Raw genomic sequence first — 72,089 nt, 5'->3', positions numbered from 1 at the left:
GGTGATGGTGTTTGAGGTCTGCAAGAATGGTGATGGTGATGGTGGTCTGCAAGAAGAAGAAGAAGAAAAAGAAGAAGAAGAAGAAGAAGTTGCAGGTAGACGAAAAGACAAAAATGCCCTCACATGCGTCTCACGTGAGGGCATTTAACTGACTTTTTCTAACCCAGTTAGCGTAAAGGACATAACGTGTAGAAAAAAAAAGTTTAAAGTACACCGCCTGCAAGGAAACTTAGAAAAGGACACGAACCGGTTTTTGGCTTTTTTTAAAGGACAAAATTTGTAATTCTGTCGAAAAAAATTGAATTGAAGGGATATGTATGTTGTCGATAAAAAATAAATGCATTTAACACTAAAGGAATAAATATTTCGAGTTAAATAACGTCAAATTGCAAAAGAAGTCAAAAAAGTAAGGCATTGGAATCTTTCTCTTTGAATGCGTCATTATTCGTAATGTCTATAATTCAACCATATTAGACTTTGTTGCCATCGCCTATCTTGACTGATACAGCGATTTAACGTTTCGGCAATAAAAGGTTAATTAAAAATCCACCGATTTAACATTTGCGTGCACTAAAAACTTAACGAATTGGTGGTTTGAGGTTCGGTCCGGCTTTTAAAACATTAAACATAACGAATTATTATCAAGTCTTAATACATGGTTACGTTAATAACTTAATAACAAAGTTATGAATTTTTTTACATGGTTATTGTTTATTACAGATTGTAAAAACATACTTCGCAATTCATTAATTCTAATGGGAGAGATCGGAGGTAACGACTACAATCACGCAGTAATCGCCGGAAAGCCCATTCAGGAGCTAAAATCATACGTTCCCCTTGTTATTAACACCATCGTCTCGGCTATTAATGTAGGTGCATTTGAGTACAAGTATATATACATAAAACACAATCAAACATGCATTGAATGCAATTATATAATTAACTGATATGGGCAATGCAGGAACTTATCGAGCTAGGGGCGGAAACACTTGTAGTCCCAGGAAATCTACCTATTGGTTGCTCGGCGGCATATTTAACGATCTATTATGGTTATGATAAAGTAGAATATGACAACACAACAGGTTGCATGACTGCACTAAACAAATTTGCCGAGTGGCACAATGAATTGCTCCAAACAGCATTGAATCAAATTCGAGAGGTCCATCCTAATGTCAATATCATCTATGCCGATTACTACAACGCTGCTATGCAGTTTTTTTCCTCTCCAGAAAAATATGGTACTTAAATGTTATATATCTTCAATGCTAATTGTATACTTAATTTATTTTAAGTTTGTTAGGAAAAAAAACATAGTTATATGTTAGATAAAAAAAAATGAAAGAAAATTAAAAGGATATTTATATATCTTAGAAAAACAATTAGTTGCTAATGAGAGCCATGAAATACTATAGGATTCACAAATGGAGCTCTAAAAGCATGTTGCGGAGGTGGAGGGCCATATAACTACAATCCGCAAGTAGATTGTGCTGATCCGTCGTCAACAACATGTGCTCAACCAGAAACGTACGCTAACTGGGATGGATTACACTTAACAGAAGCCGCATACAATGTAATTTTCAAGAGTTTATTTCAAGGAACATATACTACACCCCAGTTTAATTCAGTGTGCCCTACTTCAAATGTACAAGCAAGAGGCGCATCATCAAATTTAGTTCAAAGCTCTTAGTACAAGATAATGAAGCTTGAAAAGGAGAAGTTTTTTTTTTCTTTAATATGATTTACATTAAATGTAATGTAAAGTGCAGCTGGGACGTGTTCTATGAATTTGGGAACACAAAGTTTCATTGTTTTTTTTTTAATTATGTGTATGTATGATTTTTCATACATGTATACTTGGTTTGAACCTCCAACCTACAACCATGATGTTGTGACGGTTCAATACGATATACTATCGCTAAGAGTAGTAATCAATGAATTTGTTGTGACAACTGACACGCAATCTAGCGTTTGGATTTTTAGCTAGCTCACTGTGCATTACTAGTGTGGCATTATAGTTTCGTATAATATAATTTACGAGCAATGTTTAAGTTTATCAGAAATTCAAACTTTAGCTACATATTTGAAATGTTTATTACAAGAACTAACATAAGTCTGAGTAAAATGTAATACTAAAACCATAAGAAAAATAAAAATTTGAAAAACTAAAATAAAATTAAATATCTGGCACAAAGTACAAACCAGCCTTGTAGAGTTGTAGAGTTGTAAGATATATTTAAGCCGAGGCCCATGTATTAATTAACTACTGTACTCAGTCTACTCACGCCCGGTTCAGATATCACGGGTCAGGCCCAAACCTAAACCTTATAAAAGTTACAAGCTCAATACGAGGAAAAACATAAAGCCCTGTTCAGTATTTATTATGCCCATGTTTAAAAAAAAAACACTAAAACACCATAATCCATATGAACTAAAACACATTACTCGCATGAGCTCGTACTGATAGCCGTAATCACTATCTTCCTCATGTGGTGTTTTTTGGCTTTGATACTTCATCAATTGATTCAATATGTCATTCATCGTCGTCTTCATGATTGTGTTTTAGTTTCTTCAATCACTAATGAATGGATTTAATTCTCCAATCTCGTCGTCATTGTATTTTAGTTCTTCAGTATCTGTTGAGCGTAATTAAGTTCTACAACCTCGTATTTTCTCGTTTTGTTTTAACATAAAAAATAGCAATTGATTGATTAAAGTAAATATGATAAAATCAATTACATTAAATTAAACTATATGAAGCATGGAATCGATCACTATACATGTACCTGATGTAATCAATTGTTGAATCATCATGTACATGATGTCACCGATGTTAAACTAAATATTTAGAAGCCGTTTTAATACAAAAAAAAGTAAAAAATAAAAAGTTAATAAAAGGTTTAAAAAACAGTTAAAACAAGTAATTATTTTTTTCAAACATGTGTTTTTATAAATGACTTCTGCTTATATGCAAAAGCTCCAAAACAATTTATAAAAACTTGATTTTTTTTACCTGTAAAAATTTGTTTTTATGTTTTTTACATGCCACATGCATTGAAGGTTCCTCAATTCCCTACTTTTTTATTTGGTTCCAAAATGAATATCTTGTGTGTGTTCTCCCTAACTACATATGTTTTTTCTTGGTTTTGACAAAAACTAAATAACATGTAAAAGAAATGTAAAAAATTTAAAAGAAGAATTATTTAGAAGTGATTTTTGCGAAATTTTCACGTATCTTAATAGATTAATTTTGTCTGTTCCTTTCCCTCTCATTCTCTCTCTCAAACAAAAGAGGTTTTACCCTCAAAACATTAGTCCGCAGTCTCTCATCACACCTGCACCCCTTGTGGACCGGCCTTTATAAGACTATAATTAATGGTTTGATTATTGAAATTACATTATAATTAACGAGGATTCAGTCGGTATCGTTTACATTCGTTATGGTGTAGACAACATTGGTAAAACCTTAGTATTAAACCCAAAAAATGTATTCGTCAAATTAACGTATATAAAAATAAACTACTTGACACGACGCTTGTTTGGTCGGTAAACTCGGGTGGTGATAAAACCCAAGCGTTGTCAGTCTCGGGCATTGAGACGGTAATTGGACACGAATTCAGTTGGTTTTAGCTACGTTTGTTATGGTAATGGAGCTACAAAAGGGAAAAATATAAAAATTGAGTTGAGCAAAGGGTGGTGTCGGTCGGTAAACTCGGACGCTGGTAAACCCGAGCATTGTCGGTCCCAGGCATTGCGCAGTAAGTCTATGCGAATTCAGTCGGTTATTGGAATTAAAACAAACAAAAGAAACCATCGTTCGATTGGCTTCCTTTATGTTCTTTACGATACTAAAACAAAAACAAAAAAAAATGCCATGAACAAGTAAAGTGCCGCCAAATGATCCAATGATGGCTTAGCGGCACCAAAGTTTTCATTTATATACATTAGATAATTAGAAGAGTAAAGTGCCAAAATTGTCCATGAGGTTTAGTTATTTATACGACTTTAATCCAAATAGTTTACTTTTTGCAAATGAACCATCGAGGTTTCTCATTTACTGCCAATATAATCCAAATCACTAACTCCGTTAGTTTTTTAACATTAAATTAGGGGTAAACCCGTCTTTTTATATTACTTTATTATTTCAAAGGATACAATAATCTTCACATGCTATCATCATCATCATCATCATCATCTTCTTACCATCGTGTTGAAAGATAAAAATCTAACTGTCATCTCTCTTTGCCATCCACCACCACCATCCGCTCACTACCATGGACGGTCACCACCATCTCGATAGCCCCATTTCTTTATTCGTAACTAGATTACCAATTTCTACAACACCAATATTAGAACCCTAAACCGAAGTTTCATAAACCCCAAATTTCTTATACCCACCACCAGTTTCTGTGACACCTGTAAGAATAAATATATGGATATATATATATATATATATTTATGTATGACCATCATTATCATTTATATAATAATAGATCAAAATAATTAAATTATACCTTATTATTATATTAGCTAGGTAATTGTTGATGGACCATGTTACCATTACTTGGTAATCAAGGGTTTTTCCCTTGGGTGTATATAAATACATGGAAGAGTTTAACATTATATAAGAAAAACCTAACTCTCACACTTAAGAAATTCCTGACCCCTATATCTCTCCATATTTTGGTTTTCTCAAGAACCCTAATCCCCATCACTAACATATCCTAAAGGGGAACTCGACCAAGCTGACTATCATGTCATCAAGAGGATTCTCATTAGCCATGGCTACTCTCTCTGTTGTAATAGGTATGTTTTAGTTGTAGGTTTATCATAACATTCATGTTTTCTATTACATATGTAAAGAACTGATCAACATGTGGTATCAGAGCGATGCTGATTAATCAGTTCTTTATGTTTTTCCTAAATCTGGATCTAACCAGAAAACATGAAACTAAAACCTGATAAACCCGAATTCTGTTTTCTTATTTTATTATCATTAAATTCTTATGAACTTATTGAAATCTGGTTATACATAAACTGTTTAAAAGCAATTTTATAACCAATTTCACATTAAATATCTGTTAAAAACTTTATGTTTTTTCGTTAATGTTCTTCATGTTCATCATGAGTTTTTCGAAAAAGATTACATATTTTGGTTAAAATTCGGATTATGATTGTGTTTTTTTCCTAAAATAATTGAATAAACAAATTTTCAAAGATTTTAAATTTTGAATAATTATGGAAACTATAAATTTCAAAATTAAAAAAATCTTGGAGATAAAATTAATCTCAAAAGAATTTGAACAAAAATATGTTTACCTTAACTAATTTGGAGTTGGTTAAAAACTAAATCTTGGTTAAAACTGAGATCTCATGGAAAACCGAGATCTCGTTAAAACTGAAATCTCATTAAAACCGAAAACCAATAAAAACCGAAAAACTCAAGTGTTGACAGAGAACTCATAATTTCCGAGATCTCATAAAACCGAAAACACAACAAAAACCGAAAACTCAAGTGTTGATAGAGAACTCATAATTTTCGAGATCTCATAAAACCGAAAACACAATAAAAACCGAAAACTCAAGTGTTAACCGAGAACTCATAATTTCCGAGGTCTCATAAAACCAAAAACATGATAAAATTAATTAATGTTTTGTAAGACACTTATAATATAAATATATATTGATTGATTTTACAAAACATAGAAAGGCTTAAACTTGAATAAATTGTTGATGAAAACTTCTGCCCAAAGGTGATGTATTACATCTAGCATATCATTCAAGTCTTACAAGCCGTGTTAGTTTAGCCTAACATGATTTAAATGTATCGCTTTTGCCCAAAGGTGATGAGTTACATTTAATTCAAGCAAAACTAACTCGTGCATAATTAAAATGATTGTTTCACTTTTGCCCAAAGGTGATGTGTTACAATTGTTTTGCACATATACTTAAATAAAATTTAATTATGCCCAAAGATGATTTATTTTTTGTTAAGTAGAACTTTCAATTCAAGTTGTCTATTAGTTTGATGTTAATAATAGACATATCACATCTTCAATAAAATATAATGATCATCACAATTAATGATCCTTCATTAATCTAATTATCATTTTAATTAATCTATCTTACTTTAATATTCCATTACATTACTTACTATAATTTTCTTCCTATAAATTACTCTCATTCAAATCATCCACTCTAATCTCAAACCCAATACGTCTTGCTTCATAAAGAGTTTCATTAACTTTTAGCTCTACTCATTTTTTAATTATTCCTCAAGACATGACCATCCAATTGCTCCATTTAATAATAATAGTAATAAAGAAGAAACCTAGAGCTTGATAAATGAGATGGGTCAAACATAGTGTCTCTTATAATAATTAATAAACTCATGCTATCAAATAGAGTTATTCTAGATTTAGTTTTCCCTAAAACTAATCTATTATCTAGAAAATAATCAAAATAACTCCTAAGATGCATGCATTCTTTCTAAATTCTAACTATAAGGCTTAATGGCATTACTAAATGCATCATAATGTACAGTATCATAACATGACTCACAAAATTAAGGGCTCACACATGAAAATATGTATAATTTTCCAGTACATTACATACTAAATTTTTCATTAGTACAATTTGATGTCTTAAGAATCAACTATAACACTCAGAAGTAGCAAAGGAAAATGAGTGTGTTGATCAGCAACATATTTACAAGAAAAGAAATGTCTAATACTAGAAAGTAAGATGCTATTCAACTCACTACCGCTAAAACTTGAAAGAGGATAATTCTAAGGTTCATAGACAAAATACAAGTATAACTTCTAGCTTTAAGTTCTCTAAGGAGAAGCCTCACTGGAAATATATGCCATTATACTAGGCATAAGCAACAAGCAATGAGACTATCCATAATATAAAATAACAACTGGCTAAAATAAATGGTCACATATTCATGATAGTTAAGTCTGCTAACTCTATATTCCAAGTAACACATGATAGGTTGATTCTAGTTCTTTATTTGTTTCCTTATCAAAAATCAACGAATAACTAACATGAGTGTTGGTGACAAAATTAAATGTTCAGGTTATCATAAACCATAATAAACTGTTCTAGTTATGTTTTAGGATACCTTATAAATTCTGGTAGTTAATCAGAATTTAGTATCAAATACTTAAGCTGTGTTATGACAGTTGTAAGGTTTGCATAGCCAACATAAAGTCACTCTTACATAAAATTCTCATCTTATTTGTTATCAATATCCGGTTAGAAACATTTATAAGATAGAACTAGATGTGTCACATCCCAACCTAAGGCAGAAATGCCGGGACGTGATCCGATTGCTCACAGCTCGAAGATACTATCATAAATAAAATATGACAATATCTAATTAATTATTTTAATTCAAATGTACACACAATAATCAAATACAATAAAACAATCCAAATAAATAAATACAATCAATTAAGTTTAAGTTTGTCTTCAATATAACCTATGGTCTTGACTAAATATCCATACTTAAATCTAAGCAACCTGCATATGCGTAGAAAATGAAGTTTGTCAACAACACATGTAGAGTGAGATGATCACCAATTTTGAATCATTAAATAATAGCGCATATATATATATATATATAGTTGATAAATGATAAATGATAAATATGCAAACCAACAGTGTGATAATAATCAATCAAATCATAACAAACATGCATATAACCAAATCGTGTGTGCCAATGAAATCGTTGCCAATCGAATCGGGCATTGATTACAATGACTAAGGTTGTCGTTTTACCTTTGCCAAGCGAATCAGGCTCCGGTTACTAAGACGGACGTATGATCATACTAATGAGAACCCTATACAAAAGGGGATATGTTGGACCTCTCCGAAACGTTATCAAGTGAACAATTAAACATGTAGCAATTAGCAAATAGCATTCAACTGATATTCACACAATAATTATGTTTGCGATTTTGAGTATATATATAGAATAGAAAATATGAGTAAGTACATATATGTCCCCAAAACGTTAGAAAACAGTGTATAAAAAGGGGAATGATCAAACTCACCTGATCAAATAAGCCAAACGGGAATGTTTACAACAAGAACGATAATCACACTCCTCGGGAATTACCGACAAGAATCCTAATTAAATAATGTTATGAGTGAATTATAAATGAGATAATACGTATAACGAATTTAGGATTTCGATATGATTTGAGTTATAATTATGATTTGTACGTTATGGATTAAACGATTGATCTCTAAGGATTTTTATTATTTTTATAAAATCATTGTTAATTGTATAATCGAATTTACAAAAAGTTAATTTTGAAACAAATATGAATTGGGATATTCTATAATAATAAACGCTTAATTATATACTTATCATAAAGTCTATATTTTTGGAAATCTTAGCGAAATTCGATGGTAAAAATATAAGTAACACTTTTAATTCGTTTAATACGCTCATTATAGTTTTGTTTTAAAAATAATACATATATTTATAATAATTTATGAGAAACTTTGATAAAAACGTTTGAGAACTTCGATATTGGTGCCGGTTGTTAATACAATGATAATGATTTATTATTAATAATACACACACACACACGAAAAACTTGTAACGAAACTAATCGACACGCAACGTTTAACTTTTATAACGTCGTTTTGAATAAAATATGGTTTATTTGATATTTAATATAAATTTTAATATATTATAAACCATTTAAAATAACTAAAACAACAAAAAAAAACAAAAATACTAAAAATCTGGACTGGCCGGGACTCGAACCCGCGCCAGTGGCGGCCAAGTGGTTTTAACATACACACACCAGCCATACGTTCTGGTGTGCCAGTTAGTTAACAATTATAATTCATTTAATATATACAAAAATTAACAAAACCAAATTTGATCATAAACCCTAACTTTGAAATCGCTCAATCCGTTTAAAGTTCGTTTAAATTGACTTAGGGTTCTTGTAAAGCATTCAGAGACGAATTCATACATACAATTCATTACCTGAAGGTGTCGATTATACACCGATCAATTTGAATGAACAGGGCCGGTGAGATAGGAACGACGACAGATAGGTTACAGCCAACGATAACTCAATTAACCAAAGGGGTTTAGTTGGCGATGGCGTTGGAGACTTGCAGACGCGAGGAATTGATTTGAAATCAAGCTTAAGATATATTCCCAATTTTTAGGTTAAGCCGGTTCTAGCTAATGAATCAATATACGTTTTTAACTGATCTCGTTTCCTAATTAGCTTAGTCGGTTAGGCCGATAATAGTAGTAATAATCATAAACACGATCCAATTTCAAGTTTAGAACGAAGATTGTGGCAAAAGTAATCTAAACGGGTCACGGTATGGATATGGATTACGGGTTTGGGTCAAATAGATTATAAAATATTATACACAATTTGCACTTTAGTCCCTAGAGATTGGAGATGTAAACATTAGAAGATTAAAGTTTAGTTTTCGGTGAAAGATGTATAATTTCCAAAGTTAAATATATATTAATTAAATAAACTCATATAACTTGTAAAATAATTTCTCGATATACGTGAAACTTTTCAGTGATAAATTTCCCGAACAAAAAACGGGCCGGGTAATAGGTATAAGGTTGTATGTGGAAAACCCGAGTTGTTACAAGATGATACTATATACTTTCACAACTCTTGTTATCAATTTTTTAACAAAAGACAAATGAGATCTAAAGTTTCATCCATTAAAACCAAAATTCATGAGAATTCATGACATGGTTGATGAGGATGATTTTTTCATCTAATCTCATTCTAACTGATTTTAAAATCATGTGTTAGATGCCATAAACATCACTAGGCTTAAGGAATAAATATGGGTCCACCCGAAGTTACATATCACTGACATTCGTGGAACTTATTCAAAATGGAATATTCAGACATAGTTTATCATTTAACGACTATTTACTTGTATCTAATCTGACTTCTATGGTCCACGGTCTTAAAGAGATCCATTCATACATACTTAATTTAATATGATTTCTTCTAAATGTGTCCCTAAGTTTCTTATGACATATGGACGTTAAGGAAATCAAATCAAGTCTAACGTATGAATGAAAGGTTCAGCTATGTCACGTACATCATTGAAACTTCTCATGTAGCTTTCCAAGAGATTCGAAGATCAGTGGGAGCATTAAGTGTCTTAATCATAACTTTCAAGATTTGCAAGAGGTGGGGAGTGAAAACTTGATCTTAACTCAATTAAACCTCTTGTACAAGACATTGCTCCATCACAAAAACTGTTTCATCATAGCTTTTCTCCTTAGAATTCAATACTACTCTTACAGAAAGTTTCATTGTTACTTAAATGTGGACATATTCAGATTTCTTACTAAACTAATCCTCACCAAGAGAAACTGCAATCATTTATATTATTAACTTGTTTATCTATTAGAATCTATTAGTCTTTAAATATTGACCCTAAGCATGCCAATTTCCTAAAGGTTTCTAAGGTCAGTAGAAGCAGTAAAAGCCCTTATAATGACTTGTCAGAGGTACAAGAGGCGGGAGGAAGAGAGTCACTAAATTTTACTCCGAATTTAACTCCCATTACACCTCTTGTACACTACACTGCATCAACTCTTATACACTTAGAATCCTGACAATGATAGCAACCTAAACAAGAGCTAATGCATAAAATCGAAACTTCTAATAAACCCAATAATTAACTCAGGAGGTCATCTAAGGTTTTTTTTAAAAACCTACTAATTTTGATGATTATATAATCTCCTTAACTAAAGTTGAAATGGATGTTGGAAAGTTTGCTGATCCTACCTCTTCTAATTAAACCATTAATATCAATCAATCTTTTGAATGACATAAAGCTATTATTAGCAATCTAAATTAAGTCAGAATAACATTTGGGATTTGGTTGAATCACCTAAGAGTGTTCATAACTAAACTAAATCTTAATACAAACGTTAAGACACTAAGAAACACGATTGATTATTAAAGGTTATATTCAAGAGGGAATAAATCATCAAAGAATCTTCTTACCCTTATTACAAAAGATTTCTTTGAGGATCGATCTTCATTGTTCAAGTAGCTTATTTACATGTTCATAAAGTAACTTGAAGTTCTAAACTGAAGATCTAAGAACACTTACTGTGTAAGTCAATATAATCCATACATGGGTAAATCCACTATCAAAATGTGATGAAATCTTTATAAAATAATTTCATCAAGAACTAAGTGGATCAATCTACCTACCTCAAGATGAGTGGGAGCAACTAAAAACAAACTTGTCCTTATATAGATGACATTCTTTTGACAAATATATGTTACATAAGTCAAAGCATTGTTCGTACATACTTTGATATGATAGATCTCATATCTATCCCTTACGTAATAGATATCATAACATTATGAGATAAACCCAAAGGGACGTTAGTCTTGTTCCATAAATTTTACTCTAAATGGGTCCTTACACATGTAACAAATAATATTGCTCTCCTTTAGAGGATAATAGGGTCACTGAGATTATTTCCCCTTGTGCTTCATTAATTAGAAGTGTTATGTAGTTCATGTCTATACTTGTTCAGATATTACTCAAATTGCAACACACTAGATATGTCTAGATTAATGCGAAGCATCTAAAAGAGTATTGAAATATCTTTAAAGGAAACGAGAGACTATAATTTAAAAGAATAAGTGAGAATTCAAACCGGTTGATTACTCTAAACTTCATCTTATTCAAAGATAATATAATGTAATTTTCGGGATATATTCTTATGTCAAAGCATAATCTATCTCATGGAGGAGTCATAATAAACTGATAACAATAATATAAATTTAATGACATAATATGTTGATTAAATCTCAACGCAATTATCAATAAATGTTGTTGAAAATTTATCATTGGAGTTATAAGTTTATTAACTCCATATAAATTATATATTGAAGACTTATTGTGATAAAGTCAGCTATCACGTTTTCTCAAACAATAACAGTTTGAGAGGTGCTGCATTAAATTTCGATATGAAATAAATTATTTGTTTATGAACGAATTGAGGAAACTAAACTCTCATATCGAATGCATTCATGATATATTTAAGGATCCTATAACTAAAGGTCTATTGCCCATAAGCCCTATGAAAGCGCTTATAATAAAGACGGGATTATTTATGACCATGTATAATAGTATTTCGTTATATGAATGACTAATTTTAATTGACTAATTATTAATTTTCTTCACCAGTTTTGATTTTGTATGTCTCTTAATATGTTCTGCATGCGTAATGACATATAGACAAATTAGTATAGAAATCAAATATTCTGAAGGACTTACTTGAAAATTTTGATCATAACTACTTAGGTTTTAAACACGGACTGCAGCATGATTAATGGGGGTCTTAAGCTGATGTTTAATTCAATGACTGTATTTCTCTGCTCCAATTTAAGTTTAAAGCTAAAATAAGTGTTAAAATCTGCAGACTAATCTAACGCTCATAATAAATAATTATTCGGCAAAGTGGGAGAATGTAAGAATAAATATATGGATATATATATATATTTATGTATGGCCATCATTATCATTTATATAATAATAGATTAAAATAATTAAATTATACCTTATTATTATATTAGCTAGGTAATTGTTGATGGACCATATTACCAATACTTGCTAATCAAGGGTTTCCCCTCGGGTGTATATAAATACATGGAAGAGATTAATTAACATTATATAAGATAAATCTAACTCTCACACTTAAGAAATTCATGACCCCTATATCTCTCCATATTTCGGTTTTCTCAAGAACCCTAATCCCCATCACTAACATACATCCTAAAGGGGAACTCGACCAAGCTGACTATCATGTCATCAAGAGGATTCTCATCAGCCATGGCTACTCTCTCTGATGTAATAGGTATGTTTTAGTTGTAGGTTTATCATAACATTCATGTTTTCTATTAATTATGTAAATAACTGATCAACAACACCATCTTTGGAAACCATCAATATCTACAATACCAGATCGAAAAACCCAAACCAAGATCTAGATCAAGTTGTTTTGGGGCAAATCGGAAAACCACAATTAAGGCGAGCATTGATCGGTATCGAACGAGACGATGATGAAGGGTTTTCCTGTAGAAGTGGTCTGTGGCGGTTGCGACGGTGGTAACGTTGGTGGTTGCGGTGTTGGTTACTTGCAGCAGTGGTGGTAAGGGGGGCTTAGCGGTGTTGGTGCCGGCTATGAAGAAAAGGTTATCGCCTGGTGTGGACTCACAAGTCACAAATAACACTAAATAATAATTACTTACTATATTTATATATAACATATAATATTATATATAATTATATAAAAAACAGGTTAGAAAATTTAAAGTGTATTTAATATTTTTTTAGGTGAAAATGGGGTAAAAAGTGGAATAAAATAATAAACAGTTAAAAGACGGTTTTACCCCTGATTTAACGTTAAAAAACTAACGAAGTTAGTGATTTGGATGATTTTGGCAGCAAATGAAAAACCTCGATGGTTCAGTTGCGAAAAATAAACTATTTAGACTAAAGCCGCATATATTGTTAAATCTTGAGGACAATTTTGACACTTTACTCTAATTAGAAAAACCCCATCAACTTAATTATCTCATAACGGGAGTTTATTGTTGTGGGTGGACAGTTGTGTTTTTAGGTTGGCTTATTAAATTTAGGCAGTTGTCACTTGTCAGGCGTTGCGACAACTATTTTCACAGGCTATAATATCACTATTATCTACTTTTGTTCTCCAATTAAATTGATGAACAGAAAAGGTTTCATTTTATTACTCATTTAAAATTATTATGGTAACTCTCTTCTTTGTTTTCTTTTGTGTCCTTCCTAGACTTTCTACTTCAGTTCCATTAGTGTATGACAAAATCTTTAGCTTTGGTGATTCCATTGCTGATACCGGAAACTTCATTCATTCTGGCGCATTAGCAAATCCGGTTATAGGAAAGCTTCCATATGGCGAAACTTTCTTTGGTCACCCGACAGGTCGTTGCTCCGATGGGCGCCTTATTATTGATTTTATTGGTATAAAGATTACTCTAATACGACTTTTTCCTTTGATAATTTTTGTTGTATGCGTACTATATTCCTATATTTTGTTTTAATTACATGATGATAATTGAAACACAGCTGAGAAATATGGCCTACCATACTTACCTCCTTATCTACCAATTGCCAAAAGCTTGAAGTCTAAAGCTAAACATGGAGTTAACTTTGCTGTTGCTGGAGCTACTGCACTTGATGCAAAATTTTACTATGATCAAGGCATGGGAGGGATTCTTTGGACCAATGATTCATTAAACACCCAGCTGGGCTGGTTCAAGCGACTTAAGTCGAGCATGTGCACTACTAAACAAGGTATTATTATGATTACATTAATTCAACTAGACAACTACAAAAGGTTATAAAATGAATAACTTGTTTGAATAATTTGGATTGGGATAATTAAGAAAAAACTGATAAAGAAGATTGAGAGAAGAAAAAGAAGAATATGAAGTTTTAATTAGAACATGTGTTGTTGGTTAATTAATGAAAAAACGGTGTCATTACTATCACCTACCTACGTAGTGGGACACTAACTAACCAACCTAAAAAACAAACGTTATGGATATATATATGGGTTAGTTAACCAAGTTAGTAATCATTTTACATTCATTACTTTCTTACTAATTATTTTATTTAAATTAACATGAAAATACATTATATTTACTACTTAGTAAACCAAGCAAACGATTAATTTTTCTTTTTTAAATGATGGAGTGGGCCCCATTGCTTTGGCGAGAAGAAACGCTAGTGCCCGGTAACCTTGGTGTCGGCATAGTGGTTGGCAGTTTGGCACCCATCCTGCTTGCGTGGCAGGTGGGTGACACCCATTTTAAACCCACATCACTCAGTCTTAGAATTGTTTAGTTTATCTGTCATTGTAAATTTGTAATCTGTTAAGCGTGTGGTGTTAGAGTTTAATAGAAACTAGTCATTTACCCGGGTACGTGGTAACCAAATTCCTTCTTGTTTCTACTAAACGACGCCAGTCTGGGCAAACGTAACTTTTATAACGTGCATCATATATATTTTCTGTCTCGCAGAGTGCGATAGCTACTTCAAGAGATCACTCTTTATGATGGGAGAAATTGGTGGCAATGACTACAATTATGCATTTTTATTGGGTGGAACTTTTACGGATTAAAAAGAATGGTACCTTTGGTTGTGGGTACAATCGTATCTGCGACCAGAGTAAGTATATTCAAGAACATATAATAAGGGCTTTGCATACTTGCATTTACGCTTACAAGTAGTGTTACAAATTAACAGTATTCATTTTCGGGGATTCCCATTGTTATAAGTACATGTATAAACGAAATCAATGTTTTGATAATGTTTCACAGACGGTGATCGAAGATGGTGCAAAGGAGGTGGTGGTTCCAGGGAATTTCCCAATAGGATGCTCGGCCTCTTACCTAACCTTGTTCGAAACTCAAAACAAAACAGCTTATGATGGAAACGGATGTTTGAAGGCATACAATGCATTCCCTAAGTATCATAACGCGCAACTAAAGCTAGCTTTGGAGAAACTAAGACAAAAATACCCACAAGTTCGAATCATTTATGCGGACTACTATGGTGCCGCAAAGGCCTTATTCCACATTCCACGCCATCTAGGTGAGTATTTACATGCATCTACTATTTATTGGTAAACTCATATACAATAATAACTTCATTATAATGTTTAAAATGTTAACTGAATGTCTGAATGATCATACCTAATATAGCTGTTGGAAACATATAGAAATATGATATTGTGCAAGTATTTGTTGGTAATCAAAGAGCAAATCACAATTGTATAGAAGAGGAATCGAGATCGATACGCACAAACTGAAACTTTGATTAACACAATACAATTACATCATTCATCCATACATAAGTATATATATGTTTCCAACCGGTGCATCTCAAGCAATACCCCATTTAGGTATAAAACACCGATTACATTTATCACTGGTTACATATAGACCCTTCCTAATTTCATATAATATTTTAATCCTAAACTTACTTTATAATAATGACACTTATACACCCTAAATTTATTTTAACTTCAACACGTACTTCCCCTTAAACTTAGATTAATGAGATCTTCATCCTTCGAGATCAGTTTGGCCATCACAGTAGCGTTGGTTAGTCATTCTTCTCCCTGGTCAAGTTTGCTGCCTCCTTTTTCTTCCATTTTGAACATTTATGCTTGAAGTGCCCAAGTTCATTACACTTGAAAAATCTTAATTATGTAATCCTTGTTTTAATAGACTTGATTTCCACCTTTATTCCTCCATGGCTTCCAATTTTTGCGTCGACCCCATTCTTTGTTTTACTGCTTTGAATAATATTCAAGACCACAACATTCACATTTATGCTCATTGACTTTCTCTTTTCCATCTTCAAAACAATAGTTTGTCATGGATCTCTTCCTCCTTGGCTCCTTGATTTTTTTCTTGATGTGTTCCTCGAAAGCATTCAATCTTCCAGCAGCTTCTTGGAAAGGCATTGTACCAAGATCGACAAACTGCTCGATCTCAACAACAATCTGAACGAACTTTTCTTGTATTGAACCAAAGCAGTTTCCAAACCTGTCTCTTGTCATTCATGGTACTTGTTATCAATGCATTCAATGTAATTCATTTACATTATTCAATTCACGTTATCTTCATGGGCTCACATAAAAGTATTCATGCTTACTTTTTTGCAAGACTAAATTGAATTATAAGATGTGCTATAATGTTGGATATTTTGTTCTAACATATTTGCTTAAAATGAATGAAATTATCACAGAAATCTAGAAAAATAAGAACTATAAATAGCATGATAACAAAATCATTTAGAACGAGCCAATGAGCGAGCTCATATCGGCTTGAACTCTGCTTGAAATTAGTTATATGTGCTAGTTCAACTTGGCTTGAAAATTATACTAGCCACAGTCCAGGGAGCAAACTTTTTTAAAGTTACATTCAAATGCGATTTGAGCTGCCAGTTATTTGAGCACCCCTAACGACAACTCAAAATTTATGAGCCAGTTGACACGGGCGAAACTTGTTCGGGCTGATTTGACTCTAGCATATATTTGGGTAAATATTGAGTGAATTATATGACACATACCATCTGAACAGCCCTTAGAAGCCAGGCAAAGAACACCCAAAAGGAAGGTTTGCCTAGTTGCGATTATACTTATCGAGTCTCTTTGATTAAGGGTTTTCGTCGGCTTGAGCTGGCTTACGGTATGGTAAATTTGGTAATGAGTTATAATATCGCATTTATGTTACGCATACATGCAGGACTCAAGAATGGAGCTTTAAGTGCTTGTTGTGGTGGCGGTGGACCATACAATTTCAATTACAAAGCAAGGTGTGGTCACATAGGGTCGACAGTGTGCGAGGACCCGTCCACTTATGCAAATTGGGATGGGGTGCACCTTACTGAGACGGCTTATAGACACATAGCAACTGGATTGCTTGATGGAACATTCACTTCTCAACCCATCTAGTACGCTTTGAACGCTTCAATTTCCATCTATTTGTAACGTACAAGTATATTTGAATGAAACTAGGAGTTAATTCCAAAACTATTGTAGAGCCCATTTTGTGTATTTAAATCTTTTGTATTTGTTCGTCTATGTTCAATTGTAATATGTATTTCAATATGTATCTTTGGGCTTAAGGCATTGTAAATAAAGCCTATTTAGGCCCAATGTAATGAAAGTATGGTGCATGGAACTTGCACTATAAATAGTGTAAGCTTCCATGCACAAAACAACCTTTTAAAAATTCACCAACTCTCACCTACTATTTTTCTACCTTATCCATACTTCTTACCTTTTACGGAAATAATCAAACCGTAACAGATCTAAGATCTCGGTTGGCTATAAGTGATTCCGCTAGCTTATAGTTAAGATTGATTCAAGAAAACCTTGTTTGATCCGTCTTTAAGGACCTACAACTATGCTTCTTTTTCAAATTGTGTAAACATTATATGCTTGTCCTATAAATATAAAATAAAATAATAGATTCTTTATAAGTCGTTTGTGATATTTCCGGCGCTAACCCATCACTGATCAACCTATCATAGTAACAGTCATTACAATCCGTCGGCAATATGCCATTGAATATATAACCTGCCATTGATATATTTAAATCTTCGGAGACGACCCTACATACATACACATGCATAGTACGTATGCATGCATGCATCGGTTCCTAAGCATCACTTCCAAACCGGTTCCATGTGCATCGGGTTGGAACCGCCGTTTCCAACTTGTTTCCCATTCTAAAACCCTAGACATGTCCCGAGCCTACGGCTTCAATCTATTCCAAACCAGTTCCTATAAATTCCGTTTCAAAGCGTTTCGATTCCTCAGGTCAATTCGGTTAACCTGTTGTTATGTACACTCTACTAGCAACTAGCATAAAGTAAAAAAGAATAAATAAAATAAAATAGGAGCAATGATTTCAGTGTCATGTTTATTGCTGTTTAAACAAGTACAAATAGAATATAAAATAGGTAACATTGTTTGGTCATATTCAAGAATCAAGATTGCTCAATAATTCACCTTCCTAATACATTTCTATTCGGGTATTCAACGGTCTGTATATATATAATATAAGTTATCCAACAGAATTATTGGTTCAACGATGGTGATATAATGTATTGGATTACTTTTAAGCATGGTACAACCCAAAAAAGTCTCCTATGAAGAACACCAAAGAATCCGTAAAATTGTCGTGATCAAATAGTTAAATGTTTAAAATGATTACAATATATATAGGAATACAAAAGGAATTTAAAACGAAGAAGTCATCTATCAAATTGATCTCACTAGCTATTTAGAACAATACTAATCCCTAATTTAGCCGTACGTGAACAAGCGAGTAACAAACTATGTTTGAAAATTGGCACAAGTAGTCCGTCAAGTTCCAGTGTCTTGTTACATCTCATCCAAAGTTTACTAAATGTTTATACCGTCTTTGATGGTCTTGTATTATATACATAGTTTAGTACGTTAATGGTGTAATTTTACTTGCTATTGCACGAAGTTCGATACTTCATATGTGTTTATTGTATTACAGGTCACATGTGATTAATGCAGCTAATTTGGGCCTGTAAAAGCACGGAATGAAGACCCGAGATGACCAAAACACAAAACGAGACAAGAAAATGAAGATTGTTGGTGAGAAGCCCGTCGCGCTGCGCGACGGGGTTGAGGAACGTTCATCGCGATACGCGATAGACCTTGGAGACACCCATCAAGAAGAACAAACCACATTCATTACATTCCAAAGCAGTTTCCAGAGGCTTCCGAATCATCAAGAGATTATCGCTAATGCCCTTCCTCATCAGAATTGAAGATATTTGATTACAATGTACGGCAAGTCTTCTCGAGTCATACCCGGGATGCAGAGTATTGTATTTTTGCAGTTTTTCTCATGTTTTAAGAACAACTAATTGGTTGCTTGAGAGAAAGTAAGAAACAACCAGATAGCTTTTAAAGGTTTCGTTTATATATATTTAAGATAGATAGGATAAATTTATAAACATATTATAAATTAATCTTCTAATATCTTTGAGCAATTTCCTATTTTATCATCTATTCTTCCAAACACAATATGGAGCATGAATACATTTTGTAAAATTTTAAAAAATAAATTATTGTGTGATACAAGTCTAGAACCCAAGACCTCATGTTTCAAACTAAAGATGCTTACCAACTCCACTTAAGTAGTTATTGTGTAAAAATTTCTTGACTTCTAAATGATATATATTGTTAATTCACTTATAATTAATGTATTACATATAAAAAAATTTTATTTTTATTATATTTTTTACCTACACGGGCTCTAACCTAGTTTAGTAATTAAACCAACTAGATAAACATGTAATGTAATCAAACTACTACGCCTATAAACATAGTAATAAATTAAACTTATACTTTGACTCTTTTACGATTCACTTCCTTCGACTTTCAGAGATTGATTAATTATATTAAGATTAACTTTCAATAATGTTTCGCAAGAAACATATATACCCGTAAAGATCAATTGATCATCTTGGTTCATGAACTATTTATTTTTGACACTTTTGTGTCGTCACTTATTCACAAAAGAAATCAGAGCCTCATAATTTTGGGGCCAAAGAGGCTGCCTAATTTTCTATTCAACAAAGTCAACCCAACAATATGCAATCAAAAATTGAATTTTCTTTCTGGCTTTTAGTTTTATTTTTATTCAGTAAAAATAAAAACCGATGAAGCTAATTTAAAAGTTACATTTTTTAACGGTGAATTTTATTGAATAAATTAAAACAATCAACAAGTACGTTGATATAAATTAAAACAATCAACAAGCAAGATGCACGTTGATCAAACAAAACACCGGCTACACATACACAGTTACACAATCATCAATTTACAATACATTAAGACAGGGAAAACGAACACCAAGTTTCCCAATCTAACACCTCTATTTTAACAAGAATAGAATGACTTGGAAAAGATAATAAGCAACCACAATACTAGAAGAAGAGTATAATCAAACACATTTTGTCTATTACAGTTAGACATATATATATATACAAGAATTGGAAGCAAATTCTAGGAATACATTTAATTATGATTATATGCAAGGCATAACCTATGGAGATAATACCTCCATCTTTGACTAGTCATGATTTTTGAGATTGTATTGATTATTATCCTTGATATATTTAACCTCTACATTTACCTAGTGAAAGCTATGCCTCTTTTAGTCCTCCTTGAGTCTACAAATTAAGACTCGAGGATTGTTGAAGATTGCCTCATTTCTCGTCTTCCAAATGCACCAACAAGCTATGAGTATTACTGGTTGAATAGCCTTTTGTTTCTTGCTATTGGCACAGGATAAACAGTGAGAGTTTAAAAGATATCTAACCTCAAAAGAAAAAATTAGAGGATATCCACACCACTCGCTTATATATTACCAAATAACAGTGGCAACCAAGCAAGAAGATAATATGTGCTCTGCCGGTTCCGTTTGATCTTGACACAAGGGGCACTGTTTAACTTCTTCAATCGCATTCCTTTTTTGTAAGGCATCCAAAGTAGCTATATGGCCCATCTCCGCCTTCCAAACAAAAAGATTAACTTTTCTCGGTACCCACTTGTTTCAATTCAAAACAAAATTATTCGTGTAGATGGCATTAGAGTGGCAATGTAGGCGGCATGGCTTTGTTGAAAAAAATTCCTTCCTCATCTAGGTCCTAAACCCATCTATTCCCAACATCATTCGGAACATTTCCGGGTATTAAATCAAGGCAGCACCAAAACTCAGCTAATGTGACATTCGTCAATTTCGGGTCTTGTTTGTATTCGTTTTTGTATTTGTTTATTATGTAAACCGACCCGATTTGTAAACCGAAGCTTATGTTATAATCAAAATGATGGATTTATGTTACAATATTGTTTCACACTTGTTGGGTCTTGAAAACATCCTATTTTTATTTGTATTTTTATTTATTTATTTATTTTTTTGTTGTTTTGTGTTTTTGTCTTGATCCATTTTGCATGAAAACTCTTGTGTCTCACACCCATATTTGACCACCAACATTACCCTATATATACACCACATTTCCTCTTCATTTTCCCTTGCTACAACTCCAAAAAAAAAACTCTCTCAAACATCAAAGATTCAAGGTTATCTTCTTAAGTGTTCTTGAAGGATTTTGGTCTTTCATCTTAATTAGTTTATGTAGCCTTATTAATACTTGTTTATGGTTGTGCAACATATATATAATATACACCCCTTGTTTACCTTTGGTAGTTACTTCTCCGATTCCGGTCGGTGAGGTTTCGGACCCCATAAGGCAAGGCTTCATGGAAGACTTCGTGTCCTTGATATATATACATCTATATAACTTGTTCATACATATTAATCTTGCTTATTTTAGTTTGTTGGTCATGTTTACAAGTTCCATGGTTATGGGTTTTTAAAAGTCTATGCTTCGGTTTAACCGTAAATAGCTCTAAACCGTAAACCGAACTTTGTTACTAGTTTTGTTTGTTTAAACATACTTAGTGTTAGATCTAAGTTTCTAAAATCATTTTTACAAATTCTATGGTTATGGGTTTGTAGAATCTTACCTCGGTCTTAACCCGAAACACGATCCGAACCGAAAACCGAACTTTTGTTTAAAGACTTAATTGTTAACTTTTGGTATTTTTTTATTTTTACATTATTATACAAGTTCTTTAGTGTTTGGACATGTGGAAACCATCTATGAACTTGTTGTGAGATGGAAACCGAACCAAACCGATTCTTGCTCGCTTAAGACACACAAGTGTGTTTTTTTTAGCCATCAAGACTTGTATATTTCTTTAAAAATAGTTACAAATTGATTTTTAAATATTTTCTTAAGTACTTGGAAATGTTGGATCCAACTTGATCTCATAACAAAGTTTGGACTGACAAAACCGAACACTCGCTTAACGTGCGTTGTTAGTTCTAAAACAATGGAACTACATACTTGGTTAAGTCTTATTAAATTTTATTGAGTTATCTCATAACATTCAATATTTTGGAAAGTTGACTTTGGGTTTGACCAATTATCAAGACCCGAACCGACAACCCGAACACTCGATAAAAAAACCCGTTTTAGTATCTTTATTCCAAAGGGATTTGCATTCTTGCATTTTACCCACCTTATTACTTAACATAGGTTGAGTAAATATTAAGGTTAGATACTTTAACCCGGTTTCGAGCAAACTTACATTTTTAAAGGGTTATTATTATAAATTCTTAAATAGTCACATTTTAAACCTTGAACTTTAATTATTTACATTTCTCAACATTTATTTTGTTTAAAGACCTTCAAGACAACCTTTCTAAATTCAAGACTTCTTTTCTTTTTAGGCATTGTGCGTTAAACTCGTCGTTCCGACAAATCTCCAAATTATCATCTTTCAAGTTTACCACTTGAAGGTAAGTACTTCATACCCCATTTTCCATCTTTTATTTTGGGGGTGACATTTCATACTTATTCAACAAAATGCTTTATATTTGAATCTTAAACCACAAACGTAGTTGTATACTTTACCTAAATAATTGCTCGATTTGGTGTTCTATGCTTATATGCCTATGTGTTTATCGCTTTTGGTTGGTGGAACTATAAAATCCTAGACTATTTGGCATCCCCTTATAGCAAGGTGTCGTTAACGTAATGCAATTAACGATAACTATAAAATCCTAGACTATTTGGCATTCCCTTATAGCTAGGTGTCGCTAATGTGTTTAGCGATATCTATTTATCCAAATTACCACTTTTATTTATCGTTTCGTATGCAAGTTTTGTGGCTATCTTTATTATATACTAATATGATCAAACTTATGAATTGCTCACCGACCTTTGTGTTGACAAACTTTATTTTATGAAATGTTGCAGGTTTGCATCTTGGTTGATTTATGATTTTGAAGAAAACGACATCAAAGACCTTATATGCCTATATGCCTATGTGTTTATCGCTTTTGGTTGGTGGAACTATAAAATCCTAGACTATTTGGCATCCCCTTATAGCAAGGTGTCGTTAACGTAATGCAATTAACGATAACTATAAAATCCTAGACTATTTGGCATTCACTTATAGCTAGGTGTCGCTAATGTGTTTAGCGATATCTATTTATCCAAATTACCACTTTTATTTATCGTTTCGTATGCAAGTTTTGTGGCTATCTTTATTATATACTAATATGATCAAACTTATGAATTGCTCACCGACCTTTGTGTTGACAAACTTTATTTTATGAAATGTTGCAGGTTTGCATCTTGGTTGATTTATGATTTTGAAGAAAACGACATCAAAGACCTTAGGATATTAGTAAAAATGAACAATATCAATTTGCCATATTTTGTGATATCTTGTTTATGGTTATTTTATGGATAATTTTTATGTGACATTTTCGATGTTGTGAAATGAAATTAGTTTATTAAATACTGTCACTTTAATTAGTGTCATGTGCTTATGGACAATCGTTACACCTCGGCATGTTCCGCCGCCTTTGGTCGGGGTGTGACAGCTAATTCCTCATGTGTACTCGGTTCTCTAATCCAGCTCCAAACCCATCCTTCAAAAGAGGAGCCATTACGTGTTTTATTCTGTATGCTGCACCGTTTATACCTTTCTAAATTGAATAAGGATGGAAACCTTTTGCTTAATGGCATTCCTCCCACCCAGGTATCAATCCAAAACATGATATGCTCGTTGTTCCCTACCTTTCCCATTATTGAATCCGATAGACTAAAACTATGTAGTAAAAGGATTTCATCAGCTGATGCGATATTATACCATACCCCGGTGTACAAATTGTTGCACGGCCACTACAAAAAAGATTGGTATTTGAGAATGAAAAATTAGTCTTTAATACCTCACAATTAGTCCCTAAAGATTAATATCAGAGCCATGACAATAGGATAGGTGGTTAGACGTAACGACCTAGTATTGTTATGCTTAGGGTCCTATACGTGTGCTCATACGTGTTTACTCTATTGTGATTGTTCATATCGCATATTCTTTATAAACTTGTTTAAAATTCACCAATATCCCAAATGTTCACATACACACACTTTCATGGTATTTCCATGGTATCCTTACCTTAAAACACAAAAAGTAGATTTTCATCGTGTTTTATGGATTAAAAGATTAACTTGGATCCCGTTGTTTACAATCCCTTAAAGGTTGCATTTATATCGGGTTTGTAGCCCTCATAGGAAGCGAGACATTATAAAACGACCATTTGACAAAAAGATTCCAAGAATCGAAGGTTATTTACTTATTTGGAATGGTGGGATTATAGTGCTCGTTTTCTTGGCTACAAACCAAGTTATACATGTGAATACTTTAAGTAGTCGAATGCGAGCGTTCCGGTCGCCATCCTAATTTTTCGGTGTCAAAACAATAGAACTACGGTGATTCGTGGACTAGTGCTTTGACATGACATTGTATCCCGATTTATGGTGTTATTATCGTTATTTGAGTCGAAAACATGAAAAAAAATTGCGGTGATTCGTGCATATGTTTAGACTCCAACGTTGTGTTTTATAATTTTTTTTTTGAGTTGGAATATCAAATCATGGTGGTTCATGTACGATTTTCCGACTCTATAAACCTCAAAATCTCAATTTTTAAGCTTTAACCTCTCAAAATCTCAAAATCATTTACGATTGTTTCCAGTTTGTTGTTTATATACAAAGATTTATATTTTATCTAACACTAACATCTACTCCTCACTAACTCTAGGATTCACAATCAAAAAGAAAATTTAACTTCACCTTATTCTTATTTTATACACTCTCATATCCATTTCTTTTTTACCTAAAACTTATTCCATTTCTTTATAATCTTTTAGCATGCCTCCACTAAGACCGCGAAAGAGCACCAATCGACGTATGGCTGCTTTTATCATCAAGCAAATGGCCGCTGTGATTCCCGAACTTGTAACTCAAATCCAAGCTACCCAACTTCCTCCACCCGTTGTTGCACCCGTTGAACCCAAACCCGTATCCTACCCATATAAGCAATTTACTAGTGCCAACCCAACCGAATTCTGGGGTACGAACTGTGCGACTACCTTGTTGCAATGGTTCAAGTCTATGGAGAATGTGTTTAGATATAGCGAGTGCCCCGAAGCGAAAAAGAGAAATTTCGCTTCAAGCATGTTTAGAAACATCGCTCTAACATGGTGGGGTAGTGTCATGCATCTCCAAGGGTCGGAAGCGGCTATGGCTCTTCCATGGTCCGACCTCAAGGCACTCATGATGAAGAAGTTTTGTCCCAAACACGAACTTCAAAAGCTTGAGGAGGAATTTTGGAACCTCAAGCAAGATAGTGGTGATAACGCCGCTTACTCACTCCGTTTCCACGAGTTGAGCATTCTCGTCCCTCATTTGGTTACCCCGGCTGAGCGTGAGCTTGACAAATACATTGGGGGTTTACCTATGCAAATCCGGGACTCAGTCATGAGTAGCAACCCCGTGAATCTTGAGGATGCCATTACCCTAGCCGGTGCGCTATCGGAGAATCATGTGAAAGCGGGTACCCTAACCCTCAAGAAACCAAACGAAAAAGCCAAACCCGAGCCCGCACCACAAGCCAAGGTTGAACCCGCACCACAAGCCATTAACTACTCCAACTCTTCCCGTCACAACAATAATAACAACAACAAGAAACCCAAAACCAACTACCGAAACTATGCCGTTACCCAACCCCAACCTCAAAAACAAAACCCAAATTCCACCCCAAACCCGAAAACCCTATACCGGTACCGCCCCACTATGCAACATTTGCCAACTCCATCACCCACCAAACATGCCTTGTCGCCATTGTACCATTTGTAACCGACTTGGTCATCTCAACACCACATGCCGATCCACACAACGAACCCAACCTAACCAACCAAACCAACCAAGAACTTTTCCCCAAAATACTCAACACCGATATGCACCTTACCCACCAAACCAATCTCAACAACCCCGAGCTTGATACAATTGCGGTGAGCCTAACCATTTCCGCAACAATTGTCATCGCCTCATCCTTACTAACCAAACCATGACCGCACCTTACTACCAAACTCAAGCTTACCAAGTTCAAACCTACCAACCTCAACTTTCCCAACACAATGCACCACTCATCTAACCCATCCAAGCCATACAAGCACCACCTCCTCCACCACCGCAAGCACCTCGAGTCAACCAAGGCAATCAAGGACGAGCTTTCATGATGAATGTTAATCAAGCTCAAGCGGCAAACGATGTTGTGAACGGTATGTTTTTAGTGAACCAACATTTGGCTTCCATTTTATTTGATACGGGTGCCGATAGAAGTTTCATTTCTTTGAAATTTGAGTCGAAAATTGCTGTGTCTCGAACCAAGCTTTCCCGGTCGTTTTCTGTTGAAGTCGCCAATGGGAACTCCATCACCATAAATTCTGTCGTCTGCGATTGTACTCTCGTTCTTGCTAACCATAAATTCTCCATCGATCTCATCCCGATGCAAATGGGAAGTTTCGATGTCATAGTAGGCATGGATTGGTTATCTTTGCACCGTGCCGAAGTTGTTTGCTTCGATAAATTCATTCGCATTCCGCTTGTTAACGGTAAAATCCTTAAGGTCTTCGGAAAAGCTACTTCGAGAAGGCTTAATCTCATGTCGTGCTCTCAATCGCAAAAATACTTACGCCAAAAGTATGCTCCGCTCCTGGCTCTCTTGGTGACAAAAGACAAAAAGGAAAGGAAAATCCAAGATATTTCTATTGTTCGTGATTTCCTCGATGTCTTTCCCGACGATGTCACCGGCCTTCCACCCGTTCGTCCGATTGAATTTCGAATCGATCTTGTGCCCGGCGCGATGTCTGTGGCCAAGGCTCCTTACCGTTTAGCCCTGTCAGAAATGCAAGAATTATCGAACCAACTCGAAGAACTTTCCAATAAAGGTTTCATTCGTCCTAGCTTTTCTCCTTGGGGCGCTCCTGTTCTCTTCGTGAAAAAGAAGGATGGTTCGTTTCGTATGTGCATCGATTATAGGGAACTTAACAAACTCACCATTAAAAATCGTTATCCCTTGCAACGAATCGACGACCTATTCGACCAACTTCAAGGCGCAACTTGCTTCTCCAAAATCGATCTTCGATCAGGTTATCATCAATTGCGTGTTCGCGAAGAAGACATTCCAAAAACCGCTTTCCGTACTCGATATGGACATTTCGAATTTTTGGTTATGCCCTTCGGGTTTACAAATGCACCTGCGGTGTTTATGGACCTCATGAACCGCGTTTGCAAACCATTCCTCGATAAATTCGTTATTGTCTTTATTGATGACATTCTCATATTTTCCAAATCCAAAGCCGAACATGAGCATCATTTGCGTTCCATTCTCGAACTTCTTAGAAACGAATGACTTTATGCCAAGTTCTCCAAATGCGAATTTTGGCTGGAGCAAGTTCAATTTTTGGGACATATCGTAAACAACAAAGGTATTCATGTTGATCCCGCTAAAATTGAGGCCGTTAAGGATTGGAAAACTCCAACGACTCCCACGGAAATTCGATCCTTCCTCGGTTTAGCCGGATATTATCAACGTTTCATTCGAAACTTTTCCAAGATCTCTTTGCCTCTTACCTCCCTCACTCATAAAGGAAAACAATTTGATTGGGGTTCGAAGCAAGAAAAAGCCTTTTGTACTCTCAAGGACATGCTTTGCAATGCTCCCATTTTAACCCTTCCCGATGGAAACGACGATTTCGTGATATTTTGCGACGCATCTCATCAAGGTCTTGGTTGTGTCCTCATGCAACGAGGTCAAGTCATCGCTTACGCTTCAAGGCAACTTAAGGTCAACGAGAAGAACTACACGACTCATGATCTCGAACTTGGTGCCGTTGTTTTCGCTCTCAAAATCTGGAGACATTACCTTTATGGTACGAAATGTGTGGTTTTTACTGATCATAAAAGCCTTCAACACATTTTTGACCAAAAAGATCTCAATATGAGACAACGACGAGGGGGCCGAATTAATTAGTGATTACGATTGCGAAATTCGTTACCATCCCGGTAAAGCGAATGTTGTCGCCGACGCCCTAAGTCGAAAGGTTAATGTTAAATCCGTTCTGCTTCTAAGCGTTGTCATTCAAACCGATCTTCAAATTCGAATCTTCCAAGCTCAACGTACCTTCGTTGAAGAAGGTAACATGTATGACGAAATGTCATGTGGAGCCGAACTTCAACCGAAACCAAACCCGATGGTCTTTTGTACTTTCTCAATCGTTTGTGGGTTCCAAATCGCGATGACCTTCATACTTGTATACTCGACGAAGCTCACAATTCGCGGTATTCGTTCATCCCGGTGCGGATAAGATGTATTTCGATCTTCGTGCTACCTTTTGGTGGCCGGGTATGAAAAAGGACGTAGCGTTATTCGTATCTAAATGTCTTACTTGCTCAAAAGTTAAAGCCGAACATCAAAGACCTTTTGGTCTACTCGAGCAACCACCGATTCCCGTTTGGAAATGGGAAGACATTGCGATGGACTTTATCACTAAATTACCCAACACCCAAAAGGGCAACGATAGCATTTGGGTGATCATCGATCGTTGACCAAATCTGCTCATTTCATTCCGATCCGCGAGAAGTATTCTGTCGAGCAGCTTGCTCAAATCTATGTTCGAGAAATCGTGTGCCGACACGGTTTACCATTGACTATTATCTCTGACCGTGATGCTCGTTATACCTCTCATTTTTGGCGTTCACTTCAAGAAGTTTTGGGAACACGTCTCGATCTTAGCACCGCTTATCATCCTCAAACGGACGGTCAATCCGAACGTACAATACAAACTCTCGAGGATATGCTACGAGCATGTGTTCTTGATTTCGGTGGGAATTGGGATTCTCACATTCCGTTCATTGAGTTTTCTTATAACAATAGGTACCATTCGAGCATTGAGATGGCTCCTTTCGAAGCTCTTTACGGTCGTAAATGTCGTTCTCCGATAAGTTGGAACGAAGTCGGTGAAGCTCAAATCACGGGACCCGAAATGGTTCAAGAAGCCACCGACGTTATTGATCGAATCCGTAAGAACCTCCTAGCCGCTAGAAGTCGTCAAAAGAGTTACGCCGACAAACGGCGAAAACCGATCGAATTTAATGTTGGCGATCTTGTCCTTCTAAAAGTATCTCCTTGGAAGGGGGTAGCCCGTTTCGGAAAGAAGGGTAAACTAGCTCCTCGTTTCGTTGCTCCTTTTAAAATCCTTGAGCGTGTTGGAAAAGTAGCTTATCGACTCGAACTACCGAAAGAACTTACCGGTGTTCATCCGACATTTCATGTTTCAAATCTTAAAAAGTTCTTAGCCGAGGGTAATCTCCATATACCTCTCGACGAAGTACATGTCGATGGGTCGATGGTCTTGGTTGAACAACCCGTTGAGATCATGGATCGCAACGAGAAGAGAACCAAGCGTAGCCGTATTCGGTTAGTCAAAGTTCAATGGGAATCACGGGTGGCGCGGAATTCATTTGGGAGCGAGAAGACAAAATGAAAGAGAAGTATCCACATTTGTTCGCAGCGTCGTCTTCGTCTTAATTTCGGGACGAAATTTCCAAAAGTAGGGGATACTGTGACATTCGTCAATTTCGGGTCTTATTTGTATTCGTTTTTGTATTTGTTTATTATGTAAACCGACCCGATTTGTAAACCGAAGCTTATGTTATAATCAAAATGATGGATTTATGTTACAATATTGTTTCACACTTGTTGGGTTTTGAAAACATCCTATTTTTATTTGTATTTTTATTTATTTATTTATTTTTTTGTTGTTTTGTGTTTTTGTCTTGATCCATTTTGCATGAAAACTCTTGTGTCTCACACCCATATTTGACCACCAACATTACCCTATATATACACCACCTTTCCTCTTCATTTTCCCTTGCTACAACTCCAAAAAAAAAAACTCTCTCAAACATCAAAGATTCAAGGTTATCTTCTTAAGTGTTCTTGAAGGATTTTGGTCTTTCGTCTTAATTAGTTTATGTAGCCTTATTAATACTTGTTTATGGTTGTGCAACATATATATAATATACACCCCTTGTTTACCTTTGGTAGTTACTTCTCCGATTCCGGTCGGTGAGGTTTCGGACCCCATAAGGCAAGGCTTCATGAAAGACTTCGTGTCCTTGATATATATACATCTATATAACTTGTTCATACATATTAATCTTGCTTATTTTAGTTTGTTGGTCATGTTTACAAGTTCCATGGTTATGGGTTTTTAAAAGTCTATGCTTCGGTTTAACCGTAAATAGCTCTAAACCGTAAACCGAACTTTGTTACTAGTTTTGTTTGTTTAAACATACTTAGTGTTAGATCTAAGTTTCTAAAATCATTTTTACAAATTCTATGGTTATGGGTTTGTAGAATCTTACCTCGGTCTTAACCCGAAACACGATCCGAACCGAAAACCGAACTTTTGTTTAAAGACTTTATTGTTAACTTTTGGTAATTTTTTATTTGTACATTATTATACAAGTTCTTTAGTGTTTGGACATGTGGAAACCATCTATGAACTTGTTGTGAGATGGAAACCGAACCAAACCGATTCTAGCTCGCTTAAGACACACAAGTGTGTTTTTTTTAGCCATCAAGACTTGTATATTTCTTTAAAAATAGTTACAAATTGATTTTTAAATATTTTCTTAAGTACTTGGAAATGTTGGATCCAACTTGATCTCATAACAAAGTTTGGACTGACAAAACCGAACACTCGCTTAACGTGCGTTGTTAGTTCTAAAACAATGGAACTACATACTTGGTTAAGTCTTATTAAATTTTATTGAGTTATCTCATAACATTCAATATTTTGGAAAGTTGACTTTGGGTTTGACCAATTATCAAGACCCGAACCGACAACCTGAACACTCGATAAAAAAAAACCCGTTTTAGTATCTTTATTCCAAAGGGATTTGCATTCTTGCATTTTACCCACCTTATTACTTAACATAGGTTGAGTAAATATTAAGGTTAGATACTTTAACCCGGTTTCGAGCAAACTTACATTTTTAAATGGTTATTATTATAAATTCTTAAATAGTCACATTTTAAACCTTGAACTTTAATTATTTACATTTCTCAACATTTATTTTGTTTAAAGACCTTCAAGACAACCTTTCTAAATTCAAGACTTCTTTTCTTTTTAGGCATTGTGCGTTAAACTCGTCGTTCCGATAAATCTCCAAATTATCATCTTTCAAGTTTACCACTTGAAGGTGAGTACTTCATACCCCATTTTCCATCTTTTATTTTGGGGGTGACATTTCATACTTATTCAACAAAATGCTTTATATTTGAATCTTAAACCACAAACGTGGTTGTATACTTTACCTAAATAATTGCTCGATTTGGTGTTCTATGCTTATATGCCTATGTGTTTATCGCTTTTGGTTGGTGGAACTATAAAATCCTAGACTATTTGGCATCCCCTTATAGCAAGGTGTCGTTAACGTAATGCAATTAACGATAACTATAAAATCCTAGACTATTTGGCATCCCCTTATAGCTAGGTGTCGCTAATGTGTTTAGCGATATCTATTTATCCAAATTACCACTTTTATTTATCGTTTCGTATGCAAGTTTTGTGGCTATCTTTATTATATACTAATATGATCAAACTTATGAATTGCTCACCGACCTTTGTGTTGACAAACTTTATTTTATGAAATGTTGCAGGTTTGCATCTTGGTTGATTTATGATTGTGAAGAAAACGACATCAAAGACCTTAGGATATTAGTAAAAATGAACAATATCAATTTGCCATATTTTGTGATATCTTGTTTATGGTTATTTTATGGATAATTGTTATGTGACATTTTCGATGTTGTGTAATGAAATGAGTTTATTAAATACTGTCACTTTAATTAGTGTCATGTGCTTATGGACAATCGTTACACCTCGGCATGTTCCGCCGCCTTTGGTCGGGGTGTGACAGCTAATTCCTCATGTGTACTCGGTTCTCTAATCCAGCTCCAAACCCATCCTTCAAAAGAGGAGCCATTACGTGTTTTATTCTGTATGCTGCACCGTTTATACCTTTCTAAATTGAATAAGGATGGAAACCTTTTGCTTAATGGCATTCCTCCCACCCAGGTATCAATCCAAAACATGATATGCTCGTTGTTCCCTACCTTTCCCATTATTGAATCCGATAGACTAAAACTATGTAGTAAAAGGATTTCATCAGCTGATGCGATATTATACCATACCCCTGTGTACAAATTGTTGCACGGCCACTACAAAAAAGATTGGTATTTGAGAATGAAAAATTAGTCTTTAATACCTCACAATTAGTCCCTAAAGGTTATCGAGGACTGATATGCCAGTTGCTAGCCAGTAACAGATGCCTAGTCCTAGATAGGGGTTTTAGTAACTAAAAATCAGTCCTCATTGTATGACATAAACAAGGATTAACAGTCATTCTACGATACATAAAACTTTAGTCCTTAATTTGTCTCCTTATACCACTTCATATCATTTCAGTCTCCAATGCATTTTTTCGGTGACTACAAATTAGTCTCAGGAACTGTGATATTTCAGTTCCTAATTCAAAAGTTTAAGAAGTGAAAATCAGTCCTCTAAACATATTTATATTGTCCCTAATACACTTTATTAGATTTATGTTTTCATATCAAATCAATCTCAGATAAGATGTTTTAAAGACTAAGCTATAGACCTCAATACTACTTAATTTCAGTCATTAATATGTCTTTTTTAAAGACTAAAAATTAATCTTAGATATCATTTTACTTTGGCCTCTAGCATGTACTTTTACTTTTAGAGTCTAAAATCACTCTCCCAATATGTATTAACAATCACTGCATCTCTTCAACCACAGTAATATTATTCACAAACCTAATCCATTTATTTTATTCTCAAAATATCAATATATCAAAGCACTTTTATCATAAAAAAAGAAGAAGATAATAATAACCTTAATAGTACAAATCAATCAATTCTGTTGTTTAAAAAAGTATTGGGCAAAAGAAAGTACAAAATGTCTTAAATAACATCCTAGATTGTTTTGTACTATTGCTGAGTAGTTCATCTAAACCATGAGCTTCATTACTACTAGTGTGGATATTGTGCTCTCCAATTCTCGAAACCTTAGGTTCACAAACTCTAACAATCTCTCATATTTCTCCTTACTCTGTTTAGATTTCTTCTCGGGTGTAGCAACTTGTTTTCAAAGACCTTTTCTCTCTTGAAGAGGTGAAGAGGTCTAACACCTACCTCCGATGTAGATTTTGTTGTATTCTCCTTGACATGAACACTTTGTATTGCCTCTTTTTCTAGCATGTGTCCATAGAAGTTATAGTCATTCCTTCTTAATTTAATTTGGGTATCGCCTCGTTTCTATGGAAAACAATATTTTCCTGATAGAATAAAATGTACACAAAAAAAGATAAACCATATTAAACTGGTAAAGTGGGGGTAACGTTGATATTCTAATAATGTTACGCTGAAATCAAAGTAAATGGGTATAAATATCTAACTTAAACTGCTACTCTGCTATGAGGGGAGGTTAAGAATGGCCAACATTGTGGCAAACAATCATTGAGATATACCAATGGCAATACTAGTTGTCACTACGAGAAGTTGGTTTGTCTGGATCCCACATTTAATCGGGTATAACAATTGGCAATAAAACAAATAAATAAAAGTTTACCCACATTTAGATAGCATCATCGCAACTATCATCAAGACACAATAATTAAGTACATGCCTTAAAGACAAAAGTTTGCTAGTGCACCTTCCCCTTTATCCTAAAAAGCTTAAAACATATACATACATATATATAATAAAAAAATGAAAAATCACATGTGAAGAAACCCAGCTTCGGACTATACAAGTGAAGGATCCCATTTCATATGCAACTAGTGGTGGATCCAGGATTTGTCACAAAAGAGGTCACACGCAAATCAAAACAGATAAAAAATTTACGTTATATTGTAGTTGAAAAAAAAAGAAAACATAATAAAAAATGAAACACAGTTTTTCCCGCTAATAAAGTTAAGCAGATGATGTGCATAAGACCCGATTCTTAGAGCAGAATGAGAATGAAGCACGTTCCTCACAAGTGTTAAATTCCCCTGTCGCTGCTAGTTTCCTGTAAATCCATTTATCGGAATTTGATGTTAACTAATATTTTATATCCAAGCTCTATAGAGATGAAAAGATTAAATCAACTAAGAACAAAACCAAACCATATAAAATAAAAATAAATCATATCAAACACTTGTGAGGAGGTTAATTAGAGATGAATACATAACTAAAATTGCCACATGCTACAACTTTGTACAAATTCAAACTGCTATTTTGGCATCAAGATGTTCTCTTATCTAAATGAAGAAGAATTGAGTCTTAAATATCTCAAGAAAAGACAATCATTAACATCAAAATTAGTGAAAGAAAACCCCAATTTTACCTGATTCAATACCATCAAAATTCGACAACCATACGGATAGTAACATAATCAAACTAAGTGGCTTATGAAAAGAAAATTCAAAAGCAGTATATCATCCACTAGTTTTCAAATACATGAGAACTGCACACATTTTCTAATATAGGATTAAGATAATATATATAAATCGCCTCAACGCACTAAAGCCTACTGTGATAGAACCATTGAATGCTTCACGCCTTCTCGCTATTGATTCATCGTCGACTGCACAAACGACTCATGTTTCACCTTAAAGCAGTTAAGAGACAAATGAAAAAGAGACAACAAATAAACTGAGAATAGAGAGTGAACGGACCATTACGAACGAGATTGAGGGTGCGTTTGAGGAGAGACGGAATCTGTTTTTGTGATGATCGATTGGGGGAAAAGTGAGCAGATTAGGGTTAGAGCATTCCCAACCCATCCCCTAAAATTACGTTAAGAGGGTTTGTAAATTACAGGGTGGGGTTGTGAGTGGTTGTGAGTGTAAATTATAGGGTGGAGAGAGAAATGATAGTGATTTTTTTATAAATTTGGGGAAAAGGTAGTGATTTTTGTGTAAATTATAAGGTGAATAGAGAAAACTGTAATGAAAAAGGTATAAAAAATATTATTTAATTGAACAGAAGAGAGAAATGTAGTGTTTTTCTCGGAGAAGTTAATTTGGGTTTAAGGAATCAAAATGCTAGTAAGCGGGAACTAACTTTGGGAGGGAGCTTTTTCTTAACATAAATTTGCAAATTTTAAAAAATTTTGAATTTAAACTCTAGGTTATTATTATTTTTTTAGGATGGTAAAAACTGATTATTTAATCTATGCATTAAATAATTTAATGTTCACGAACATCTAATTGAACTTTAGAATTATTAATTATATATGCATAACATAACGTGTAAATATAAAATTAAGAGTAAATAAATTAAAAGTTATAAAATGAGCCATTGTTACACGTTGATTTTTAAGACCTAAGTTGTGGGCAAGTGGGTCGGTTAAGACAACTTAGTCTTTCCAAAGTTAGGCAACTGGACTCTCCAAATTGAAGAATACAGTGGCCTAAATCACAAAAAAATGTCGACGTTCTAAAATGCTAGAATTTGCCAAAAAAGAATTAAAGGCTTAGTTCCGGTCCCTAGTTTGCTCTATTTTGGAATATAAAGAACAATTTTCAAGCTCTAATATGTTCCCTCTTTATTGAAGATTGTAGATCAATCACTTACAAAGTCACATAACAATCAAACCCAGATAATTTAACAAAACAATTCTATATATGTACTATGCATTTGACACTGTAACATCAGTCACTAACGGTTTAGTCGCTAGCGGTTGATTTGACAATTGCTTATGGATGACAACGAATAATTTTTTAAAATGCCCTATAAAAAGACATTTGAGACTAATTATCAGCATCTAATACAGTCCCTTGCAGTAGTTATCATTATTTTCCAACATCTAATATATTTCCTTAAAATGGTAAAACATGTGTTGATTTTCAAAGAATAAATATTAGTCCCTGCTTATTTCATATATAAAAACTTTTAGATTCTAATTAGATAACATTCAATACATACTTTTAACTTGATTTTTAGTCACCAATATCTTCCTTAAAACGGTGTAATTTAGGCCAAATAATTAAAGACTAGTCTTTGGTCTCTTCATATACAAATGGCATTCAAGAATATATCAGTCCCTAATTCAATTAGTTTTGGGATGAGTAAAAACTGAATTTCAGTCTCTAATGCGTTCCTTCTATGTTAGAGACTAAAAGTTAGTCACCATACATATGCGCTATTTTTCATTAGGTATTTGCGACTGAAAATCGGCGCCAATAAATTTCCCTATGAACTCTTATTTTTTCTAGACATATGTGTGACTAAAATTTAGTCTCATTCTAGAATATTAGCGACTAATTATTAGTCACAAACATCGGTTATGTAAAAATCAGTCCTCAATAACATTGGTAACTGAAAAATCAGTCCTAGATGTTACGTATCTAAGAATATTATATCAGTCCCTAATAATTTAGTACCTAATAGTCATTTTTCTTGTAGTGGGCATTGGTTTTATACCTTGTTTGTTAAAATGAATTCCAGTGACAACTCTTCTCCAAAGCTTATCTGGTTCTGTTTTATATCACCACCACCACTTGGCTAACAAACTTAGATTGATATCTCTTAAACCACCCAAGACCAAGCTCCTCATGTTTTTTGTCCGCAAGCACTTTATCCCATTTGACCCAATTTCAATTACCGTAAATTGGGGCTCTATAAAGTGAGAAGTAGTATATTGGCAATGCATCCAACACTGACTTGATGAGGACAGATTTGTCCCCCATTGAGAGTCGTGATGCTTTCCACCTAGCCAATCATTTTTCAAATATCTCGATCATCAGCTTCTAGCTATTTATTGAATTCATGTTTTCACCCACTAGGAGGCCAAGATATGAAAAGGGAAAATTACCAACCTTGCAGTGCAGTCAGTTGGCCATGTTTCAACTTCTATCTAGGGAACACTGACGCCAAATAGATTGCATTTGTTTATATTTATTTTCTCCAGCCACCAAATAGAAGCACCACAACTGTCACGAATCTTAATAGAATTTTTCAACCATAATCCAATAAACACCACATCGTCCGCAAAAAGAGGATGAGATAAACTTGGCCCATTATTGGGGATGGTAATAGTTCGAAAAGATTGTTTTCGACAACTTTGTTTATAATAAAAGATAGATATTCCAAAGCAAGAATAAATATGAGTGGAGAAAGCGGCTCTCCTTCTCGAGCACCCCTGTAGCGTTGGAATTCCTTAGTTGGAGAGCCATAATGAGTACCTAGGCTTTAGACAATCGAAGAATCCCATTAACCCAAAGTCTCCATAATGCCGGAAGGTTCATGGCCTCAAGAACTCTATCAGTGAAAGCTTTGTTTAGATCAATTTTAAAAAAGAAAGCTGGGTCTTTAGAATTCTTCAACCAATAGTGTAATTCATTAAGAATGAGGGGACCGTCAAGAATACTACGACCCGATATATAAGCCATTTGCGACTTTGAAACCAGGGACCTAATTACCACTTTTAATCTATCTGCAAACACATTGGATATTACTTTCGCAATGCAACCAATAAGGCTAATATTGAGGATCTCTGGTTTAGGGAAAGAGATGGATAAATGATGAGCTACATTCATTGCTAAAAACTCCATATTCATAGAATTCCGGCAATATTGTAAAGATGGGTCTGTTAGGCGGCCACATAAGTCTGCAATTTGCAGCCATATCGGGTTTGGAATACACATAATTACTGTTATGGTTGTGTAAAGTATCAAAAAATGGAACGGGGGGGGGGGGGGGGGGACCGACGATGAGGTAGAATACTTCCTTGGTACTAGGAAATGTAACTGTTGGGCAAAGATCGACGTTTTCAGTGGACATGAACGAACCCAAGGTGCTTATATTACCTTATATTTTGCAAACCATATGCTTAATTTTTTAATTCCATTTATTCTGATGTGGAAAGGTTGCGCAGATTTATGTAAGTTCAAATGCGAGAAATACAAGTTCAAATTCTAGATATCATGGAAGATGATAATGGATATGGATCAATTCAATGGAGCTGAATATGATGTCTGATTATTACGTAAGGAAAATGATAAAAGAGCTATTTGAAATCAATTAGAATGGTAGGTGAAAATATGTTTATAATTGGATTAAGGTTGACAAATTTTGTTTGTGTTGGTAGGTGAACACTTTTCAGATATAGTTAGCTTGATTGGAAATAGTCAGGTTTAGGTGCTTTTGATGCATAATTGCAATAATCGTCAAGTTAATTTTGTCAATGCCAAAATAAAAAAATCACTATAATCTAAACATTTTGACTAAAATGTCAGCTGAAGTAGAAATATAAGGTTAGAAACATTAGTTTGTTTTTCAATTGGTTAAAGGGCAGTTTGGGGAGATAGGAATTTGTATTGCATCTTGATGTTAATAGTGTTGCAGAAGCATACAACCCATTCACATAACACAAATTACACAGTGAAGCATCGATCAACATGCCAAAATAAACTTAATTAATGTAGTCGTCCCATTTCCGAGTTGATATTCCTGTTCACCTGACGGGTAAGATACTATTTCCAATAAAGGGGAAAGTATCAGGCAAACCCGTGATCCACCCATACCTAGAGTAAGCCGCCCGACCTTCATGTCGTATTTACTTTCTCACATCGAAAGGCCTACTCCCCCAAAAATTTATAACCTGTATGGATTTGGTTCGAATCCAAAATGAATTATGCTCCTGGCCGGATCCATCTGAATCCCATGAGCCACCTTATCGAGTTCATTTAAGGATGAAAAAAATGAAATAGAAGGAAAGAAAAAATTTATTGTGTTATAAAAGGTTTTTAAGGAAGCAAAAGAAATGAAATGGGAGAAATTTGTGTTAAAAAAACAAATGGAAGAAAAATAAGGGGAAATAAAGAATAAGATTGGAAAAATGTTGGAAAGAAATGGGAAGAAAGAAAAGAAATATAAAAAGTGAAAAGAAATAAAAAGAAAATTCTCTTTTTTATCTTTTCTCTTGTTTAAGTGAACTTGGGAACACAATGTAACTTCCAACTAGAGGCGTACAAGCTAACCGGAAACCTAACCGATCACCACTAACCGTTTTATACCCGGTTCTAACGCAGATTTGAAACTAGTTTATATTATTGATTTTTGAAACCGGTTGTAAACCATTAACCTATTATTTTATAAAAAAAAAAGGTTTTTTCCGATTATTCACTGTTAACCAGTTCGGTTATACCCGAAACTGGTTATATCAGGTATAGATTTCTTGTCTCAAAACCGTTTACCCAACCTAATTAACTAGTCTAACCGGTTATTTCCCGTAAAATAATTAACCGGTTAGAAAATTAACCAGAACGTGCACCTCTACTTCCAACAGTAACTTAAGAAAGTTGTTCGAACATAAGTAATTGGACTGGTTACAAGGCCCAAAGAGTGACCGAAAATGTTGGCTTAAGATGATGAATTAACACCATTGGACTAGGCCTTCTGTTTGGGGGTCAATGGTGAGAACCTAAACACAGCCACTTTAATAACTCTTTCAGTTTATTAAATATCGTTATGAGATATTACAGCCATCTTTTATTATCACATGTTGGCAGGTAAGCCAACATCATACATGTTAATATCACATCCGCCACAGAATTCCACCTAAATGACGTTAGAGAAAATCATCTTTCTATTCGTTTTTAATAAGTCCACTGCCTTTGTTTAATAATTAAGCCATCCACGGAATCAGTTTCTCCATATTAGGTTTATTGTCGCTTTATCACACATAATATATAATATATTACATGCAAATAAATAATTATGTTTTATTGAGGTTCTGAGTTTCAGCTAGTCACTACCACAAGCGTTTTTCCTACAAAAATTTTTGACAAATTTCTTACGTTAAGTATAAAACAAATTCCCGACGAATTTCTAATGATAAAACCCGTACTTTTCCACAGTATTGTGTGACAATACATTTTTCGTCGTACATTCGTCACTAAATCCAACAAAGTTTTAATAAAAACATATATATTTATTAGTTTAATTTAATTATTTCTTTGGAAATGGTTTTCCCAGGGTAATTTTCCCACGTAATAGTTTTGTTGTAAAATGATCAGGAACACGTTGTTCCAAACAAAGTTTCTCCTAAATCTGTCGTCGGAATTTATCCAGTTTTTAAGATCGTCGGTTTAAGCTTGAACTGGGCAACTGGCTGATCATTTCAACTATAGTTTATTTTTTCAAATCTGTAAAATGAATCCACCTTTTGTTAGGTTTCAGGTTAAATTCCGTTTGCCGTCCAAGCTTTTGCAAACTGCCGTTAAAAAAATAAAAATAAATATAAAAAGGATTTTGTAAACTACTTATAGTTTACAAATTTGATCAGTCAACATTTTGGTTTATTTGTTCATTGTATAAAGAGATGTAGCTTGAGCATTAATTAAACATAAAATCAAGTTCATTAACATGGGCTTTAAATCTAACCAAGCTGAAATCAAGTTTAGTATGATCCAAATCCAGGTTCTTTCGGGTCCATACTGGATTCATAAGAAGTTAGTAGATGATCAGTTTGGTGCAAAATAGTGAGAGATATTATGATGTTGAAGATGCATGGGCATATATAATTAATTAAACATTTAATTATGGGCTTGATGTAAGACCGAGCCCTCAAATGTTCTCTGCCGTCTGATCAGTAGCATTTGAAAGTTGAAACAATATAATATAACACAACAACGGGTTGACTATCTTATGCATTCATCATTCTTGTTGTTTGATCATGAAGACTCGTTCAATTTATTTATTTATAAAATGTCATAGTTGACATATTCAATTTAATTCCCGTTGACACAAGCAATCTCAGTGGTGTGTAGTAACTTAAACTAATATATTGTTAACTAATTACTAATGCATGTTAATTAAGTTCTCGTTCACTCAAACAAGGAACACCCATAGAAATAATGTTTTTGAATTATTAAAAGTTTAAAACTACTATAGAAACACAATATGTCTTAGTGGTACAACTCAGTTTATGAGAAGACGAGTTCTATCACTATCGGTAATCAAAGACGAATTTGAATGAACGAATCAAGTGTTAAAACAAATGAAAACCGACTCTTCACCCTTGAAGTACTGAGGAATCCCAACACCAAAGCTTGCACACCCATGCGACTCTTTTTTCTTATCAATCGTAAAGAACAAAAGAAAACTTACAAAGATTTTATAACAACTCAACCCTGTATTATAATTAGATTTCTTGCTACCCAAACTACTAACACTTCTCTAAAGCATAAACCAAATAACTTGCCTAAAACTTAAAAACTAATAACTTACATTTATCTAATGACGGATTCAGGAAATTTAGCCAGTGGGTGCCAAAAAAAGTTAACGTAGAACGGGTCTGGTCAAACTAAAATGGGTCAACCTAAGATGGGTCAGGTTAAACCAAAATGGGACGGGTAATATAGAAATTAAGCAACAGATTCCATTAAGCATAATAAAATGCAAATTGACCTTTACGTGATTTTATCTTTTGAACGGTCAACTATAGACTCATTCATAACACCTGCAAGTGTTTTTTTTTTCTCATCATTAAATAGTGTAGAATTATTAATTATTAAAAAATGATACTCCGAATAATTCATATTTTGGTCTAATTATTATAACAGTCATATTACACTCTAAATTAACTAGAATGTTTTAGAAACCTAGAACTCAATTCATTGTTCCACGTTCCTCAAATGACAACAAAAATCCTAAGCCTTTTGAATTTCAAGAAACACGTAAACAATCAATTCAAAACGAAACCAACATAAATCAAAATAAAAAAACGTAAAAATTGATGAACGTATCTCATAATTCAAAATAAAAACAAGAAGCCGAAATCACACACACACACAAAAATGAATGGCGATAGATACCTGATCATATGAGAAACCTTTTCGTTTCTCAATCCTGTATAACTCACAGGTTTCAAATTTTCAATTTATGATGTGGTTAGACAAAATTAAATTTAGGTTTGAAAAGTTGAGTTCAAAAGTTGGATTTGGGGCATTGAAAAAAATAAGGATGCGACACATGGGTCATTGTGCTTAATATGTTATAAGTTTATAATATAAACTAGAGATTTGAGGGGATGCTTACGCTCTCCCCGTCCAAACACTAAATACTCATGCAATAATGCAATAAATGACATAATGATTTTACGTTTGATGTTTTTAAAATTAAAACTATGATATTAACTAACCTAACAGCTAACACAAGTAACCGCTATATAAAATAATTATTTGTGCGCCGTAATTATTGCCGTTTGAAAAGGTAAACGTAGAATACAAAATAGACAACATTGTTTCATATAAAGACAGAATGACTGAGCAACCTGTCCAATACGTTTCTGATTAGGGGTTTGTTCTAGATCTACCGTCATAATAAATCCAATGGACTTATTGGTTCAATGATAGTGATATGATCCATTTGGATGCTGAATTCTGAGCATCATTGAATTGAAAGTTACAACCAAAACTAGTCTTATATGTGTTATATGTAGAAAGAAAATTAGAAATAGACTGAAATGCACAGATACTACGAATCTACGATGGCAAATTTTGACAGGGCGCTTATAAGCACATTTAAGACACGGTTCAAGCCAGCAAAATGCATATGGCCTTCGGTTTATAAGCACATTTAAGACACGGTTCAAGCCAGCAAAATGCATATGGCCGGCCTTCGGTTTGATGAAGACGAATAACATCAGATTATTAGAGAAAGATTAACCGGATTATTGTTTTACCCATTCGGTTCAAGGAAGGCTTTTATAAGTTCCTAATCCTAAATAAACACCTGAATGCTTTCAACTTGAACTTTTGATTTAAAGCCATCATCATTGTGAATGGGCAAGGCAAAAAAGTTTTTAGGCCGAATACGAAAATTTTTTGCCCTTAAATAAAAGGAGTATTTTGTTATGCTTAAACAATTTTATTTTGATATAGGTTTACTTGATTATAATTTAGGTTGTGTAAAAAACTTTTGTATAAAAATAAGATTTAAACATGTCTCAAATGAGACTAGAACCCAAACCTTTTTGTTGGGAGCAATACCTCTTTGCCACCAAGATAGTAGTTATGTAATTGAGTTTAAACACTAAATATACATATTATTTTAATAAAAATACATATAATTTTAAAAAAAAATTGGGCTTAGTGGGATGTCAGGTCTATGGCCGCCGACCACCCAGCCTCCCCTTAGGGCCGGTCCTGTGAGTAGGGAAGATTAACTTTGTACGAAACAGGATATGAGGGTATAAAAGCATCTATAATTTTTTGGTACATTTAGAGTCAGCAATTGCATATGTTCAATATGTGCCAATCGGTAGTCACTTTGAAAGTTGGTATTGGCGTTGGAAGTTCGATAGATGCTAGGTTTGGTACTGGCATACATTTTTTGATACCGAATGCAACTGTAGTAGTTACACGTTAACCGTGAAAATGGTTTCCATAACATTGCGATGTTTTTCGTCTCAGCCTTTGATTTCGTGATATGCGGAATACTTTATTCTGAAAGCGAACCTTAAGATTAATTCTTAACCGTTAACAAATATTGCTGCACACAAAATCTAACCAAGAAGTCCACGAAATATCTCACCAGATGGTCCAATTTGAGAGCCTCGTTTATTTTTCTTTGTGTATATATTAAAGCTTCGTAAGTGGCCACAGCGTTATTCTAGCCAGTTAGAAAATAAATTAATTATAGTCAGGAGTTGAACCTTAAGTTAACCTAATGATTTTTATAGTTTGACGTCGCATGTTCGAATCACACTCATGTGTCATATTCCCGGGTTTAAGCCTGGTTGAAGCCCCACTGGATGGATTAGGCGTCACGACATCGAATACTGAGAGCTTTTCAGGAATTTAACCATTCGTCAATAAAAAAAATAAAGGAAAAAGAAAAGGGTAGGTAAATTCCCAAAATAGGCCAAAAGTTTGATCAAATTCCAAAAGTAATCCTTCGAAAACCATCTGCGTTGATGCATTTGGATTCTCGTCTATGTGGGATGTCACAATCCACCCCCCTTAGGGGTCCAGCGTCCTCGCGGGACCTGGCTCCACCGGTCCGGCCCTGGATCTGATACCATCTGTAACAGTCCAGCTACCGCCACACCATAATATTGTCCGCTTTGGCCAGGACGTACCACCATCGCCTCACGGATTTTCTTTTAGTTGCCCATGTGAAGACTTCCCAGTAGCTCACCGATCCTGATACTACTTTCACCTGAGCACGCTTTTAACTGTGGAGTTCTCCTCTCAACGTCCCACATCGGTTGTGGAGGAGAACTAAGCCTTCTTCATAAGGAGGTGGATATCTTCCCCATTATAACGCGTTTTGGGCGCTTAATGGTAGTGGATGAGAGGAGAACTCCACAGTTAAGCATGCTCAGGTTGAAGTATTATCAGGATGGGTGACCTCCTGGGAAGTTTGGGCAACCAAAAGCAAATCCGTGAGGCGATGGTGGTACGTCCCATCCTAAGCGGACAATATTATGGTGTGTCGGTAGCTGGGCTGTTACACGTCGGTTGGGGAGGAGAACCAAGCCTTCTTTATAAGGAGGTGGATACCTTCCCCATTATAACGTGTTTTGGGCACTTAATGGTAGTGGATGAGAGGAGAACTCCACAGCTAAGCATGCGTAGGTAGGAGTAGTATTAGGATGGGTGACCTCCTGGGAAGTCTCCACCTGGGCAACCAAAAGCAAATCCGTGAGGCGATAGTGGTACGTCCGGCCAAAGTAGACAATATTATGATGCGGCGGTAGCTGGGCGGTTGCAGATGGTATCAGAGCCACTCTTGTGCCGTTCGGGATGGTGCGGCAAACCTCATCAGAGACGGTGAGTCCCCGGGGGTGTCGCGAGGTACACCTTAGGCAAATCCCACATCCTGGATTGGATGGTGGGCTAAACCTCATGGAGGACGATGAGTCCAAAATGGGTGGTGTTTGTAACACCCTAAGCAAATCCCACATTGGCTGTGGACAGGAGAGATCCTTGGTTCATAAGTAAATGCCCTACCTCTTAAATCACCAACGCGTTTTGGGCTTAATGATAGTGGAGAAGAGGAGAGCTCCACAGTTAAGCGTGCTCAGGTGGGAGTAGTAGCAGGATGGGTGACCTCCTAGGAAGTTTCCACCTGGGCAACCAAAAGCAAATCCGTGAGGCGATGGTGGCACGTCCCGGCCAAAGCGGACAATATTGTGGTGCAGCGGTAGCTTTGCTGTTACACATCATCATCTAATCTCCATCCTACTATAAATTATAATTGAAAAATACATTTCTAACAAACAAAGATAATAGATATAATATAAATAGAAGATATTAATAAGATACCTGCTTGTGCGTTTGTAGAAGGGTCGATGGGAATAACAGCCATAGGAGGAGGAGGAGGATCAACAGCATGGTCATGCTGATGATGAGTTGAAGAAGGTGGATGATGATTAATAGAGAAACTTAACCAGTCGCTCATGGTTGGTTTATATTTTTCTCGGTTATCGTGTTCCACTTTGCCGGAAAGTGGAGATCATGTTATGGTGGTGGTGGTGCATGTTTTTTTTTAAATCGTCTTCGAACATGAAATTCACTTGAAATTCATCTGCTCAAATGAATTTCAAGAAAACACGGATTTTGATGATTTTTGGAGATCGGTTTTGTGGAGATGATTTTCATTCCAAAATTATCGGTTTAGACGGATTTCATTGGAAAACCATTGGAATGCGTCAGGTCCTTTACACGTGTCATTGTAGCATTGGTAGACAAAAACCATCGGCGGGAATCCAAATGCGTCAACACAGATGGTTTTCAAAGAATTACTTTTGGAATTTTATCAAATTTTTGGCCTATTTTGAGACCCTCTCTTCTCATTTGGCCTATTTTAAGAATTTACTCAAAATCCATTCACATTTATATTATATGTATATAGATAAAAATCAAATGGTGGTGTAACAAAAGGTGTTGAAGTTATGTATTTGTTAGTATATAAGATATATTTAGGGAATGAAATTGCATTATTGTTATTTAGCAAGTTGGCTCTTATTGTTTCTATTGTGTCCCCTTTTGTGGACTTGCTCAAGTTCAAGTCCTATTCAAGCCCTTTTTTTTTTTTTTTTTACAACCTGCAAATTTTCAGCATTTTGAATGGTTTTTTTTATAATATTATATTTTATGAATTTAAATTTTGGGTTTAGTTTTCGTATCATAACAAACCTAACTAATATCAACCGAATTCGTATCAACTAGCCGTAGCATGCCCGAATTTTACAAACGCCCAGGTTTATCGATTTTGGTTGTACGTACGTACCAATTTTCGGGCGTTTACAGATTTTATATTTTTGTTTTGTCCCCTGGCGTAATGAACTTAGACGATACCGACCTGTCGCCACAACGTGGCGGGTACTACCTAGTTTATATTCAGAGTCAGCGAACTCTGATTATAGGAATTTCGGCTAAGGAGTGAGAAAGCTTAAAAATAGGAAACTTGGTAGCAAGTACCATCAACAAGTAAATTTCAGATTTACTAAAACTAAATTTTACTAATTGAGTAATTTCTTGATATTGTAATTTTTCACAACTTAAATACGTTAATTTTCTTTAATAAATTTATTAACTTCGACGGCTAGTTATTCTTTACTAATGTTTGTATGTTAATTTCACTAAACCCTCTAAAAATACACCGGTCACAAACCAAGCACTATAAACATTTGCATCAAGCCGTATTTTACACGAATGCCATGCATGGGCACCCCTAACCTGTAGTTCTGTGTGCATCAAAGATTTTCTGAGACTATGGAGTTACTGCCGTTATTGTTTGGGGGATAAAATAGAAGCCTACATGTCCATGACCGGCCACTTACGTCTCTTTTAAATTAAAACGATATATATATATATATATATATATATATATATATATATATAAGGGAATGATCATGTGAGAAGTGATATTACAGTGAGAAATGCGATAAATAAATTTGAGTCATTGATGGTGTTTAATCAATGATCTATATTATAAATGGCAAATTCGTAAATAAAAACAAATATTTAAGACATATAATTTAATAAAAAGGTTAGATACATCTTTTGTGGTTTATGCCTCATTAAACCAGATTTTAATGTTTTGAGTGGTTACTTTTTTGTGCCCATTTAATGCTTATTAGAAGTTTAATACTATTTTATTTTTTTTCATTAAAATTATGATATTTTTATGGTTTTGTAAGTTTTTATTTGTTTTTAGAATTTGTTCATAAAACACATAAATTTTACAACGGTACATTGTATATTACGGATTTGTTTATATAGTACATATATTAATGTATTGAAGTAAGCCTATTTTTATTTGTTTTACCAACACTTTATTATATAAACAAACTAATTCATACATAGCATTAGTTTTGCCTACACTATATTTGATACTACATTTTTTTTACCTACGCTACATTAGATATGTCTACACTATGTTAGTTATGACTACACAGCCATTTGAAAGTGTACCTACACGACATTAGTTTTGTCTACACTAAATTAGATATGTATACCCAACATTAGTTTTGCCCACACTATGTTAGTTTTACCTACACAAAATTAGTTTTGTCTACACTACATTAGATATGTATACACTACATTAGATGTGTCAACGCTACATTAATTATGACTACACAACATTAAAAGTGTGCTTACACTACATCAGATATGTCTACACCAAACTAATTATAACTACACAACATTTTAAAGTGTGCTTACACCACATTACGTAGCTACATCCACATCACATAAGATCAAATGATGATGATGACAACAACAGCAGCAGCAGCAGCAACAACAACAACAATTAGCCATTTATAGAATAAAATGATTTTAGATCAAATAGATTCCAATGGTTTAAATTTTATATGAAATAAAAATTAATAATAATAGTTTGTAAGTTATCATTTGCTAGTAACTTATCATTAATTATTAAACCATTAATGAGCATGAGTTATAAAATAAAATACATTATATTTCACTGATATATCCTTGCATATAAATAATCAGAAAATAAAAAAAAATTATGTGATTGGTTAGAATCTCTTCTTACACTTCTCGTAATAAGAAACACTTTTTAAATGAACCTAATCCTATATATATACACACACATATATATACATATATATGGTGAGTTAACGTACAATAATTGCTTAACGTACATTATGTACGCGAAAAACGTTCAAGGTTAAAAACCCAAAACCATTCAAGCCAAAATTCCAAAGCCTAAAACGTTCAAGGTTAAAGCCTAAAATGTTCAGGCTTAAAATATGATATTTTCAAACGTTAAAATCCATCACTTAAAGTCAAAATTGATCGATTGAAGCTTCAAATTGATGATCGATTTCAAAGATTAATTGATGAATTGACTTCAATTCCAATTTCAGTTCTTATCAAAAGCTATACAAACCTAAAACGATGGTGGTGGTTCGACAGTGGACGGTAGACGGAATCATTGGACAGTGGCAGATTGTTGAACAGTGATGGTGAAGATGGATAGAATCGACGGGAGCAGAGGTGGACACCGCCTTGCCATTTTTGTTGCTCGCTATTCTGACTGGAAAACTCTAAATCGCTAATTGAAATCGACAGGGATACAAGTCGCATACGTCTTGTACAATTAGAAATCATATATATATATATATATATAGGGGTGGGATATAGAGAGAACTCCTCTTAAAGAGAGAACTAAAGAACTAATAAAAACTATTTTTTAAAAAATATTTTATGATTTTTTTTCTTTCCTCCTTCTAATAAGATGATGTTGTTCCTAAAAAGTATATATTTATATCGTCGATGTAGTGCGTATGTGCACTAATGTGTATTGCATATATACAATAGTGTTTTATTGCATATAATACAACACAATTGCATTATACAATCCACACTATTGAATATATGCAAATACAAATACTAATAATTGTACTCAAAACAACACTAATGCACATATGCACTATATTATTTTTTTTGGTATTTTTGTATATAATATAACACTATTGCACTAATAAAATACAAAAAATTGCATATATGCTATTCAACATTATTGCACATATCAAAATACACACTAGTAGGCCTGTAAACGAACCGAACTTTCAGTGAACTATCGTGAACCGTTCGGCGGGAAGTTTGTTTATGTTAGTTTATTTAATAAGCGAACGAACATGAACAAAAAATTTGTGTTCGTTTAATTAAACGAACGAACATGAACACATGTTCCGTTCGTTCATTTACGTTCATGAACGTTCGTTTATGTCTGTTTATTTATGTTCATTTATGTATTAATATTAATAGAAAATAATTAAATATTATCTGGATAGGTCATCTGCTTAAAGGTTTTATATTTGTTAATTTGTGTTCATTTAAGTGTTTTCATTTAACTTCGTTTATATTTGTGTTCATTTACGTTTGTTCATACATGTTCATTTATCTTTATTCAGTTATGTTAGTTTAGATTTTAAACAAACGTACACAAATGTCCATTTTTAAATAAACGAACATGAACATAAATATTTGTTCGATTAAGTGTCCGTGTTCTTTTAAAGTTTAATAAACGGACACGAGCATGCCCTTGTTCGTGTTCATTCGATTCGTTTACAGGCTTTCATTATTCACATTGATGAATACATCGGTCTAAATCTCTAGGCTCTGCGGATTTTATTTGTGTTCGTTTGTGTTCATGAACCGTTCGTGAACACATTAATTTCCTTAATGAACGAACACGAACATAAAATCTCGTTCGGTAAGTGTTCATGAACCGTTCGTGAACACATTATTTACTTAACGAACGAACATGAACAAGGCCTTGTTTGTGTTCGTTCGGTTCGTTTACAGCCCTACACACTAGTGCACATATGCAATAAAAAAAAGTCGATGTATTGCATATGTGCACTACAACGAGTTTTTTTTATTACTTTTTTATTTTTTTTATTTTTCGAGTGAATGGTAACAAAATATAAGAATAATGGCAAAAACAAAATTTAAGAATATTTTTTAATTAAATTAAAAATATTTTTTTATTAGTTCTCTAGTTCTCTCTTTAAGTAGGAGTTCTCTTTTGAACCTCTCCCTATATATATATATATTAAAGTTTATAAGAAAGATTTTACACATGTTTGTCAAATAATAAAATTATTCTTTCACGGCTAGTAAGTGTTTTAATTTTGACTTTTTAAAATATCAAAATAATATTATCCATTCAATACAACTATAAAAATTAAATAACTTATTTTGTGCATACTTGTTTTACAAATATGTAAAATCACATAAGTTATACGATTACAAAGAATCAGCGATAAGTTAAGATTCTGAAAGTGATTTTATTGGATAATGGTTTATTGGATTTTAATAATTCTTATTTAACGGTATTGGTCAATAATAATTCATATTCATTTTATCGTCACCAGCAGTTCCAAATTTAAAAATATTGGCCCCCAATGGCCCCCCGTTAAAAAGGACTTAACGGTGTTATACATTTTACCGAATTTCAAACTAATGTTTTAGGGTTTTTGTTCGGAATAAGGATACGAGTCGAGTAGTGTAAAACTTAGCTTGAAACACTGATCCAAACGGCTTGATTTTTGTTAATTGTAAGTTCAAAGACCCGAATTGAAGCATTGTTTCGTTGTTTTGGAGCGTCGTTTCGAACTAACTTTTACATTAGTCGACTTGTATTCTCGTTCCAATCAAAACCCCTAAAACATTAGCTTCAAATTCGGAAAAAAGTATAATTATGTTAAGTCCTTTTTAACATGGGAGTACCATTGGGGGGCAACTTTTTTAAATTCGGGACCGCTGGTGGCGATAAAATAAATAGGGATTATTATCGGCCAATACCATTAAATAGGGATTATTAAAATCCCTTGGATAAAACATCATTACATTTAGCATTATCTCTAGTGTAATAATAAAAATATTTTTCTCATTATCTTAGATAAAAAGTTGATAATATGCTCTGCTAAATTGAAACCATTTAAAATCTTATTTTTTTTTGTCATACGACAAAACAATCTCTCACTCTCATGCTACAAGCTTGCTTTCTTAGACCCATGGGGTCTAACCGGTAATCTTTCAAAATAGTCCCAAACTTTTGAATGATATTTACTTGAGCTAAATGAACTCCCTTCATCCTCACTCTGATCGACTATAGCTTGTTCAAAATCAATATTGTTCGACATTTTTACCAAGTATTAATCCTTTCAAGTACAAGCACACTGTTGCAATAAAAATACAAACAATTATTAATAAAATAAAAATACAAACACCAAGACAACAAGCATTAAAAACACAAACAGGAATTCAAGTATCGCAAACACAAACAACTATTCCACAAGTATTAAAAACGTAGACAAGAATTCAAACGTAGATAATTTGTTGTGTCCTTTATTTTATGTTGATTGCTTGACCATCTTTGTTGATGATAAAAGAATATTGATATGAACATATGAGTAATTGCATATATCATTTGTAAATTGTAATATATGCTTCTGTTTTTTATTGTAAACAAAACAAGAAAGTGCATTTACAATTATGTTTTTTTTAGAACGGCTAGAGTCATTAAAAACACCGACCCTAGCAAGGAGCTAGGACCAAAATCAGGAGAACAAACTCAAAAGTCAAAACAACAGACTGAAACGAAAGGTAAAAAGCACTATTGATGTATGTCTAAATATAATAATTATGTATATCCAAATATGTGTACACTAATGATGTTTACAAACCGTGTGTAACATATTGGTGATAATTTCTTGTTCATTTTTCAAAGTTCCTAGTAGTCATTGTCATTCACATTCCTCACATGGACTGCCCCCTTAAATTAACATTTAATGCGAACACGTTACAAAAACTCAATTTCAAATGTAATTGTTGTGCCAATTTGCATTTTTTTTCTTTTTCTTTTTCTTTTTCTTTTGTGGATGTATCTACATATGCTTTTGTGGCTTCGAGAGCACAGTCGTGGTGTTTGCAAGACCATATTCTTCGGGGTTGTGATATTTATGGGTTGGACTCTGATTATGGGTGTGCGATGGATCGTTTACGTACTTCACTTCCAGATTTTGATCTTAGCGGGTTCTCTAATAAGGACACCGCCCCCCCTAAAGCCCAACATGTTGTGGCGAGTGCCTTATTTAGTGGAATCGTCAAGAGTTTAGAAGTGAAGTTTGATCTATCCACTCGCCAAAAGGTGGTGTTTGAATGCCTTCGGGCTCCTCGGGCTCAGGATTTTCTAACGGCCATCCCCATTGAAGGATTAGGCCAACGTATGTCGGGTTTGGAGTATCGGGCTATCCTTAAGTACCGGTTAATGATCCCTATGTTCCCGACGGATGAACCTTGCCCAATTTGTCGTAAGGTCTGTTTGGATTCTTTTGGTGACCATGCGGTGCATTGCAAAGAATTGCCTGGCTTTAAATACAGACATGATCTGGTTAGGGATGTTCTGTGTGATGTTCTTAAACGGGCAGGGATTTCTGCTAAAAAGGAGGCCCCTGTTAACTTTCTCACGGATCCTATTGAAGGGAGGTCTACTTTACGACCAGCTGATATTCTTGTGTTCGGGTGGGCAGGGGGGAAACACGCCTGTGTGGATCTTACAGGAGTGTCTCCTCTTGTTGGGCTCAGGGACCGTGGGTTTGTTGTGGGTCAGGCTGCGTTGAAGGCTGAATCGGGCAAAGTTGTTAAACACGAGAAAGCTTGTTTAGATAATCAACATGTCTTTCTACCATTTGCCTTTGATACATTTGGTTTTCTGGCTCCAGAGGCTGTGAAATTTTTGAGTAGGGTTCAGCGCGTCGTACACGGAACCTCTTCAGCTTCTAGGTCCCAAAGCTTCGTTTTTAGCAGGATTGGCTTTGCTGTTCAAAAGGGGGTTGCGGCGCAGCTTGTTGCCCGTTTGCCTGCCACTTTATTGTAATCGTTTTATAGTAAATTATATAAAACTTCGATTTGATTTTCTTTTTTTTTTTTTGGTCTTCTTGCAAATACTCGTTTTCACCCTTTTCCTTCCATTTTCTTTTCATTTATGCAGCTAGTCTTCAAAATGTTATTCTAGATTAGGAATATAACCAAATTTTCTTGGAAGTTTACAAGACAAAAATGGAAATTTGCAAATTAAAATACTACAATTTAATCGGTCAACGGGAGAATATATAATTAATGACTTTTCTTTTTGGCTTTTAATTTTAATTTTCGTTTAGTAAATAAATCTATGGACATTTCAAAATCAACACATTAGTAAATTAAACTACAGAAATTAAGATTGCAACTCTAGATTTAGAGGAAAGCAAAATCAAAACCCCAGATGATCAATGGTCTAACAGTTTGACCAATATGACGGACGTGTAAATGGTCCACCGATATCTATATGTAGCTTGTCAAGATGGCAGTTTAGATAAAATTTTATGTTATATGAAGATCTTAGCCGGTGCTGTCCAATTTATTCCATATGAAACGATAAAAATAGGGTGTGTGCGAGTGCCATTGTGATGATCAGGGCCCGACTTTTGTTGTAGACAAAATGTGTGGATTTAAGGTGTTTGTGAGTTGTCGTTTAAAAAAAAATCAACACCTCCACATTGTGATTAAAATGTCATCTTCTATGCATGGGCTGTCTGAGTAACCTCAACAAGTCAACGTCGACAAGCCTCCAATTGTATTATGACTTTATGAGTATGTGAAAAATTATAATAATTCTATTGATATTGACCATGTCAACGGTATTTACACATCTAAATTTTTTTTATCAATGGAAAACATAACTTTTTTAGATATTATTTACAAAATATCATATATATATATCATCCAACTTTGATATATACTTTTCCACGTAACTTGGTACTTAGGATTGAAAAGACACACAAGAAAGCATAGATTTTTCTACAAATGAATTTCAAACATACTATTATATATATAATATATCACTTATATATATATATATATATATATATATATATATATATATATATATATATATATATATTGGCAAGTCGTGTTTGATCCATTCTTACTTTCATTTAGTTATAACTTACTGATATTAAAAAACTACACAGTTATGATCATCCAAAATGTCATTAGAATGAAGCGGGGTAGAGTTTTCATTTGTAAATTTACTAGCTTTATAACTCGTAGTATACGCGTGATGCTTAAAAAAATACTAAGTTATTGACATTAAATGATTATTTTTTTTTAAAAAACCCTATATTTTATCATATTAAATAGTTTTACAAGCTCAAATCATATTTTTTAATGAAATATTCATACGAATGCATGGTGTATTCTCACGCATTTTGTTCAAAATCACGAAAAGATGCAGCTTGTTTTTTATAAGTTGTAATTATTTTTTTAATAGATTAACCATTCAAACAAAAGATTATAAGAAATTTCATTATGAATAACATAGAAGAACATCATATACAAAATTAACATGAATAAACGCGCTTTTGTATTACAGTTTCGAAAGAGATTGATGAAAACTCCATGGATCCATAGAGGTTAATTATTTGGCGGGAAACAACCGGTTAGACCGGTTAATCGGGTCGGGCACTAACTGGTTTCGGGTATAACTGAACCGGTTAACCGTGAATAACAGAAGAAAAACCGATTTTTATAATTTTTAGAAAATAATAAAAAAAAAGTTGGTTAACTGGTTTGTAACCGGTTTCGGAAATCAATCATTTAAATCAGTTTCTAACCGACGGTTAGAAGCGTATATACCGGTTAGTGGTAGACTGGTTACTAACCGGTTAGGTTTCCAGTTAGAAACCGGTTAACCGGTTAGCTTGTGCACCTATAGGTTGATCATTGATGCTAGGTTGTCGCTATCTAGTCAAAAACTATTAAATCAGTGTTCCTAATCACCTAAGCAAGCTACGGTAAGTAGGGTGTCGAACCACGAGGAGTATGTGGTCAGTGTGTAGTGACAATGATTCCTAACATTATGAAGATATTCAATTAACTAAGTGCTGATCACACTAGCAAACAAGTTGATTTTAATATTAATTAAACAAGCAAACTACTTTCAACAATTAACAAAAGCAAATCACACCCGGGAATCCAAGCAGTTAACCTAACAGCAAACTCATGCAACTTAATAGATTAACAATCAATGATCAACACCGATTGACTAACTAGATAAACCTTAGGCATCTACGCTTACTAACACACGGCACTGGTTATCAAACAGTCCCTGCCAGTGTGACTCAACTAAGGGAAAGTGTATGCTTCATTACATTCAACTAGTCAAAACAATTCTATAAGCAATTATCATAGCAACTGGCACAATAATCTTTCTGATCGAAATAAACCTAAACTGACTGAGTGCACAATAATACTAGACATCTATACTCATAGATTAATCAAAGATAGTTACAATCAATTCGTTCTTAATACATGAGAAAAATTGAAATATACAATACTCTACATTTCGGGTATGACTCGAAGGAACTAGCCGCGCATCGGCATCTCTCGGGCTTCGGTTATGATCTGGTAGGCCATTTATGATGCTTAAAGATGATTGGAAGTGATGGGGGCTCTCTCTTCTGCTCTGAAAATCGCCTGGAAGGTGTTGAATGGCGTCTAGGGTCGTCAAAACGTAATATAAAACAAAACCCTAACTTTCACGATTATGGGGACCATCACGTAACGCGATGGTCCTCTCTCCTGGTCCATCGCGCTACGCGATGGACCAAAGTCAACGCCAGTAAAATACAGGGCATCGCGTAGCGCGATGCCCCACCTTCAACACCCATCGCGCTACGCGATGGGTCTCTCTTCTCAGCAACTTCAAATAACTGTCTCGGTAAGCGTGCTGGACATCCCGGGTCTTCATTGCATGCTCGTACAGGTCCAAATTAAGCGCGTTAAGTACATGTGACCTGAAACACAATAAACATGTATGAAGTACCATAGTTCCTAAACTAAACGAGTAAAACGAATAAGTTAACACACATAAATATGTACAAATAAACCGAACATCAATCATCAATAAATATGTGACAATAAAGTTACTATTCATTCATAATTTTTTCTTGTCTTTATCATCTTAGATATATAAATATTGTTATTATTGGATTTTAACATAATAATCCCCTACACTCAAAAGTGTGTATAAATAACTAATACAAAAAAAGATGGATATGAATTTATTAAAGATATAAATATTTTAATAATATTGACATAAATACTTGCATGCTTTTAATACAATCCTTTTTGGTTAATTGGTTATTTAATTAAATGATAGATTGATATATATTTTAATTCTACTAATATAAATATGTTTTCATAAAAAATAGAGGAATATTTTGAACGAAAAATTTATGTTAAGAATGAATCTCCAGTGCAGGACATATGTAACACCCACAAAATTTTGGTTCAAATTTGATAAGTTTATAAAGTTAAAGGACAAAAATATTCATGAGACAAGTAATGGAAAAAGTATGGTAAAGAAAAGAAAGCATTTTTATGCTAAGAGAATAACTAAGAAAACTCCATCCCACATGAAAAGTGGGAGAGAATTGAAAGCACTTTATAAGGAAGGAATTATCCATGGTAATGTTCTTGTATGGCTAATCACTCTCACAAGTCCTAGCGGAGAGTGCGAAGCACCCAACGCACACGGGCACGGGCTCGAGTGAAGGGCGATGGGCGCAATGTGGCGCTTTGATGACGCACTTTGCACTTCGCACGCGAAAAAATTTGAGTTGCAACTTCGCGATACGCGAAGATGCAGGACACGTCACCAGACACGTGGCAGACCGGAGTGACACGTGGTGACACGTGGCAAGCTTGCGCGATGACTCACCTAGGCTAGTGCACCTTCGCGATACGCGAAGCAGCTTCGCGATACGCGAAGATGCACAGATTCAGGCTATAAATAGCCGGCCATGGGGATGAAGTCTCCATCACCTCACATCTCACACTTTACCTTGGTTTTCGTGCCATTACCCCCAACAATTCCGATACGCTCGTTGTCTATAAGTACGTGCAAGTAGGAGTGCTGCCCACGTGAAGTTTTAGTGTTTCATATAAGAAAGCCATACAAGGTAGGGGTTCTACCCGATTATTTTATTATATATGGCTAAGACTCTAGTCAGGGGTATAGTCTATACCTTGATCAAATAATAAGTGAAATGTAGCTTTCATAAGATAAGATTATGAATAAAATATTATTCTTTATTATAAAGATATATCTTATGGATGAAGAAATGAAATATATATACGTTTCTTCATGATAAAGAAACGTAGTATATAAATGTTTTATAAAATGAAATGAATATCAAGGTAAAGGTTATGCAAATAGACTTAAGATCTAAAGCTAGATCATAATCTAGTTATTTATAGAACGTTATTCTCGTACTATAGGTCCGAGATAAAGATCAGACATCTGTTGGTGAGAAATCTTGAAATCAACAAAAGATGAATACGTCCAAACCTTTTTATAGTGTGAATGTTTTATTACGTGAATACGTCTATGTACTGTATTTTTGAAAATGTATTTACTCTTTAAAACTATGGACTGTTATCCATATGTAAAAAAGTTATGAAAGTATTTACATGAGGGTTGGTTCAAATCCTCTAAAACGTTTTGATACAAGGTAGGACTAAACACTCAGACTAAAATACACATGTGTCTGGATCCTTACATATATGTACTGTAGTGGGCACACTACAGACATACTAACCATGAGGCAAGTGACTGTCTCTAGGGCGAGTGAAGTCTGATTATGTGGTTTGTGCGTATGTTTAGTTCCGATGAGATGGGATTGAGACCCACTGAGTCGTTGAACACTATTGGTGTTGTGTCATTACGAATTGTGAAAATGTTTTATTGAGTCAGCGTATTCACCAGCATATAGCTGACGTATTTTCAAAATGTTTTCAGGTAACCAAAGTAAGGTATAGAGATGGATGTGCCAGTGGAAATAGAAGATCACTAGGCATAGAATGCAGCTGATGGCTCAGCTAATTTTGTAATGAAGCATATATATTAAACAAGAAATTTTGTAAAACAAACAAGGGTATTTAATTCCCTATATTATGAAAGTAAATATTTTAAATTAACATTTTCCGCTGCAAACTTTGATAAATTAACAAAAGCAGTACCAACTGTGAGTCACAGGCCTAGGTCCGAAGGCGGGGTGTGAAACATATGTCACAGTTATTTTCGTTTATTAAAATAAGTAGATATATATATCACTCTAAAAGATTCACTATACTTTAATCTGTAACATATGTTTGCGTTAATACTTAATAAGTTAATATTGTCTTTGTGTGCAAGCTTGATTTATTTTAAAGTAAATTTGTGATGTGTATTTCATCAATTGACTAAGTCGTCCGTGGGGAAACAAGATACATAGATACGGAGAAGAATAATATACTTGACATTTGACAAAGAGTTATACAGTACAACCAATTGCTGCACAGGTTTGCATATATATACATTGAAGCTTTTGTAGACAAACCACCGGTTTTCTTTCTTACATTTAAAAGTTTTCAAGAAAATAAATATGATGCAACAAGAAGCCATGGATCATAGGTTTTCAAGTTGTCGTGGTGTTTCCTTTGAGATTCAACCTCATAAGGATCCATTCGCCGTTGATGCACCACGGGCTAGCCGAAGATCTTGGCTTCCATGGGGATCTTCTAAAAGAATCACACCAACTTCGGGTTCCATGATTTCGAGAACCACTAGTCAAGCCAGTAGTCATTTCTGCGATTTGGAAATTGACGGTGAAGATGACCAGGACAACGTGCTGATCAACATCGAAGAAGGCTACGAGTTAGACAACATTAACGAGCTACCAATCTCAAATTCAGCTCAAGAACAAGAACTACCAAGACCCCCAAGCAAGAAGATTGTTTCGAAGCCAACTAAACCGAAAGATTCACGATTGTCGGTTATCTTGCTCGATCAAGGCTTGTTCACGGTGTACAAGAGACTCTTTATTGTTTGTTTGGCTCTTAACATTACCGGGTTAGTTCTTGCTGCCACAGGACATTTTCCATATGCTAGAAACCGTGCTGCGGTTTTCTCTATAGGCAACCTTCTGGCTCTAACACTATGTCGAAGCGAAGCCTTCTTACGCATAGTGTTTTGGCTCGCGGTTAACTTACTTGGTCATTCTTGGGTGCCCTTACGCCTTAAAACTGCTACCACCTCTTTACTTCAATCTTTAGGTGGGATACATAGTAGTTGTGGCGTCTCATCGGTCGTTTGGCTTACATATTCTCTAATTCTAACTCTTAAAGACCGAGACAACACTTCGAATTTGATAATTGGTGTTGCATCAACCATCCTCTCCCTTCTCTGCCTTTGTTGTGTGGCGGCGTTCCCACTCGTCCGCCACCTCCATCATAATGTGTTCGAAAGAACTCACAGGTTCACGGGTTGGGCGGGCTTGGTTTTTCTTTGGGCGTTTATCGTGCTAACAAAAGCTTATGAGCCAGACACGAAATCTTATAGGAAAGATGTTGGATCAATATTGGTTAAAGCGCAAGAATTTTGGTTAACCTTGGCTGTAACGATTCTAATCATTATCCCGTGGGTGACGGTTAGGAGGGTTGCGGTCAAGGTCTCCACACCATCAGGTCATGCATCGATAATTAGGTTCGCTGGAGGAGTGAAACCCGGAATACTAGGTCGGATTAGTCCTTCCCCTATGTCCGAATGGCACGCTTTTGGGATCATTTCTGATGGGAAGGAAGAGCACATGATGCTAGCCGGTGCGGTTGGTGACTTTACAAAATCCCTGGTCTCAAACCCGCCAAGTCATTTATGGGTCCGACAAGTGCATTTCGCCGGTCTACCATATCTAGTTAACATGTACAATCGTGTTTTGGTAGTTGCAACCGGTTCGGGTATCTGTGTGTTTTTGTCATTCTTGCTACAACATGGTCCAGCTGAGGTGTGCTTGTTGTGGGTAGCAAAAGGGATTGAACAAAACTTTGGGAAAGAAATTAAGGAGTGGGTGAGCGGGTATCCGAAAGAGAAGGTGATAGTTCATGACACTGCGGTGATGGGGCGACCGAATGTTTCGGAAATGAGTGTTGCCGCAGCAAGGAACTGGCGGGCGGAGGTGGTGATCGTAACGAGTAACCCGGAAGGTAGTAGGGATGTGGTGAATGCTTGTAAGAGTAAAGGGATTCCAGCCTTTGGTCCTCTCTGGGACTCGTAGCCGAATAAAAGTGATTGTGATTAAAAATTACAAAACCAAGTGTTGGCTTATAATGTGGTATGTTTAGCAAGTTTGTTACTTTGTTATCCAAGGTACTAATAATTAGCTTTAACCTAAAAATAATGGGTTAATCAAGTCGCTAGATTTACTTGTGAATATCTAAGGATTTTTATAACGGAATGTAAATATGTAATGTTTGATGATATTATTTTATAATGGAATGCAATATTTGATGATATCATGTATGGCTCATCTACCTAAGTCAAAGTCAAACTATTGATATCAATGTATTTAAATAATAGATATCATTTTTGTATAGGTTGTCAGAGCATTCCCAACCCATCCTTTAAAATTATGTGACGAGGGTTTGTAAATTATATGGTGGGGTTGTGAGTGTAAATTATATGGTGAAAAGAGAAAAGGTAGTGACTTTTTGTAAATTTGGGGAAAATGTAGAGATTTTTTTGTAAAGAGTTAATAGCTATTTTCGTCCATGTGATTTGCTACTTTCGCCACTTCAGTCCAAAGTTTGAAATTTTGTCAATTTAGTCCTTATAGTTTTAAACATTAGCCAATTACGTCCCCCCGTCTAACGGCATCCAACTATGCCGTTAGATTTAGGGGTATTATTGTCTTTCTCCTATTTATATTTAGTTAATGGTCAGTTTCGTCCCTGTAGTTTGATACTTTTGCTACTTCAGTCCAAAGTTTGAAATTTGTCAATTTTATGTTTAATTTATTCAGTTTTTTTTGTTTTTTTTTGTTTTTGCTACTTCAGTCCAAGATGGAATTCATTGGTAATTTGGTAAAGTGGTCAGGGTAATTCCCTAAAACCGAACTATATCGAAAAAACCAAAATCGTTTCTCTGATTAATGCATAATAGTTAGGGTTTAGAGATTAACATATCGTAGCAAACATTTGGGTCGAAATCAACATCAGGAGGTCGAATATCCCGTATTTCCATGTTTGCGCAAGAAATTAATGCACTAAATCGCATGTGTGTTCTTCAAATCGTGGTATTGTTCTTGAATTCGTCGGATTCAACCCTAGAATTGTAGTCGATATGAAGAATTCAATAACAACACCACGATTTGAAGAACACACATGCGATCTAGTGTATCGATTTCTTGAGCAAACATGGAAATGCAGGATATTTGACCTCCTGATGTGATTTCGACCAAGATGTTTGCTACAATATGTTAATCTCTAAACCGTAACTATTATGCATTAACCAAAGAAACGATTTTAGTTTTATCGGTATAGTACGGTTTTAGGGAATTACCTTGACCACTTTACCAATGAATTCCACCATGAGGGAGAGTTTAGAAAATGTCTAGAAACTAAATACGAGGGGGGTATGATTATTGTTATCGACAGAGTAAACGTAAACCTGTTTTGGTCGATGCTTGATGGTTTTGGGCTTGGCTTATGCTCTTAAAGGCTATAGACAAAAAAAAAAGAAAAAAAAGCTGAATAAATTAAACATAAAATTGAAAAATTTTCAAATTTTGGACTGAAGTAGCAAAAGTATCAAACCGCAGGGACGAAACTGGCCATTAACTAAACATAAATAGAAGAAAGACAAAAATACCCCTTAAACTAACGGCATAGTTGGATGCCGTTAGACTAGAGGACGTAATTGGCTAATGTTTAAAACTATAAGGACTAAATTGACAAAATTTCAAACTTTGGACTGAAGTGGCGAAAGTAGCAAACCACAGGGACGAAAATGGACATTAACTCTTTTGTAAATTATAGGGTGGAGAGAGAAAACTGTAATTAAAAAGGTATAAAAAATACTATTTAATTGAACAGAAGAGAAAAATATAGTATTTTTTAGTGTAATTATATGATATATATAGATATAAAGATAGGAAACGGGTTGAGAATGCTCTTACAGTTTCACATCTTGTATCCATAATTGCATACCTTTTATGCATATATTTTCTATAAACATATATTATATCTTATGAAATGCAAAAACTTTTACCCAAAAAATTGAATACATCATAGCATTCCCAGTCCGTTCCCCATCCCTATCTTTATAGTTACAATAAAAAACACTACATTTCTCTCTTCTATTCAATTAAATAATACTTTTTTATGATGCTAGCCGGTGCGGTTGGTGACTTTACAAAATCCCTGGTCTCAAACCCGCCAAGTCATTTATGGGTCCGACAAGTGCATTTCGCCGGTCTACCATATCTAGTTAACATGTACAATCGTGTTTTGGTAGTTGCAACCGGTTCGGGTATCTGTGTGTTTTTGTCATTCTTGCTACAACATGGTCCAGCTGAGGTGTGCTTGTTGTGGGTAGCAAAAGGGATTGAACAAAACTTTGGGAAAGAAATTAAGGAGTGGGTGAGCGGGTATCCGAAAGAGAAGGTGATAGTTCATGACACTGCGGTGATGGGGCGACCGAATGTTTCGGAAATGAGTGTTGCCGCAGCAAGGAACTGGCGGGCGGAGGTGGTGATCGTAACGAGTAACCCGGAAGGTAGTAGGGATGTGGTGAATGCTTGTAAGAGTAAAGGGATTCCAGCCTTTGGTCCTCTCTGGGACTCGTAGCCGAATAAAAGTGATTGTGATTAAAAATTACAAAACCAAGTGTTGGCTTATAATGTGGTATGTTTAGCAAGTTTGTTACTTTGTTATCCAAGGTACTAATAATTAGCTTTAACCTAAAAATAATGGGTTAATCAAGTCGCCAGATTTACTTGTGAATATCTAAGGATTTTTATAACGGAATGTAAATATGTAATGTTTGATGATATTATTTTATAATGGAATGCAATATTTGATGATATCATGTATGGCTCATCTACCTAAGTCAAAGTCAAACTATTGATATCAATGTATTTAAATAATAGATATCATTTTTGTATAGGTTGTCAGAGCATTCCCAACCCATCCTTTAAAATTATGTGACGAGGGTTTGTAAATTATATGGTGGGGTTGTGAGTGTAAATTATAGGGTGAAAAGAGAAAAGGTAGTGATTTTTTGTAAATTTGGGGAAAATGTAGAGATTTTTTTGTAAATTATAGGGTGGAGAGAAAAAACTGTAATTAAAAAGGTATAAAAATATTATTTAATTGAACAGAATAGAAAAATATAGTATTTTTTAGTGTAATTATATGATATATATAGATATAGAGATAGGAAACGGGTTGAGAATGCTCTTACAGTTTCACATCTTGTATCCATAATTGCATACCTTTTATGCATATATTTTCTATAAACATATATTATATCTTATGAAATGCAAAAACTTTTACCCAAAAAATTGAATACATCATAGCATTCCCAGTCCGTTCCTCATCCCTATCTTTATAGTTACAATAAAAAACACTACATTTCTATCTTCTATTCAATTAAATAATACTTTTTTTATACCTTTATCATTACAGTTTTCTCTCTCCACCCTATAACTTACAAAAAATCACTATTTTTTTCCCAAATTTACAGAAAATCACTATATTTTCTCTATTCACCCAATAATTTATACTCACAACCACTCACAATCCCACCCTATAATTTACAAACCCTCCTCACATAATTTTAGGGGTTGGGTTAGGAATGCTCTCATATGGTATCAGAGCCCTAAAAAACTACTATGGCTTATTAAGTGAGTCCCAAATTTTCCGATGTGGATAAAACAAATGTTATCCACACTTATCGACTTACTTCTTGATCAGTTCATCACTGTCGAAGTCAAACCACTCACCAAGCACCCGACAAATACTATAAAGTATCAGAGATATTTTATACGAATCTTGAATAATTTCATTGAAAGGAGCCATACAAATAGAACAATGGAATGGAAGGTTATAACAACATTGACTAGCAAGCTAAGAATTCGGCATTCAATTATTACAACTAAATGCTAACTGAAATTAATGTTAAACGAATAAGGTACCTTAAGGTATATCAACAAAGAAGGCACCAAAGTCAATCCTGAGTTCACTACATGCATGGTAAGGATGACAAATATTATAAGTGTCATCCTTGGTAGTTGCTCAGAAATTATCAAGCCTATTCTCTCTTCGGCAAATACTGCGAGGCACATGATATTGGAATCAACAATAGCTACACAAGTGTCGCTCGAAGTCAGATCATTTCTCTTCGACGAAACTAACCAAGAAACCCAAAGGGTCTATTCATGATGTGAGGACCATATATAAAAGATGAACTATCCTTGACACAAAGGCCAAAGCCCAATCAAAGAGACCTGATAATGCATGTACTTGCACAATTGGGAGAAGACTTCAGCAACATCCCTCATGCCATCTCTACAGTTAAATCAACTCAAAGGTAATCAAAATAGAACAGGTTCCCAACCGGTATTTATCTCATTCATTCAATGACTCAAACTACAGGTTCCCAACCGGTAACCAATCATGAAATCAACAATTCACGGGAAAGGTTCTTTTAACCCCACTGGAGGTAATCGACTAATCGTGCTACTAAAAAACAAATCCTATTACAGTTTCCGTAACATAGATTATTAGAAGTTGTGGTGGATCTAGAAGATAAGTTGAGGGGTAGCGCAGACTTAAAAATTTTATTCAGGGGCAGCCGATACATAGCACAAAAAAAAATTGCACTAAAATGTACTTCACCGAGAATGTTAAACTGTTGCTCGCACTATCCATGAACCTATGCTAGACCCGCCCCTGGTACTAAGAAACTCAGTTGTCTTCTCTGTGGCAATCATATGACTGTTACAAGCACGCATAATCTAGAACCTAATGCCAATGCAACTACTTCAATTCTCAACAAACTCCTGCCTCACCGACATGGATAGTTGACAGTGACGTCTCTCTCTATATTGCGTCCAATTGATCCTCTTTCTCCTCATTTTTCGAATATGAAGGACCTTACGAAATAGTTCTTGGTAATGGTAAGTGCTTCCCTAGCTATATCTCACACCAGCTACACTCAATCACATACCTCCTCTCGTCCTCTTTCCTTAAACAATGTTTTGCACTTTCTGTTTAATAATCTCACATCGGTAGTGTTGTATGTGATCATGGTCAATGTAAGTCAAGGGTGAGCAATATTGTAAAATCAAAGTCAACAACAGTTAAAGTGGTCGCTAAGTTCATTAAAGATCGTTAAATGATGAGTTAGAAACTTCAAGGATAATTTGGTAATAACCTGAAAGATCATTTAACAAAGCTCCTATTAAATTTTTCCATATTATTTTTTGTCAAGAATCTTTTGCACCGGGACACGCCTATACTATATTCCACCTCCCCCAGTCAATTCTGCATTTACCATTTCACTCCTTGACTGGCAGTCTAACACCACAGGCTTGGCCTTCCATTAATAAGAATTTCCAAGTCTTTGATCAAGAATATATGCATTATTTCAAAACAAATGTCTAATTCCTTTTTCATTGGGATTCATTTTGTATTAGCAAGAGCTACAAATTATCTTTTTACGGATTAATAAGAGCCACGAATACTACGTACATATGGTTATATCCCATCAAATACAAATCGGATGTTGCAAAACTTTTGTTGAAAAATACATCTAAACATCCATGTTCTCACTTTTCGCCGACAACAAGGGTGGATACCAAGTCCTCATACCTTACCTGAAATCTTATGGCATCTCTCACGTTCTCTACCACACACTCCGAAGAAAAATAGAGCAACGGAACGGCAACACCATCATATTGCTGAAACCGGTCTTGCCCTCCTCCCATAGCTATGTTGTGTTTCATTCCTCTCTAAAACCCATCCTATTCTCAAATGTGTCATGCCCTTTTTGTTTATTTGATTTTTTATTTAAATAGTTGAAATGGTGGTATCATAATTAAAATCCAATGAAGGTGGTGTTGGAATCCTTATGTATGTTGGCCAAGAAATGATCCTTTGTTACCAATCTTTTCAAGTGAAATCGAGCTGGGAAATACGCGTCGTAATGGGCCAGTCTCTTGGTGCATGAGTAAGGAAACTAACACGATATTGCATTGTCACATTTTAGGGGGTGCATTGTTGTGGAAAATATAGTTAGTACACACTATGGGCATGCCAAGCTAGATATGTGGTAGTCACGATACGCACTAGTGACGTAATTTACCTATAATACTTTTTTATATATGTGATTTAAAATATAGAAAAGTAATGAAATACGCAAATATTTGCATTTCATATGTACGTAGTGTCTGAAAATGACATTATTATTTAATCTGACTTGGTATAACCAAAAATAAATCATTAATACATTACGAAACCGATTACCAGAGCCAGCTCCAAGAATTTTAAAAAAAAATTAGGCCGAAGACGAAAAAAATTTTAGGCCTTAAGTAAAATGAGTATTTTGTTGAAAGTAGGTTGGAGAAGATGATTTGATGATGTGGGTTTAACTTTATAATTACTAATATAACTATGTTTTTTAATTAATTTATTAATAGTAATAGATATGGTAACTTGGTAATTTGATATGAAAAGGGGAAATATGTAATTGTTTATTTAGGTGTGGGAAATATGTAATTAAGGGTGTTAAGTAAGGGGAAATATGTAAAAATCCTTATCATTTTTCATAAAAATACATATAATTTTTTTATTAAATTTTTCGGGACTATCGGGGACGTGTCGGGTCGAGGACTATCGACCACCCAGCCCCACCGTAGAGCCTGCCCTGCCGATTAAGGCCTAGTGATGTATTAATCATAAAATGTATGTAATTTAACACAAAAAGACTTGTTATGATCGATCGGGACTTCGAATAACCAAAAATAACATCTTCACACATTACAAGCTCGTTAGTGTGAAATAATGTGTGTTAAGTGAGTTATATTGTGTGTTTTGTGCGTTTATATGTCTTGGACATGATTACTTTGAGTGGTTTTACGTTTACATGTGAGTGAAGCTTAAAGGAGCTAAATTGGAGTATTTGAGATGAAGTGGAAATGGATATTTTATTATCTAGGTTGATAGAGAATTTGAATACGAAGACGTGGCCGAAAACCGTGCGTAAAACGGAGCGATAACAAAGAAGTTATGGGCAAAACAGTACGGTGGGGCAATCACCGTAAAGCAGCGGCTGATGACCGTAGGCTACGGTGGTCTGGGCGGAAAAACACGATTTTTTGGTTTTTGAGAGCTACTTAAGCTCGGTTCAACCCCATGACGGCTATGCTTCATACCCTAGCCACCAAGGACGATTTTGGGGCCATTCTTCACCATCTTAACACCTTTCAATCACCAAATCACCCACGGTTTCATCCTTCCAATCCATAATCAAGCTAATCATGATGAAGAGGCAAGGCTAAACCACTCGTGGCCACTTCAGGTGTAGGGTTAGCATATGAACTGATTAATTTTATGAACATTACATGTATTGGGATTTAGCTTTGATTAATCTTTTGGTTGATTGAATCTATTTGTTTATTAGAACTGATTAAACAGTTGTTTTTCTGGGACTTTCATTTATCATCAATTATTTGGTTTGTGCTCATCAACATTTATGATTAAGTTCTCATCGTCATTGAACCGTTTGCCATTAATTATCGATAGATGCTTAGTTTTGTATTAATGACTGGTAATTAGGTAGACCGTGTTCAGTTGTGTCAATTCTTCGGATTAAGTTATGTGAATCATCATAACCAAACTATTGTGTCTAGTAATCATTCATCTATCCTAATAAACGAATCATGTTTATGTGATTTCTCAATTGGTATAAATTATCGTCAATCAGTTTATTGCATATCCCGAACCTGAAGTGTAGTCACTGTTTTCTTAAATTGTTTTACAACCAAATTAATTTCCAAACCGCTTGACATCAGTTGTGCGCCTAGTTTAATTAATTAGTGAACAATGAACTATGGTAGCATTTTCCACTGATTTCCTGTGGATTCGATACCTTACTTGCCCTAGCTAATAAAGGTAATTTATAAATGTTTTTTATTAACCTTTCGACATCGATCATAGTGTACCGATCATCACATGCATGAAATTTAACACAAAATTAGTTGTTAAGACCTAACATGACTCTCCATAACCTAAAAACAATATTCACTAACACATTTCAGGACCTATTGAGACCTAGAAGTGTACAATTGATGATACACATGCTTTAAACATCAAAATACCTTGTTGTAATCTAACCTTATTTCATGTAACCTAAACCAACTCACTAACACATGACAAGTTGCATTAACGCCTTGGTTTTAAATTGGACGCATTATGTGCGTATAATGCGTTGATGAGGTGGTAAGAAGAAACGAAAAGTATATAGAAAACGATTAATCATGTATCAACCAATCGTATAAAACTAAAATGAAAATGTCAAATCGTTATGTAAAAAAAACATCATACATCATATACTATACATACAAGCAAAAAAACAAAACATATGGGTGGAAAACCATACTCTTTATTGATTATGTATGTATACGTAGAAGAGACATTTGTTTTATGTAAATTCGGGTTAACCGAGTTAAGCCAGTTAAACATTTTTTAACAGCATTACCGAACCGAATACTACCTTTGGGTTCCATCCTAATTGTCTTTGGGTTCCATCTTAATCGGGTTTGGGTTAATTTGGGTTGGGTTCGGTATTCGGGTGCGTTTTAGGTAAAAACGACATGTATATCTAGAAAAGAACAAATGCCCACTTTTTTTCGTTAACCTGGTAAAAGAAGATTTTTTTAGTGTTGTGCATGTGATGCAAACATCGTCTTTATCTTTTTGCTAAATATAGGTTGACATAATAAGTAAATTAATATAAAGTAGTTAGCAAGGTTTTCTTAAAACAAATTTCATGTTTATGTGTATTTGGCTCCTAGAGTACGTAGCAGATGTATTGCCAACTAAGAACAGAAGTGGCTAGTTGTTAAAAACGAGCAATGTTGAATAGGGAGGTACGGTTCGATCTCTAGGGATGGAAGGAGGAGATCATTAAAAGTTCAAGGGTCATTTAGTTTATTTGTTATAATGTTTAGATAATGATCAGATTCAAATTAGTATTTGAGTTGGTTTCAAATTGTTTTCTTTTCATGTAGGCCAAGTTAGAAGAGTCTTTAAATATTATTTTCTTTAGTTTGTAACTTACTTTCTTCTGATAATAAAACAAAGTGTCGAACAAGCAGTTTTGTTCGGCCCTTGTGTTCGTGAGTTGTGTACTCAATTAAGTCTGATCACCATCTTGCAAATTCATTAATTGGTATCGATGCCAAATCATCGAAACGATTCGTTCGTACGAGTTCATCGATCAAAGTCCAGCCTTTGAGAGTTTCTCGATTGATTGCTTTAGGGAGATTGATCGGCTGTAGATCGAAGAACAAACCACTGAAGAGAAGAAAGAAACAAACCCTAGTCATAGCTGACTTTCAGATTGTCAGTGGAATGAAGAAGTTGAACCAGACCAATTACGGTACATGGTCCATGTGTATCATGTCCTACTTGCAGGGACACGACTTATGGGAGGTTGTTAGCGGGTCAGATACAGTTCTACCTAGAAAAGACACGGGAGGAGCAGTCGGAAAGTGGAATATCAAAGTCGGGAAGGCTATTTACTTGCTAAAAACAACGATGGAAGAAGATTTGCTAGATCGCTTTCAAGATCTAGAAACACCTAAGCAAGTTTGGGATTGTTTGGGACGATTTTTTTCCAAACGAAATGACACTCCCTTTCAACTTCTTGAAAATGAGTTACTATCGATGAGCCATAAAGATAAGTTAATCCCATAGTACTTTCATAAGGTGAAAACCTTATGCCTAGAGATAGCCGAGTTGGACCTGCAAGGAAGAATCGATGAAGCCCGCATGAAACGGATAATTATCCACGGGCTTAAACCGGAGTTTCATAGTTTTATTACTGCTATACAGGGCTGGCCTAACCAACCGAGCCTAGGCAAGTGCGTAAATCTACTCACTGGTTAAGAAGATCTCGCCGCTCAACTAAATGGAGCAACAATCAAAAGCGAAGATGATAAAGCTTTCTTTGTAGAAAAGACCAAGAATCATGGTCAGGGGAAGCCGTGGAAGAATCGTCCACGAAGTAATGATCGAGGTAAGAGATTTGATGGTGATCGAAAAAGTAAGGGACCTGGTCGGAACGAAACCAAAACCGAAAAGAAAGGCAGATACGTAAAAAATCAAAAGTTTTCAAACAATTGTTACAATTGTGGTTGGCGAGGTCATATGGCGAGAGATTGTAAACAACCTAAAAATGAAGGGAATGTAGCAGCAGTCGAGCGTGAGGAACCATGGGATGTTGAGGCGAATATGGCACAAGTTGAAGAGATACCGGCCCTTACGATTACAGCCGAGCCTAAGTTAAACCGACTCGAAGAATGGATTATTGATTCGGGATGTTCGAATCATCTAACTGGGGAGAAAGAAAAGCTAAGTAAATGCAAGAAGTATACCGAAGATAATGTGGTGGTTATTGCGGATAACTCGAGGCATCAGATTGCTAATATAGGAGAGGTTCACTTTCCAGCCGATGGTAATCAAAAGGAGTTCGTGATGCAAGATGATTTTCACGTTCCAGGAATGAAAAAGAACTTGTTCTCCATACCCCAAATAACCTCAACCGGTAAGTACGTTCTGTTCGGATCAGATAACGTATTAATTTTTGATAAATTTGAAACTCCATCCATTCCTAAATTGCAAGGACAACGAGCTGGTACTGTTTATGTTTTATTGGCTGAATCCCCCTATGTTGGCAAAACGAGTGGAAGTCAAACTACGGATTTATGGCACGCCAGGTTAAGCCACGTTGGGTTCTACAAACTTGAACTAATGGTGAAAAATGAGTTGGTCAAACGCTTACCAAAGTTCGAAGTAAATAAAGAAACGGTGTGTGCCAGGTGTCAGTTTGGAAAAGCCCACGAGCAACCATATGGAAGCTCAAGATATAAAGCTAAGGAGCCGTTAGAATTAATTCACTCGAACGTGTTTGGTTCGGTGAAATAGCCCTCAGTTAAAGGTCTCAAGTTCATGGTTACATTCATAGATAATTTCTCTCGATACGTGTGAGTGGATTTTATGAAGGAAAAATTTGATGTGTATGAGAAGTTCAAATTATTCAAAGAGGAAGCTGAGAGACAAACAAAGCGCATGGTTCAACGCTTACGATCGGATAACGATGGGGAGTGTTTTCCGTTTGCTTTTGAGAAGTATTTAAAAGAAAATAAAATCCGGAGACAATTAACGTGCCCGAACACGCCACGACAGAATGGCGTGTCCGAAAGAAAGAACCGACATTTATGCGAAACATGCAGAAGCATTGTTC

At 34.7% G+C, this 72,089-nt stretch overlaps 3 protein-coding genes and 1 pseudogene across 4 annotated transcripts in view; 3 read left to right on the top strand and 1 right to left on the bottom strand.

Moving 5' to 3' along the window:
* LOC143560023 (GDSL esterase/lipase At1g28580-like) overlaps positions 1-1,693 on the top strand; it is a 7,349-nt gene extending 5,656 nt beyond the window's left edge. Inside the window, exons 3-5 of the mRNA XM_077048431.1 lie at positions 721-869; positions 962-1,238; positions 1,413-1,693. Coding sequence (XP_076904546.1) covers positions 721-869; positions 962-1,238; positions 1,413-1,687 — 701 coding nt within the window. The 3' untranslated portion in view covers positions 1,688-1,693. The remainder of the gene's footprint in view (positions 1-720; positions 870-961; positions 1,239-1,412) is intronic.
* Positions 1,694-12,852: 11,159 nt separating this feature from the next.
* On the top strand, positions 12,853-17,608 carry LOC143560041 (GDSL esterase/lipase At5g45910-like; annotated as a pseudogene). Its single transcript, XR_013140037.1, has 6 exons — positions 12,853-12,904; positions 13,783-14,049; positions 14,155-14,382; positions 15,111-15,258; positions 15,411-15,684; positions 17,346-17,608. The product of XR_013140037.1 is annotated as a GDSL esterase/lipase At5g45910-like (transcript).
* Positions 17,609-37,894: 20,286 nt separating this feature from the next.
* Positions 37,895-38,356, bottom strand: LOC143560040 (uncharacterized). The gene has a single exon (XM_077048447.1). It carries the CDS (start codon positions 38,354-38,356, stop codon positions 37,895-37,897), a length of 462 nt encoding a protein of 153 aa, XP_076904562.1.
* A 20,798-nt stretch (positions 38,357-59,154) lies between these two features.
* LOC143560022 (adenylate-forming reductase 03009-like) lies at positions 59,155-60,846 on the top strand. The gene has a single exon (XM_077048430.1). The coding sequence runs from the start codon at positions 59,170-59,172 to the stop codon at positions 60,835-60,837; it is 1,668 nt and encodes a 555-aa protein (XP_076904545.1). The 5' UTR covers positions 59,155-59,169; the 3' UTR covers positions 60,838-60,846.
* Positions 60,847-72,089: the final 11,243 nt, after the last annotated feature.

This window comes from Bidens hawaiensis, unplaced genomic scaffold (assembly GCF_021521415.1).
Source record: "Bidens hawaiensis isolate Kalapana, Puna unplaced genomic scaffold, B.hawaiensis_p1.1 tig00020159_1, whole genome shotgun sequence".
In the NCBI taxonomy this organism is placed as follows: domain Eukaryota; kingdom Viridiplantae; phylum Streptophyta; class Magnoliopsida; order Asterales; family Asteraceae; genus Bidens; species Bidens hawaiensis.
Note: the sequence above shows the minus strand (reverse complement) of the source record. Positions and strands in the feature narration are given on the sequence as shown.

What these genes read in the sequence shown, in the direction of transcription:
- LOC143560040 (XM_077048447.1), bottom strand. Translation starts at nt 38,356, where the DNA reads ATGTGTATTCCAAACCCGATATGGCTGCAAATTGCAGACTTATGTGGC.
- LOC143560022 (XM_077048430.1), top strand. Translation starts at nt 59,170, where the DNA reads ATGATGCAACAAGAAGCCATGGATCATAGGTTTTCAAGTTGTCGTGGT.